This window comes from Lemur catta, chromosome 6, assembly GCF_020740605.2.
Source record: "Lemur catta isolate mLemCat1 chromosome 6, mLemCat1.pri, whole genome shotgun sequence".
NCBI lineage: Eukaryota > Metazoa > Chordata > Mammalia > Primates > Lemuridae > Lemur > Lemur catta.
In genome coordinates, this window is record NC_059133.1 from 56,007,291 (window position 1) to 56,075,843 (window position 68,553).

The 68,553-nt window shown below is 52.7% G+C and overlaps 5 protein-coding genes and 1 pseudogene across 5 annotated transcripts in view; all 6 read left to right on the forward strand.

The window, feature by feature from the left end:
* The window catches only part of LOC123639800 (keratin, type II cytoskeletal 6A-like), a 5,153-nt gene extending 5,069 nt beyond the window's left edge, over positions 1-84 (forward strand). The window contains exon 9 of the mRNA XM_045553933.1: positions 1-84. This exon is cut by the window's left edge and continues 587 nt beyond it. The gene's annotated coding sequence lies outside the window, so the exon portion shown is untranslated.
* Positions 85-10,475: 10,391 nt separating this feature from the next.
* Positions 10,476-19,874, forward strand: KRT75 (keratin 75). The gene is made up of 9 exons (XM_045553930.1): positions 10,476-11,190; positions 11,718-11,932; positions 12,896-12,956; positions 13,316-13,411; positions 14,238-14,402; positions 16,179-16,304; positions 16,444-16,664; positions 18,057-18,091; positions 19,168-19,874. The coding sequence occupies exons 1-9, from the start codon at positions 10,534-10,536 to the stop codon at positions 19,404-19,406; spliced, it is 1,815 nt and encodes a 604-aa protein (XP_045409886.1). The 5' UTR covers positions 10,476-10,533; the 3' UTR covers positions 19,407-19,874.
* A 1,709-nt stretch (positions 19,875-21,583) lies between these two features.
* On the forward strand, positions 21,584-29,524 carry LOC123640554 (annotated as a pseudogene).
* Positions 29,525-31,288: 1,764 nt separating this feature from the next.
* On the forward strand, positions 31,289-41,963 carry KRT82 (keratin 82). Its single transcript, XM_045555165.1, has 9 exons — positions 31,289-31,747; positions 33,618-33,826; positions 36,128-36,188; positions 36,768-36,863; positions 37,238-37,402; positions 39,894-40,019; positions 40,661-40,881; positions 41,118-41,149; positions 41,722-41,963. The coding sequence occupies exons 1-9, from the start codon at positions 31,343-31,345 to the stop codon at positions 41,961-41,963; spliced, it is 1,557 nt and encodes a 518-aa protein (XP_045411121.1). The 5' UTR covers positions 31,289-31,342.
* Positions 41,964-50,409: 8,446 nt separating this feature from the next.
* KRT84 (keratin 84) lies at positions 50,410-57,957 on the forward strand. The gene is made up of 9 exons (XM_045553942.1): positions 50,410-51,021; positions 52,195-52,403; positions 52,938-52,998; positions 53,470-53,565; positions 54,380-54,544; positions 54,701-54,826; positions 55,316-55,536; positions 56,017-56,048; positions 57,475-57,957. The coding sequence occupies exons 1-9, from the start codon at positions 50,476-50,478 to the stop codon at positions 57,786-57,788; spliced, it is 1,770 nt and encodes a 589-aa protein (XP_045409898.1). The 5' UTR covers positions 50,410-50,475; the 3' UTR covers positions 57,789-57,957.
* Positions 57,958-68,263: 10,306 nt separating this feature from the next.
* Positions 68,264-68,553, forward strand: part of LOC123639809 (keratin, type II cuticular Hb5) — a 5,827-nt gene continuing 5,537 nt past the window's right edge. The window contains exon 1 of the mRNA XM_045553943.1: positions 68,264-68,553. This exon is cut by the window's right edge and continues 130 nt beyond it. Coding sequence (XP_045409899.1) covers positions 68,264-68,553 — 290 coding nt within the window.

Below are 68,553 nucleotides of genomic sequence, written 5' to 3' on the forward strand. Positions count from 1 at the left end.
CAACTTCTCACTGTCCTGCCCTTTATTCTACACTCAGGGGCTCTCCATCTCATGGATAAGTTGTCCTGATCTTCCCTTGCAGTGTCCCTCAATGTTTTGTGACAAAACCCTCTGATGCACAGAGTCTGTATTCAGCACCGTTTTTCTCTGGTCTTTGCTTTCTGTTGTTCTGTTGAATAAAGCAGATTTAGAATATAAAAATTTTGTGTTTGATTGTACTTTTGACCGTGTATTGGTTTAGAACCTTTCTCATCCCACAAACGGATCCTCATCATTGTGGATCCACCCTCCCCCGTCAATAACGCACCACGCTTCGCAGCCCACTCTGTCGATCAACATCACGTGATTCCACAGGACCCTCCGGGTGGGCGATCACCAACAACTATTCAGGCTTGCCACTCAGGACTTTCCCCCCAAATAGCGTATTTTTAAAGCAGTAGGACAGAAAGGGAAGCCAGGGCCTGGAATGTGGAACAATATAATCTGATAACTAAGGTTTTTTTTTTTTTTTCCAGCCCCTTCATTGGGTGGCTCGGCCCCATCCTGATCTCTGAGACTCTCTCAGAATCCCCCACCTCCACCCCCCCAGGAAACACTGCACTGATCATGCAAATAGAAACACTTGGTCAGAGGGCCAGGCGCTCGACTCAGCTGTATGATTATTACGACTTGCCACAAAGTGGTTGCCCCGATACAACTTCTAAAATCTATCGAACTAATTGACACTGTAAGGGCACATCCTGAGGTCTCAGTGCGTGGACTTACAGCCACGTGGTGCTACATGCAGTGGAATGGCTTTGACACAACCCAGAGCTACATGGATTCAACTGAAGAACTTCTCTCAGGAAAGCCTGGTTAGACTTTATACACCGGTACACCTGCAAACTGGCTTCGTCTATACGTTATACCTCAGCAACCCTGAAAAAGTGAAGCTGTCAAGGAAAGTCAATACAATCTCAGAACTGTGGGTTAGAGATTTTGCATTGCGGTGCTGTTGGCAGAGACAAGATGGTCCATGCTGACAGGCGACACAGATTAGCATGGAGATGGTTCCTTCTGAGGAACTTTCTCAGGATGTCGAAAAACTGTTTGAACTGTAAGATTCATGCAAATTTTGACAAGCAAAAATAGACATTGGAGGATCATTCAAATCTACCACATATCAATGTCAGGGCTATCATTTTAACTTTTAGACAGAAATGGACTCTTTGCCTTTTTTAGGCCATGCTTATATAAGTTTATTCTAGAATCTGGGTAGTCAGACATTCCCTACCAGGTCTTACCTATAAGCGGAAGAATACAAGGCAAGAAAAAGTCCAAGAACAGACATGACCTCAGCTACAATCATATTTTGCTCATTTGAAGCCACAGCAGAGTCTCCCCCTGGCTCACTACTCAAGTTGAAGTCCAGCCTTCTTCCCATGGCTGTCCACAGGTGGGCAAGGGTCTTGCTGCTGAGAAGGTCACTAGCAGAAGCTTTGGAGCTGGGGGATTAGTGACTTTCCTTCCTTTCTGTCATTGCAGTCTACGGCTTGAGATCAAGCGGATGGTGGAAGCAGAGCTTAGGAACTTCTACGTTGTACAAAGCCCCAAAGCTGACACGACAACTTCCCACCGTGCCAGGCACAGACCCTGGTTCTTCTCCCCAGGTGAAAGCTCCAAGACTGCAGGCCTCCCACACGACCCTCGAGGGGGGATCAGATGCAAACCCAGTTCTGAGTGGCCACCTTGATGCCAGCTGGCTTGATACGTAGAGCAGGCATTACTGTCCCCGTCACCTGTGAATAGGTTTGCCCAGATGCTCAGTTAGATTTCTATTTCAGACGAACAGCAAAAAAATTATAGTACAAGCATGTCCCAAATATTGCATGGAACATACTCATACTAAAAAAAGTATTTTTTGTTTATCTGAAATTCAACCTGAAGTGCACATCTTGTATTTGTATTTATTAAAATCTGGGAACTCTCCCTATGAAGTGGATCTGCCTGTACATGGAACCACAGACAAGGGCCCTGGTGGCTGGGCTGCTGCTCCGGATTTCTCCTGTAAGGGGCAGAGCATAGGAAAGGACCAAGCTTGAGGCCCCACCTCCAAACCACCCCTCACTGCTACCTCAGCCTTAGCGCCAGGCTGTGGCTCCCCCACCTGCCCCAACACATATCAGCTCAAAACAGCCTTGGGCTCCCCTGGGTGTCTTCATTTTTATGGTCCACACTGGCAGCTCCTGTTTCTGTGCCTTCATGTGTTTCTACAATTTCTCAGCATTTATCCCGCAGGAGGCAGATACCAACACCAGCTGGTCGGCCATCGTGGCAGGAACTTGAGCTCTGGACTGTTTTTAAAGGACATTGTATCTATTTGTTATGTGCGTAATATATTCAAAGATGTTAACATGGAAAAAAGAATGAAAGCTAATAGGTCACAATATTAATAGTGACTGATCCTGAGGAGTGGGAGTTGGAGTAATTGCTCTTTTCATTTTTGTACATTTCTACTACATAAGGATAAACATCCTATTCCCCCCCATTGAAATATCCCTTTTATTGCACACTGAATTCATACATTCTTCTCTTTTGTTCCATTGATGTCTTTGTCTGATCACACCATTGTAATTACTAGAGCTTTATATTACATGCTGGTTTCTGATACAGCAGGTCCTACACTTTCTTTGTTTTCAATGTTTTCTGGTTATTCTTGTGCATTTTGTTGTTGTTGTTGTTGTTAGATATATCTGAGTATCCTAGAGTTTTTGTGTTCGGAGTTAGAACCCTTTTTTTGTCATATTTTCTAATTATTTAAAGGTAGGGCATGAAAATTACTCATTTCTATACCTTGACCTTGCACCCAACCACCTTGCTAAACTTTATTTTCATTTTAAAGATTGAGGAAACCAAGCCTCAGAAACGTTACGTAACATGATGAATGACAGGCAGAGCCAGGCTCCAAGGACCTACCGACCTTGTTTCAGAATCTGTGCTCTTCTCCACAGTGCTAGGGAGGTGTGGTCTCATCCAAGGATGGGTGCCATCACCTCCCCCGGGCTGTGGCAGGGCTGCCCGGGCGAGCAGGAGGGACTGACCCGCCTGTCCCCCCACTCCAGCCCTTCCTTGCTTTGCTTGCCCCCTGGTGGAGGAGCTGCAGCCCCAGGAGCTAAGAGCAGGCACAGGAGCGAGCTCCTCACCTAAATGGGGCATCTGTGGGGCGATGACATCAGCGGTGACATCCTCACACACCGAGGGCAAACACCAAGCAAGGCTGGCCCTTTTGCCTGGGAATTCCAGCCCACGCAGGGAGAAGGAAGAAAGCCCGCTTCTGCCCACGCTGGCACTGCCGACTGCCCTGCCCGCCCCGGCTCTGGCCTCTCCCCGAGCTTTCTTTCTGTCTTTCCTCCTCCTGGGGGGCCTTGCTAGATTCCGAAGCCGTGTTTTCCCTACTAGGACTTCTTGTTCATTCCTTGGTGATGAGGAAATGATGAGTGAAATGTGACTGCCTTTAGCCTGTGTTAGCGTTGCCTCAGAAAATGTCTTCAAAATCTCATTATATGCTCATATGTGCCCTATGACACTCAGCAACCCAGCAATGTCACTCAGCAGTCCAGTTGAAGATTACCTGTGGCATAGCAGGGTTTTGGATACTTCTGAACAATTTAAAGGAAGGTAGGTACATTATTAAATGCATGCTAAATTCAACTGAATTACATGCCCACCCATAAAAAATCTCTCTCACCTGGCTGAGCCAGAACTACACCCATAAACACATACGTATGCACACACACACACACACATACACACACACACACACACACACCCCACATAAACCAAGAGGCAGGGGCAATGGATGCAAAGTATGAAGGTACATGAACAATGGCGGGCCCAACTTCGGAGAGGCTAAGTGGGTATCAATTCCTTTAATCGGAAATTTTGAAAGAAGTAGGAAAACCTATTTCCCTTCTAAATCCATAAAAATACTATGATGCCTAAACAGCATCATCACATAGGTGCTTAACTTATAGAGACATTAAATGCTCAAAAAAAAAAAAAAACCCAACCTCCATTTAATGCAGAATCACCCTACCTAAATCATTCCCGGAAAGAATCTGCAGAAATTTTCTCTCTTTAGCATGAGATCATAGACGTCCTTAATTGAATCCTTCTTGCTGAAGCTTAAGTTTATTGCCAGTAGTAACAACAACAACAAAGAAACACAGGCCTCCTGTCATCGCTCCTTTCCCCTGTCCTCCCACCTATTTCCTAATTCATTTGTCATTTTCATTAGTCTCTGGGATCACTCCAAGTTGGCCAACTGTTGCTTAATAAGCCAGTGCTCCAGGGTGAAGGAAAAGCACTTTGAGGCATTTCCTTTGAAAGGAGTGGGTCTCCCTTGTTGGACTGATGGGAGCACGTCCCCACAGTGGGAATCTCACAGAAGGCAGCCTGGCATCGGCCTGCTGGGTCAGGTGCCACTTTGCCCTTTCTGGGAAGGGAGGAGAGAGAGGTGTCCGGGCTGCCCAGATGTAAGCTGCATCTCGGACACGGTTCTGGTCTGTTCAGTGGAAACTATTTCACCCACCCGATTCCAGCAACATATCTGGTTTCACCCCCTGTAAGCTCTCCTGCACCCTGTATGTCCATCATCTGCAATTTGGCTAATTGGAAGAGCCCTCCGCTGAGTCCTGCTTCAAAGAGACTAATTGTTTTTGCAATAATGAGTCATAGGCCCTAATTTTTCGTTCCTCTGTCTGGGCTTGTGAATATTTACCCCTCTAAAAGTAGAGCAGGGAGAGGTTCCTATTCTTCAGTCACCCTGAATCAATCACTCCTAGCTTAATGGCTCTCGGTTTCCCAGCATCGTTGTCATTGTCATTGTCACCACCCTCATCACCAGTGTGTGCTGATTCCAAGCCTGCAGGTCAGCTTGTCACGCATCCCAGAAGGAGGCAGGGACTCCTAGGGGACCAGCCCTCCTGGGGATCGTGGAAAACACAGCCCCACATCCAGATGCTCTTGTTCTTGGAAACACGCAGGTGAGCGATGCAACGCCCAGATGTCTCAGGTAGGAACGCAGCTTTGCGCCGACAAGGTGGGAGCACATTCCCATCTTGCATGTCTGTGGGTGGACTCACCCTGTGACTTACCCATGAGAAATGTCTGGACCAAGCCAGCTACCTCAGCCCCTGCTGTGCTTAGGCACTGCTCCTCCGTCCTGTGTGCCCCAGATGCAGCGCCCGGAGCCGGCAGGGAGACCAAAGCTCATCCGAAGCCCTCAAGGTCCATCCAGAGACCAGTCATGCCACCCACCGTCTGAATTCCATACTTTTAAATTGTTATATACCATTTTGTGTGACTTTCGTTTCACGTGTGTTTCACAACCCACCGAGCTCCTAGGGGTGGGAATCATGGAAGAGGCTTACTTTCCGTCCTAGCGCCCGGGATCAGCTCTGTGCTAGCAGGCAGGAGGCAACTGTTTTACTCTCAACTTCCTTCCTGTAGGGCTCTGGGCCTTGCTGTCCTCGTTCACGAAACATGCGGCCTCTATCATGTGCATTTCCCGAGCTCTTCGGGAGGTGAGGTGAACAGCGAAGGCCTGGATGCTGGACCACACGATCGCGGCCTGGCCCCCGAGGACAGGCACACTCCCAGGTGTCTCGAGCTCCTGGCATGTCCTGCGCCTACCCCTAACAGGACACCCTCTCATAAGCACTTCCTTGTCATAGTGTTGGGACTGTGCCTCCTCCACTCTGGGTACCCCAGCGCCTGGCACTCACAGATCCCCAACAAGTATCCCTGAAAGAATAAATGAACAATGCGCAAATGCAGCTTGTTTAAAGGCGCAGGTCACAAGCGCCTCTCAGATGTAGCTGGGGTGAGAGAAGGAGTCTAGAAAGCAAGAAAGAGGAAAGAATTTGGGGACGTCTAACTTTGCGAGACCAGGAGGCAGTGCCATGCCCAGCACAGGGGCGAGGCTACCACGTCCAGCTCTTATTTCCCAACAGGTGACACACACCCAACCCTCAACTGCAGCCTCCAGACCTAGAAACCAGCCAATGAGGAGGTGCCAGCAGCGTCCCTCTGTGTGCCAGTGTCACGGTGCCCACAGGCTCCAAGCCAGTGCTCACCTGCTGGGTTTCCAGGCACTGTGCCCCTCAGCTCGGAGAGTGCCCCTGGGTGCCCACTCCAAGGAAGAGCTGGAGGGGCATCCCATTTCTCCCCACTTTCCCTGACTGCAGTTTCCCTGTTCGGCAACTTCTCCTCAGCCAAGCCCTAGAGAGACTCGGTGGAGGAAGCATCCCAACTCTAGGGACAAAGAGGCCCCTGAGGTGGTTGGAGGTGAATGGCCAAGACACACCTGGAATCCTCCAGTGGCTTTCCGTGAGGGGCACAGGGAGAGCCCTGAGAGGTTGGCATCGCAGCCACCCCTCCCTCCAGGAAGGGCCCTCCCTGTGCTTGCTGGACTCCTAACAGGACGGGCTCAGGGCCAACGTCAGGCAGCAGAAAGGAGTTGGCTACCAAGTGATCGAGTGGCCTTCTGCAGTCCTGTCCCCTCTCTGATCCTTGTTTCCTCTCTCTGGGGCTCCTCTGGGCTTGAAAAGATGACTTCTGCTCCTTTGCTTCGCTGCTCTGTCCTGACGCACACAGGTGGCACCACGTCCATGTGTGGCTTGTTGCTCTGTGAATGTTCTTACGAGGGGCATGTCTGTGTGTCTGTCTTCATGCATGCACATCTGCTGGGGCTGTCTGAAGGTCCCAATTGTGGAGAGAAGGGGCAGTACAATCTCTCTCCTAAGCACGAGCTTGAATGAAAGAGCGCAGCACTTTGCTGCTAAAATTGAAGGGGTCTGGAGTGCTGTCTGCCTACCTGCATGAGGCTCTGCACCTGCCCAGAGAAGCTGGGCCCATGTGAAACACCTGCTGTGTTGGCAGTGGAAAGGCGTGGATCAGGTGAATGTGGCCATATGCTAGTGAATGTCCCAAGCCCTGAAGCTTGGTGGTTTGTTGAGATCAGCTGGCACATTTAGTGCCCTTGGCATAGCAGTTATTCCACTGAATGCAGGAGCAAGGGGGCTGTAAGATAGAGCAGGCTGCGTGGTGCTTAGTAGGCACACCAACTATTGAGGAAGCATGCCTGCCCCAGCACAACGGTGAAGGTGGAAAATTGTTCCTAGCCCGATGTCTCAGGCACCACCGCAACAGAATTGTCACGCCCTAGGAGTGTGTCAGCTGGGAGACCCAGGTTGTGACTGCACCTCCAAACCACCTTGGCTCCCCTTCTTCCTCCAAGGGAAGGGAGTTTTGTCTGCTTTGTTCACAGCCATATCTCCCGGGCCTGGAACGGTGAGCACCTGGCTCACAATAGGTGCTAATAAATAGCTATTCCCTAAAGCCAGGCCTCCCCCAGAGAGGAGAAGAGGTCGGCAGGGATCTAGCATTGAGCAACCAGGGGTGGGGGCTGTGGCCTGGGTCCTCAGCGCGGTGTCCAGGGCCCTAGCTCTGTGCTCCCAGCCAGCCTGCTCCAGGGAGGCAATCCCCTCTGTCCTTGCTGCTCCGTCCGGGCTGCCCTCCCCCGGCTCTGGCCTATCTTAGAGCCCAGGCTCCCTGGTGCACCCTCCTCCTCATCCTTGGGAGGCACATCGCCACCTTCCTCTCCTCCCCCACCCACCTCCACAGCCCTGATCGCCACCTTGCCCAGCCTCCCTGGAACCCACCACCTGCCGAGGACCTTGGTGTCCCTCTGAGGATGATGGAGATCACCCTGGGCAGGACAGGCAGGGAACAGGAGGTGGAAGAGTTTCACTGCCTCAGCCTCGGGCACTAAAGCACACACCATGGGCCTGGAACCCGCCACTCCCCAAACTGCAAGGCTGCTCCTCCCAGCTGGACCCAGCACCACGGAGTTGGAGAGACTCAGGAATGCTTGGAGAACAGAAAGGGATACGTCTCCTTTCAAATTAGACAACCTATATAGCACAGACTTCCGCCACAATTCTCTTTAGGGTGTTTAGGAGGCAAGTCGGGGTCGGGGGAGGAAAAATACCCCAACCCTCAGAGGTAGACCAACACCCAGACCACCAGAAAACCAACACCTGAAGTGCAGGCCAGATGTGGGTATTCTAAGCAAACAGGTGTAAAGGGATTAGCACCTGGGCCCAATTTATCTGAGAAGGTTTCTTGGGGGTGAGTTTTAAGCAGAATTTAAAAGGAGGTTAAGACAAAACAAAACAAAAAACCTTCCTTGGCTGAAAGCAAAGAAGGTACTAATAGTCTGTAAATTCAGGGACTTTAAAGTGGGTGTCAGGGGGCCAGGTGTCCCAGGCACTCATGTAAACATCTTCCCCCAGGGTAAAGGTCACAGTGCAGGTCACAGTGCCAGGGAAGGAAAAAGAGAGGTGACAGACATCTGTTTCAGTCTAACTCACCCAAGTCTGTAAGGCAGTCTAGCTCTAGAAACAACCATCTTGGTGGAAAAATGAGAGAGTAGAAGGAGAAAAAGAATAAATGAGCACCCCCAGTTGAGGGGTGGTGGCTGAGAAAAACCAGAATGGGGACAGAATGTGACGACAGTGCTTGGGAGTGTGGTCCCAGCAGGGCCTGGGGAAGGAAGGAGGGAGGGCAGAGGGAGCCGGGCGTCTGACCTGGGAAGCTCCGGGGTGGGGAGGGAGGACGGCAGGCAGCTCCCTTCCGGCAGCCACGCTGGCTAAGCCACCGTCACGCCTTGACCCTCGCAGGCCTTGGGCCTGTGGAAAGCTGTGCGAGGCTTTACTCAGCGCTGCTCAGGAAACAGGTGTGCCTTCTTCTGGGGGACAGATTATCATGCACCAGGAGTACAGAAAACAAAGATAATTATTCTTTCCACTCGAGAACCCTGCACCACCCCAGCTGGACCCAGGCATGCTGGCAACCAGGTGAGAGAATTCATGTCCTCTCCTTGGCCTATGTCAACAAAAGCTGTGATTCATAGCTTCCCTGTGGAAACTGAGACTCTCAGACAATCTCTAGATGGAGGAGAGGCCTTCCCCACCCCACCCCGGGCCTCAGCCCCAAGGAGGAAATAGCTCAGAGAGTAGAGAAGCACCACTCCAAGTGCCAAGCTGCCATTCTAGGCTGGTGAGAACTTCTTCTGCCAAACCGCCGGCTACCTGTGTGCCCCTAAAGGACGCCTGTGTGAAAAGACCATGGCATCTGGCTCTGGCTCTGTGGGCCTGTCTGTGTAATTAACCGTCTGGGGCTATTTCCTCACCCACAAATGGAGGCTGAGTGCATATCATTTCCTCTCTTCCTCTCTTATCTCTCAAAACCACAGCAAGAAGCAGGAGGTCGGCAAGACAGATTTAGCAAATTTTCAGGCTGACTCCTCCCCTGGCAGAGATGGGGAAATAAAATACAGAGAAAAGGGGGACAAGGACCCTGGAAGTCTCCTTATCAGTCTGTAGACTCATGGGAGCGTAGGGCACAGCCAACAGATTAACAGGAGAAAGGAAAGAAAAAATCCTCTACTAGGTGCAACCAGTGGACTCTTTTGATGAAGGGGTGGGACGGAGGAGGAGTGGCCAGCCCGGGAGGCTGCTGGGATAAGGCAGCTTCAAATACACGATAGATTGGTGGTGCTGCTTCACCATACACCTTCTTGTGCATAAGTTATTTCATGTGCTTCACTTCTGTCTTCCCAACAGGACCAGGAACTTTTTATGAAAGAAAAACCACATGTATTGTGTTTCTTTCGATTTCCCACAGGACTTGGCACACAGCGGGCACTTCATTAATACTTGCTCGATGGTATCAGAAGGAGAGAGACTCAACAGATGTTTACTCAGCGCTCACATGCCCCAGGCCTTGCAAAAGTAGTTTTCACACAAGAATACTCATCACAGCCCCATTTTGCAGACACAACAAGTTGAGGCTCAGAAAAGTTTCACGACTTTCCCAAGGTCCCACAACGATGAGTAATTGGCAGGCCTGGGATTCAAACCCTTCTTGCACAGGAGATGGAGAGCTGGCTGGCCCGGAGAGCCACGTGACGTGGGAGGGGGCAAGGCACGGGCACACATGCTCTGGAAAATCATGTGTGACCTACACAATAAGATGTGGAAGCTTAAGAGCAAAACCATGGGGCGATCAAAACGGGGTGGGCTCCTAAGGAAGATGGTTTGCAGAGCAGGATTTTCAAGACCTGGAGGGACAGCTTGATGGGGGTGGGGGACCAGTCGTAGTTGCTGAGAAAATGCTCAGAAACAGGAAGCGCACTAAGGAACAGGAAACAGTGGGTCGCAGTCCCCTGTACTGACACAAGGTGTTTGGACAGGAGGGAGTTGGTCCCAGGCCTAGGAAAGCGGTTTAGAAATGAGGCAGTGTTTTCTGAGTCCCTTATGAGATGCATGATTACCACATGACTGAAGGCAATTAACTTGCCTCACATTGGTCTGCTGATCAAGTCGCAACTGGAAAGGAGTTTCCATGGGGGGGGGGTATGCCAGGGAACCAGCCTGTGGCTCTTACACCATGTCCCGAGGGTGCCGCGTGTGAGCTCAGGGTTGGCGAATGCCCAGGGGATGCCATCAGAAAGCCCTCTCCGTGAGAGTGCCCCGCCCCTCCTGGAGGCCCATAAAAGCCCGGGTCCGGGGCTCCCCACCACCTGCCTCCTCCACCCCCTGCACGAGCCTACCTCAGGTGCTGCTCTCGCCGGCCTTCCTTGCCACCATGTCTCGGCAGTCCACCGTCACCTTCCAGACCGGCAGCCGCAGGGGCTTCAGCACGGCCTCAGCCACCACCCCAGCAGCCGGTCGCTCCCGCTTCAGCTCCGTCTCTGTGGCCCGCTCCACCGGGGGGAGCGGGGGCCCGGGAAGGATGGGCAGTGCTGGGGTTGGCTTCGGAAGCCGCAGCCTCTACAACCTGGGGGGGCCCAAGCGGGTCTCCATTAGTGGGTGTGGCAGCAGCTTCCGAGGTGGCTTTGGTGGCAGGGCTAGCAACGGGTTTGGGGTCAACAGTGGATTTGGCTATGGGGTTGGGATTGGAGGGGGCTTTGGTGGCCCTGGCTTCCCTGTCTGCCCCCCTGGAGGCATCCAAGAGGTCACCGTCAACCAGAGTCTCCTGGCTCCCCTCAACCTGCAAATCGACCCCGCCATCCAGCGGGTGAGGACCGAGGAGCGCGAGCAGATCAAGACCCTCAACAACAAGTTCGCCTCCTTCATCGACAAGGTGAGACAAGAGCTTCATCTGTTCCCTTGAGTCTGGGATTGAACAAACTATTGGAAAGGCCCCAGCCCAGAGGGGAGAGCAATAAAGCAATGGCCTCCCCCTGTCGGGAAGCCCCCTGTGGGGCCCAGGCATGTTCCAGCTGGGCCAGCTTGCCTGCAGGACCTTGTGGCAATTTCCTCTTTTGGAGCCCCGTGGGCTGGTTCTGAGTCCACACCGAGGGCAGAGTAAGCCGATTCTCTACAGGAGGACAGTTGCCACTGAGCGAGCTGCCCTCACCCGCGCAGGTGGTGTTGAGAAACTCAACCCAGGCACGGAGGCCCCCCACAGACGCCCCTGGGCCCCAAAGCCCAAGGGAACTTTGGGGTAGCTTCATGGTGTTTTTCCTTTGGGGTTGGCATTGTCAGTTACATAGTTACCAGATGGATGTCAGGTGAAAAAATATCTTTTTCTTCCCTCCTTTACTAACAAAAGTATCTGACTCTGCCTCCCCGGCTTCTCAAGATTCTATTCTCTCTTCTTCCCCGCAGGTGCGGTTCCTGGAACAGCAGAACAAGGTCCTGGAGACCAAGTGGAGCCTCCTGCAGGAGCAGGGCACCAGGGCCGTGAGGCAGAACCTGGAGCCCCTCTTTGACACCTACGTCAGTGACCTCCGACGGCAGCTGGAGGGCATCACCAATGAGAGGGGCAGGCTCGAGGCTGAGCTGAGGAACATGCAGGACACCGTGGAAGATCTCAAAGTCAGGTGAGTGGGACACAGCTTCTGGCCACACATAGCCACCCCAGGCCTCTTTTGTTTGAGGACCAGAGAGGTACAAAGGAGCAGATGCTGTTGTCAGCCGGGAGCTTTGGGACTGCCAGTCATTATCGTATCAGGTAAAGGCAGTATGGTGTAGGGCAATACAGGGACCTTCAGCTCATGCATCACTGTTAACAAGGAGCCTATTCTTATGTCTACGTGACCACAAAGGGAGACCAGCATCATCTAACAAAACACTGTTACTCATTCGGAAAAGCATAATATTATTTCACAGTCGGCATATTATTTAATTCCACTGGACATGGGCTCGACTATTGAGATGACTTGCATTTCCAAGAAGGCCTTAGCTTGGAAGTGAAGAGAGGTAGGAAGGAAGAGTTTAAGCAAGGCAATCTGATCTTCCTCGTGGAGGCAAATCTTGACCACACATCATTCTGACTGTAGTGGGTAAGGTAGCCAGTGGAAAGGGATGGCCCTAGCTAACCCCTTAGCTGGCTTACTCTTGCTTCCGAGTTTGAGCTACACCTAGATACAAAAAACACACTTCTCAATGACCACCCTGAGGTTCAAGAAAAATATATCAAAATACACCCGGAACTGTGTCCCAAACAGATAAAGTTTACCCCACAGTTTCAGCAGGCACTTGAGGCAGCAAATGTTTTTAAAGATTAGAATTGTGCATTCACAGAAAGATGCAGTGGCATAAGTATATATTTCTATTCCCTTAAGTTCCATGCTCACCTTCTACTCTTACAAAAGTTTAAAAAAAGAAAAACCTGGCAGAAACAATCATCCCCCTTTTATAGAGGGAGAAATACAGGTTAAGTGAATCACCAAAGTCACACACAGGTCAGCGGAAGAGTGAGGGAAGGATTTGAGGTCTCTTCCCTGCTGCTGCACCAGGCTGGGAAGAGTGCAGTGGAACACACCCCTCCTCTGTCCCCACAGGTACGAAGACGAAATTAACAAGCGCACGGCTGCTGAGAATGAGTTTGTGGCCCTGAAAAAGGTGAGTGGAAATGTCCTCTCAAAGGAGAAGATTTAAAACTGAATCTTGGAGGGTGGGGTGGCCTTGCCCGTGGGCCACCCAAGAAATGTCACATCAACCTTGAGAACATCTGGAGAGCTCAAACCTGCCAAAACGCTCCCTCCGTGTTTATGGCCCCACTGGCCTTGCTTGAGTTTCTGCCAGCCCAGGGAACTTAAGCCCCCAATTCTCAGTCCTCACCCATCCCCACACTCAAATCCCCCAGATCCAGAGTTCTCTAATATCCAAACTAGAAGTCCAGGGAGAAATCTGCTTGGCTTCTTTTGGATTCACTGCTTGGGGCTATGATCTCAGAGGAGCATCTTGTGCTGTCGTTCCAGGATGTGGATGGTGCCTACATGAACAAGGTGGAGCTGGAGGCCAAGGTCAAATCTCTGGCCGATGAGCTCAACTTTCACCGTTCAGTCTTTGAGGCGGTAAGAGTCTGCAAGTGTCCTTGCTCCTCCTAGATCTGTAGTCTGGACAGGAAAGGCTGCTGCAGAGTGTCATCCACTCAGTGCCTCCACCCGACATCTGGCCGGATACGCCAAGTGGGGCCTTAGAGAGTAGGGGGCATCAGGGAGAACTGCTTGGAACCTTGTCATGCTAAACTACCCCAGCTCTGAGTCTTCTCTCCCCGCCCCATGGCGGGACAACCCCCGGCAAGGAGAGGGTGCCAATTCCAAAATTCTAGGTCACTGGGTAACATGCCCAAGGAATCAAGACATAACTGCTCCCTTCCCTTTTAACAAAAGGCCAGCTTCCCCTCAGCTCATCGGTCACAGTCTGTCCTAGATCTGGTCAGGGGCTCCTTGCCCTTGGAAGATGCTTCATCCCGGGCACTACCCCTCTGAAGGCAGAGACCTGGGTCTGTGGAGAGGGAGAGAGGTAGGAAGTGATGAAGTCACACCATGCAGGGACAGTAGGGTCCTAAATATCACCCGACCCTAAAGAAACCTTTTATGCTGGCAGATTGAGCAAACATGTGTCACATTCACATCTATGTAATTTGAATTCAGAGGACGCTTACCCACCCCGTACCCAGGGAAAACACACAGATGGGAACTTTGAAAGTGATCAGTGACCCAGAAACTTCCTGGGATGCAATGGGTCCCCTAAGTGGCTGGGAGTGCCCAGGGAACAGCTGGAAGGCTCTGCCAGGGATGCCAAAGAAGGGATTCCTGACCTGGATGGGTAGTCAACCACAGGATTCAAGATCCCCCCTTTTTATGCCTCAGTGACGCTGAGTTTGCTGCCCTGCAGGAGCTGTCCCAGATGCAGACCCAGGTCAGCGACACATCCGTGGTGCTGTCCATGGACAACAACCGCAACCTGGACCTGGACAGCATCATCGCCGAGGTCAAAGCGCAGTATGAGGACATCGCCAACCGCAGCCGGGCTGAGGCTGAGTCCTGGTACCAGACCAAGGTGAGTGTGGGCACCTCCAATGGGTTCCAGGGTTAGTGTTTTCTGAGGGTCTGTATCATCACTTAACTCTGAGCTACAAGCCTCAGGACATGTGTGAGCATTTCCATTTCTTTCAACTTGGCAGGAACATCTTTGGTGCTATGAAAATGTAGCTTGAAACCTAACCATACACACTAACATGCGGTCAGGGCAACGTTGGGTGTTCAGGACCTCCAGGACCCCACATTGCTTGAGATCTCAGTGGGGGCAGGGTGAGTCCCCAAAACAACCAAGAAAAGTTGTAAAGCAGTTTCTGAAAGGCCTATTTATTCCATACATATTTTCTGAGCTCCTACGATATGCCAAGCAGGATTGCAGGGTTGTAAAGAATAAACTGCAAACAGAGAACCCGAGGCCCAGGAGGCCATAAAGTGAATGGTCGATCTTTGAAGGGAAAAGACAACATTACTGAAAAGCTCCCAGGAAGAGTGGGCTTCTAGTCCAGCTGGGAAGCAGCGAGGGACCAAAGATCGCCGGGGAGCAGGGCCGTGTGTAAGGCGGAGTCAGCAGCTGGAAGGCAGGAACGAGTGCTTTGTTGAGCAGGAGAGTCCGAGTCAGGAAGAGGAAGGTCAGGATAACCGTAAAGAGCTGCTGCCCAGAGGCTCAGATGGCCACAAGGAGGGTGGCTTTGGAGGGGTAGAGTCGACCCAGGAAATCAGCTCCCCACCGCGTCCAGACCCCTCAAGGGCAGCTGCTCACGGACAAGCTGGCGCCTGTCCCTGGCCCTGCTCTGGGCACTGCCCTTCAGGTCAGCAGTGTGGTGGGGAGGAAGGCAGGCAGGGTCGGGGCCAGGGGGCCACAGTGCAATGGCAGCCCCATGACAGTGAGAGGATGTGGGGTGCACTGAACGCCAAGGTGAAGTGGTTGAAATGTACAACAAACGATTCCTTGTGTTGTTGGGTTATTGCTCCTTTTAATCATGTGTGTCTAGAAACAGGAAGCTGAGCTATCCAGCGCTTTCAAAACCTGGCAGATCTTGTCGCGGGCAGGAGCTCTTCTGTCGGGGAAAGGTGTGGGTTTCACTGCAGTCTGCTGGAGCAGACAGGGTGTAATTATTTCTCCTAAATGAGTGTGTCCTAGATCTGCACCATTAGACTGAGAGCTACCTGAGCTCGAGGATGCTTTTCCAAAGTCTCCACATGTGCTGCCTACGGCCTCTGCACCTCCCAACTCTGTTCCCTGCGTCTCCTCCCCGTTTCCCGGCACTGGTGTTGGGAGGGCTGACAAAATTCATGGGCACAGTTGGTCTGGACGCATGCCCTGCAACCAGCAACTCCCCAGGGACAGTGACCAAGTCACCGCCTCATTCCCAGAACACACCATTCCTTCCTCACCCGGGGTTTTCAAACAGGCTGTTTCCTTTGTCTAGAATGTTCTCCCCCAAATCTGGTCACTTAGGTCCCTCCTTGCCATTCTTTAGACCACAGCTGGAGCATCTCCATCTCTGGAGAGACTTCCCTGACCACCACCTCCCACTTTCAAATCTAGGTCAGATTCTTTTACTACACTTTCCCAGGACCCTGGTCATTTCCTAAGGGGCACTTATCTCCGTTTGGAACTGTAAATGTGATAATATGCTGATTTGATTAAGGTCTATCTCTCCCAATAAACTGTAAGCTTCAGGGGAATGAGTGAATGAATGTGCCTGCTTGTGGCACCAAGGGCCAGGCTGTGCACACGATGAGTGCCCAGGGCAGGTATTTGACTGGGTGACTGAATCTGCTCTGGTTCCCTCAGTACGAGGAGCTGCAGGTCACCGCAGGCAGGCACGGCGATGACCTCCGCAACACCAAACAGGAGATCTCTGAGATGAACCGCATGATCCAGAGGCTGAGAGCTGAGATCGACAGTGTCAAGAAGCAGGTAGAGTTTTGGCAGGGCCAAGAACTCCTTAAATGCTCATTTCTCCTGGGTCATTCTGCCGCCTTACATCTCCTACCCAAGAAGCAGCTTACCTCCAGGGGCTGTCGGCAGGACTCATGGCTTCCTCCTTTCCTCACAGTGCTCCAACCTGCAAACGGCCATTGCCGACGCAGAGCAGCGTGGAGAGCTGGCCCTCAAGGATGCACGGGCCAAGCTGGTGGACCTTGAGGAGGCCCTGCAGAAGGCCAAGCAGGACATGGCCCGGCTGCTGCGCGAGTACCAGGAGCTCATGAATGTCAAGCTTGCCCTGGACGTGGAGATCGCCACCTACCGCAAGCTGCTGGAGGGCGAGGAGAGCAGGTGGGGGCAGATGCACCAATTCTGTCCTCAAAGCAAGCTGAGCTGCCCACCCCTCCGCCTGGCTGCCTGGGAATTCCTAGGGGCTCAGGATGCTGCAGCTCCTCCTCTTTTGGAAAAGGGAGCAAAATGCAGATGCACTTGGGCTATGACAAAGAATGTTGGTACAATTTCCTTCCAGGCTAGTAAATCACTGGAGGTGCAATGACGTTTAGTGCCCCATGGAAATCCGGGACCTGGTTAGATCTAAGTAATCAAATTCAGTCAAAAGAGAAATTGGTTACATGGCAGGTCTCAAAGTGTGGTACGAAAGGCCCTGTACTGAGAATAAACTGTCCTAGTATTGAGGCTTACAGGTATACCGCTAACTACCTACGTTACCCTGGGGAAGTCAGTTTCCCCTCTCTGGCCCTCGATTTCTTCAATGATAGAATGAAGAGGCCAAATTCCTCGATCTCCAAAGTTCAGTGGGAGCTTTGTGCTCTGCCAATTACCAGCCGCGTAACCAAGGGCAAATTACTTACCCTCCCATGCCTCGGTGTTCTAACCTATCAAATGAGATAACAGCAATTCCAAACTCATATATTTTTAGAAGGGTTAAAATAAGGAAATATTCACAAAGCTCTTAGAACAGTGCACAATGCACAGCGTTCGTAAATGTCAGCTGTCATTCAGTTTAGTGGCTTTGGAATCAGATAAATCTGGCTTCCAATCCAGCGTTATGACCATGACCAAGTCAATTAACTTCTCTGAGCTTCAGTTTCTCCCTCTGTGAAATTGAGATACTCCCAGCCTAATGGAGTGGTGGAGAGAACTAAGTGGTATAATATGGCAACAGGTGCTCAGTAAATGTCAGCTCTTGTTAAGGTTCTAGCTAAGTACGTGCTTATGAATGAATGCCAGTTCTGTCCTCAACATGCTAAAGCCAAGTTGCTCTGGTTGCTAACAAAATAACAGACTGATTATTGCTGTTGTTATTCTCATGACTCAGACTCCCCTCCACACCTGCAATAACCTCCGTGCTGGCCCAGTGCACGACAATGGTCCCTTGTTGAGAGACAAACCTTTTTGTTATAGGACAGGTTCTGCCTTTCCAATTCACACTGGTATAATATGACTTTTAATTTCCTTAAGGTGTCTAACTAGTTTACACCAAAAATATGTTTCTGAGATTATAGGTTTTGCTCCTATGAACCTCAAATTCCACATTATGTCATTCATTAGATTATTATTGTTAATGCTAGTAGTACTTAAATAACTTCAAACTACATTACTTCTGCAATAAAAACAATAGTTTTGAAATGCATTTAAAATAATTGCAGAAATGTCATTGCAAATGTCCACAAGTTGCCGGACACAGTAGTAACCCTCCTTCTCCCCTCTCTTCCCAATCAGGCTGAGTGGAGAGGGAGTTTCTCCAGTTAACATCTGTGAGTATGACGTCCTTCTTCTGTCCTTTGGGGTGTGTGTGGTTGGGGGACGGGAGGGAGTGGGCTTGCAGGAGGGTGAGGACACAAGGCATTAGAGGGGGTCCCCCAGACGGGTTCATTTTGAGAAGGTTGGAGGTTTTGAGTACATTAAAAAGAAAGCTCTGTTAGGAGAGTCTTTAATGTCCCAATTCTTTTCCCTTGGAGAGTGAGGGTGCCACAGAAAGGGTGATGGGAGGTTTGTTATCATTGTTCTGCTTGGGTCTAGAAGACCCCAGCCACACCTCCCACTTCCCAGGAGTCCAAGCCTTTCTTGCTGGGGATGCAAGTCTAACTAGGAAATGAACATTTGATGTGGACAGGATTTATGAAAACTCCTGGTCTGCCTTGGGCCTTTGGAGGAAGCCGTCCTGCCGGGCGCAAGGGCATTGCCACCTAGGTGACTGCTCCCCAGAACAGTTTGAGAAGCCCCACTGCTTGGCTCAACTTCCTTCTGCAGAGCCCAAACTAGGGTATCAGAATGTGTAAGGTGAAGAGTGGTTATAAGTTAGGAAGAGAACAGATTGGGAGAAGAAAGGAGGCAGAGTTGAATGGGTGCATCTGTCACTGGGTCCCTCAGAACATTCCAGCCCCGCTCTGGGATTCCCAGGGCCTAGGCTGGGGGATGTCAAGAGAAGAGCACATGCGCCCGCGTGAGCTTCCAGAAGGACGGGAGAGTCCAGAGCCAGGCCAAGAGAGGGAGACGGGCTGGCAGAGCAGCAGGGGATAGCACGGCGGAACCACAGGGAAGGCAGGTGGACGGGAGCAGCTTCCCGGAGCGGGGAGAGGTCTCCAGCACGTTCTGGAGGGGAAGAGAGGCACTGAGTATGAGTAGTGGGGGGAGCAGGAGGCCTGGGGAATGCCGGCTACAGCTCAGGAACACAGTGTGGTCTCACTAAGCAGGGGAAATTGCAAGGAGGAAAACAGCTGTCTGATAAGACCCCCCCCCCGCCCCCCAGGGCTCCAGGGCAGAGGCCCTGACACCTCAGCTGTCTTCTCTCCTGCCCCTGACTCTGATCACATCTCCCCTTTTCCGGCAGCTGTGGTCACCTCCACGGTTTCCAGTGGCTATGGCGGTGGCAGCGGCATTGGAGGTGGAAGTCTGGGAGTCGGTGGGGGCAGCGGCTACTCCTTCACCACCAGCGGCGGGCACAGCCTGGGTGCAGGCCTGGGGGGCTCTGGCTTCAGTGCCAGCAGCAACCGGGGCCCGGGGGGCAGTGGCTCTAGCGTCAAGTTTGTCTCCACTACGTCCTCCAGCCGGAAGAGCTACAAACACTAAATGCAGCCACCCAGCCCGCTCAGCCCTGTCTCGAGGCTTGTTTGTACTCACACCTGGACACCTGGGTCCCTCTTCTTGCCTCCCCTCCCTACAGCGCACCTGTGCTGCTGGGAAGCCTGGCATCCTGGCGACACCCCCTTCCCTGGACTGAGCCAGCCTCTGCCCTCCCAACAGCGCCGGGCTGTTCGCAGCACCTCTCTGCGCTGCACGTGCAAAACCAAAGCCCGCTGTCTCTCCAGGCTCAAACTCGGCCTGTCTTGCAAGGCCCAGGCAGTCTGGAAACTCCTCCTCGGCTCCACCTCCCTCCCTCCCTCCCCTGCCCCCAGATGCAGAGATGGGGGAGTCTGTGTCTCCAGAGCCACCTCAATGGGTGTCTCTCACCCCATCTGCCTCACGGTGCTTATCATGAGTGTTCCCTCTGTTCCCTCCCTGGAATTTGTGTATTAAAGGTGTGTGTCAAGTGTTTGGCATCAGGCACTCTGTTTAGGATGGCGACTGAATGGCAGTGACCGGCAACTAAGCCCAAAGCGATTCTCCTGCTCCCCCAGGTGTGCCTCTTGCTCGGGCTCCACACAGGCAGGTACAGAGGATCCGCCCTTGCCCACTTCCCTCTGAGCTGAGAAGGCTGGCTGGGAAGACGGCAGGGCAGGGCCCCCCAGACTTCCTCCCCTTCTCCTTGGCGTGCCTTGTTTGGGAAACCCAAGCCCCTGGGAGAAGCCCTGCGCAGCCTCCCTGCTCCCTATGTCATGCAGGGCGGTGCTGCCCCTCCTGGAACCAGACTGTGCTCTGAAACACTGCCAATACTGACGTACGGTGGGTGGCCCAGGACTCCTCGGCAAAGGGGCTGACTGTTCCCTGACAGCTTCAAACTTGCAGAGAAATAACAGGCCATGGACAGGAGTTAAAAGTCAGCCCTGAGGGCAAGGCTTTCACCAAGGAGCAGAGCCATTTAGCCCATAATTGCAGGCGGCAGTGAGACATCCAGGAAGCTCCCACATTCCATCTATGAGTTTAGGAGGCTCCTGGACCCCTCCCCCCAGGCCTGGGCTGGGGCGTAGCCCGGTGGACTCAGCCAGAGTGGGGCGGTCAGGATGGATGTGAGCTGCCAGCCGGGGTTCTGAAAACCCCTGGTCCCGAGTGAAGGAGCAGGGAGGGAAACGGAGGCCATGAATTAGAAGGAAGGAAGACGAGTGTAAAGCCAGGGGCTAGAGGAATGGTTGGAATGGTTGAGAAGGGAGGATGGTGGGAAGGAGAGAAATGACACTGAGAACAATTGTTTAATCCCCTGGTATGGGGGAGCGAAGGGGTGCAAGTGCAGCCCCGGGGATGAGAGCAGTGGAGGAAAATCCTGGAGCTCCCTCCCCTAGACAAGCTTCCTGTCCTCTCTGAGTCTGATGTCCTCCTCTGTGTGCCGTGCAGTGATTCGGGCATGTGACCTGTGGTCAAACCACTACATTCTAACATTGGCCCCAGCATCCATTAGCCATGTGACCTCAGCCAGTGCCTAACTACACTGTGCCTCAACTGCTTCACGTGTAAAACAAGAACAAGAATAGCTACCCCCATTGTGCTATTCATCACTAAAGGGGAAGACAGGTGTAAAGCAGCTACCCAGAGCAGCGACTCAAAAAATGTTCACAATTGTTATTATTTTTGTCATCCACTCTCACAAAGTTATTATGGGAATCAAATGAGACAATGCTTGCAGCCCACCTGCTGCACGGTGGGGCACAGACTGAAACCTCAATAAATGGATTTTTTTAATCATGCATGACCAGGATGGGAAGGACACAGTCAAGCACTTGGGTTCAGAGCCCAAGACCTGGGAGCAGAGATGGGAGCTGGGACAGGAAGCAGTGGGAGTGTCCACAGCACGGCTGAGAGCCTGGGCGGGTGGGGGGCTTGGGAACTCAGGCCTGCCCCAGGCCCCAATCCCCAGGCCTGGCCCTGCCCTGGGCAGGGTGCTCCCATGGTGATCAGTGGGACAGGAAGGTGGGCTGTGACCAGACACGCCATTGAGATGAACTCAACAGAGTGGGGGGTCTTTGATCTTCTCCAGCCAAGCCCAGCTCTTGAACAGGATAAAAGTCAAGGAGAGTTTGGGGAACCTAGACTTTGAAACCTCCTCATCCCTTTGGCACTTTCGCTCCGCTGACCCTCTGGCACCAGCTCCCACCATGACCCGAGGATCCTCTGTCACCGTCAAGTCAGAGGCATTCGGAACTTCAGTGCTTCCTTGGCCAGTCTCCTCCCAGCCTGCCGGCCCAGCTTCAGCCCTGTCTCCCATCCCCAGGTGGGAATTGCTGCGAGGGCGGCTTCAGGGACGGCTTCAGGATGAGGAGCCTGCACGGCCTTGGGGGCAGCAAGAGAATCTTCATCAGTGGGGGCTGCTGCTCCAGCCAGGCTGGCTTTGGGGGTGCTGGCTATGGACTGGGTGTGGGGGCCAGAGGGTACAGGGTGGGGAGAGCCAGCAGTGGGTAGGCTTTGGAGGTGGGATGGTCCCTGGAGCTGGGAGCATCTATGAGGTCACCGTCAACCAAAGCCTCCTGATGTCCCTCCACCTGGGGATCGACCCCTGTCTCCAGTGGGTATGGAAGGAGGAGAAGGAGCGACCAAGAGTCTCAACAAAAAGTTCGCCTCCTTCATCAACAAGGCGAGTAGCAGGTGGGGTCCGAAGCAGGGAAGCAGCTGCTGCCCAGGGATCTCTGCTTTCCGTGCTGTTCTGAGCTGGGCAGTCGGCTGGCTGGGAGGAGGAGAGAGTGGTTTCCCACCTTGGTGAGGTGGGAGCAGAAAAATTCCCATCTCTACACTCAAGAGCTCCCTGACCCACCGCAAGGACATTGTTGTTCTGATGGTTCGTGGCCATGGATTTGGCTTACAGTTAGACAGTTAAAGCGGATCCGTTTGGAAAGAAGGAGATAAAGGAATGAAGGATAACGAGTTCCGTTCATGGAAGTGGGCTGGGGCCACTTTTTCTTGCCCAGTTTAAGCAGGACGCGTGTCCTCCTGTGGGAGTAGGTGTACGTCTGGGAAGCTGAGTGGATGGCAAGGTGCACTCGGAGCATTTAGCCCTTTTCTTGCAGCAAGAGGAAAACTGGGAAGTTGGCCTGAGTCCTCCCTGCTGCACGGCCTGGCGTCCTAGGGGTTTCTCAGCCCTGGGAGACAGCCCCTCCGTGACACTATTCTGTGTGGCACCTCCAGCATTGCACAGCGAAGCTGGTTGGTTTTGCCTGTGAAGAATCAATTCAAGGATCTTCAGGCTCCATGTCTGGGGCCCGGAAGAAAGAGTGCTAAACTAAGAGGCAGCCAGTCTGGCTTCCAATCTGGTCCCCACTCCTGGGACAGTCACCAAACTTCTCAGGACTCGGGTGGGTTGGACAGATGGACTCGAGGTTCCCTTTGCAGGTCTAACAGGCTATATAGAATGCTTCATCACATGGACCAGATCTCTGAATGTGTAGACCTAACCAAAGGCACTGCTGAGGCTCTGGTTCCTAAACTTTATCATCCCATGTCACCCCACCTGGTCTGGTATTTGCACCAGCAGAGGTGAGATTTCCGGGTACCTGGCTGTGACAGGCACAGCATGGGCTCCAGTTTTCCTCACTTCATCTGCAGGAGATGTGGGGAAGGAGGACATGTGATAGAGGGGGCACTTGGAGCCAGGACCCCCCTGCTTCCTCTGACAACAGGGGAGCTACAGAGGAAAGGATGCTTTTGTTAAAGACCCTGGGCAGTCAGGGCTCCTTCATGGCCTGAGGCTGGGCGTCACTCTAGGTACTCCCAGAGGAGAGGCTTTGTTTAAGGGGGAAGGTTATGTGTATTTCCCAAGGCTGCCCCTCAGGCTGAGGAGAGAGAGGGGTGATTCAAGAAACCTAAATTAGCTGCACAAGCTCACAGGGACTGAGAGAGCAGAGTGAGGGAGGGGCTTGCCCAAGGCCCCACAGCTGGTGAGGACACAGCAGGACTGTGCCCAGGTCCCCTCAATGCAACTCCAGCATTCTCAGAGAGTGTGGGCAACTGAGTCCACATTCTAGATCTAGAGAAACCACATCAGAAAGAAAATGGGCAGACTAAACTTCCTGCCAAGAGCCTCCTGTCCATTTATTGGGAATCAAAACCTTCCCCAGTAACATGCTGGTGGAGTGCCCCTTTCTTAAGTTTCACACCTCAGCCTGGCTTGGTGTGTTCGGATGGCTCCCAGCTCCCCTGGCCCTTCATGCTTCTCCCCTCTCCAAGCCAAACCACCACAGTCTCCTGAGCCCAATGCACCAACAATGCCTGGCTGTCTGTATTCCAGGCTCCTTCCCAGCCAAGGAAGAGGAGGCAGAGCAGCCACCTGGCCCCTGAGGCCATGCAGAGCCCGCCTGCACTGTTAGGGGGTCCTGTATCCCAGAGACCCCTGGGGGGCTGCTGCGTAGAAGCCCTCACGGTCTCTTACCTACGGCTGGGGCAGGTGTGGTTCCTGGAACAGCAGAACAAAGTCCTGGAGACCAAGACCAAAACCATCAGGGCCAGTTTCGAGCCCATGTGTGAAGCCTGCATCAGTAACCTCAGGCGGCAGCTGACTGCCTGGGTGGAGAGCGGGGCAGGCTGGGGACAGAGCTGGAGAACGTGCAGGGCGGAGGGAGGAGGACTTCAAGATGGCTCCGGGGAGGCCAGAGGGAGCAGGAGAAACAGGCTCTGCTCTTCAGAAGTGCCCGGTCCAGTGGGGAAACAGGACACATTTAGGGCATAGAGGTGGAATCAGAAACAGATACAAAAATAGAAAGAGAGCTGGGCCTTGTGGTCAAGAATGTTGAGGCTTTAGCGAGGGGCTGAAGCCACAGACAATGATAACTAACATGGGTGCAGAGAGCTTGATACATGCAACGCCCTTTAAACTCTGCAAATAAGGCTCTGAGACAGCAACAGACTTACCCAAGATGATACAAAGTGCCAACTCGGGAATTAGGAATTAATCCCTAAGAATCTCACTCTCACATTTTTTCATCTAAGTCTCATTGCTAACTTGCAGTGTTCCCATATTAACCTTACCCCTGGTCAAGAGGCTGGGGAACAAAAACGAGAGAGGAATTTGCTGCCTTCGGCCGGGACCACACTCACATCACTGAACGTAATGTTCAAATGCTCACGCCAGTAGATATATTTCTTGTTTTTATTGTTCGTAATTCTCATTTGTCTTGTTCTAATTTATTTCTAATTCTCTTGGTCACACCAAAATTAGTAACTTGACAATGAATTTTGGTTACTGTGCGTGTAATACAGCACAAGTTCAGGTTTTAGAGTTGTGAGGTCCAACAGGGTAGCCAGTAGCCACATTGGATTATTTAAATTTAAATTAATTAAAATTAAATAAAATTAGAAATTCAACTCCTCAGTCACACTAGCCACATTTCAAGTGTTCAGTTGCTACATGTCACTAATGGGTCCCGTAACCAACGCAGATAGAGAGTATTTCCTCCTTCGCAGAAAGTTCTATGACACAGCTCTGTGGAATCTAGAGTCAGTGGCTTTAGACTCTTACTAGCTGAATGACCTCCCAGGAAAACTATTTAACGCCTCTAACTCCCAGTTTCTTTATAAGGTGGTCGAGAGTATTAAATCAGCACTTGCATGTGAAGTACTTGGTAAGGTGCACAGTGTGAATAAGTGTTAGCTATTTTTATTGTATTTATGATTAGGTATGTGTGTAGTGATACAGACCCAGACAAGAGAAGCAAGTACAGACAGATAATTTATAATATGCAAATGTATTTATACAATGCAAATGCAGAGTAACAGTGTTTCAATCCAAGAAGGCTTCCTGGAAGAGAAGACCAAAGCTTAAGGTTGAAAAGATGAAGGCATAGGGGAGGGGGCGAGCATGTGGAAGAGTGTGCTCCTGGTCGATGGCCAGGGAAGATTCCTGTAGCATCTGAGTGGCCTGTTCAGGGCCACCTGATGCCACCCTCCAGCAGAGGGACTGTGGGCCGGGAAACACCAAAGACAAGGACAGTTGTATGGAGTTAGGTGAAGAACAGATATTCAAATTTAACAAAACGGCAACTCAAAGAAACAATGAGGAAAACCAAATTGGTTTCCCCAGAGCACATGGGAGAAAGCACAGTACTGAAGTTTCAATGGCAGGAAGAGATCTCTTCAGACTCCACTGAGCAGGAGAGGGGACACGAAAGCAGGGAGCATTCTGGGTGCGTACACAGTGTGTGAGAGGGCTCTGTGGGTTTGAAAGAAGAACAGCTCCCATTTCCCAGATGGGGAAGAGCCCCTGAGAGGTTAGGGACCTGCCCAAGGTCACTCAGCCGGTCTCAGAGGGGCCAAGGTCCAAACCACAGCTGTCCGGCACCCCGGGGGCGTTGGACTCGGTGGTGCTTGGCTGGGCTGGTGGGGAATGGGTCCCCTGGGCAGAAGTGAAGCTTCTGTCCCAGAGATCATGATTGGGGGCACCTGTGCATGCCACTGGGGGGAAGGGGGGGTTGCTGCCTAGGGGCAAGTTGAAGGATGAGAAACGTGGGAGCAGGGGGCTCCTGTTAGCCAGAAGACTCTGCCTCTTAGGGCCTGGTTCCGTGTGGCTGCAAAGAGCGAGGGAACATGAGGACGCTGTGGGGTCGGGAACTGCTGCCTCTTCCCGAGCTCTCTGTCCCCCCCTCACTGCCTGTGCTGGGGTTGGGGCAAGGCCACAGGAAAAGCAAAAGGAGGAAACATGCGCGTTCCTTATGGGACCCAAGTACTCTAAGGAGTCAAGCTGTGAGAAAAGAAAGCTCAGAAAGAGTGAGGGATGGTCTGTTTTGTTTTGATGGGGTGGTGGTTTGGGGGTTGGAGGCACGTGTGTGACAGGACAGCTAGGTGACAGTACGTTGTTCTCTGAGTCCGCTGTGCCGCCCCACCAGTGGCTGCCCACTACACCCGCTGCTCTGACCTCACTCCCAGAACCCACTCTAACCACAGCCACTTCATCCTTCCGCAGGTACGAGGAGGAAATCAACAGACGCAAAGCAACAGAGAATGAGTTTGTGGTGCTCAAGACGGTGAGTGGACGGAGATGCTCCCTGCTGGCTCCCAGCCCCCCTGGGGCAGTGCATCTGCCGCTTGGCCAGTGGTCATGCATACAAGGCGATACTCAATTTGCACATGTCTTAGGAGCAGATCTGACTTTAAAAGTGAGAAAACTGAGGCTCAGGGAGGCTAAGAACGTTGCCCAGGGTTACTCAGATAATCAGAAGTGAGTCAGGGTCCAGGACCCCAGAGTCTGAGCTGCAAATCACACCACCAGCCCCCTCCCCACAGGGAGTGCAGCGTGCAGAGGGGAGGCACAATGGGCCTGTGCTGAGCCGAGTTCCCAGAACACCCTCAGGCTTGGGAAGATAGGGGTGGGGCGGGGACAGGCATCCACGCCATGGAGTTCTAGGCCTTTCTGTTGGTGGGGCACACAAACCAGGGGTGGGGTTCAGAGCCAGCCCCAGGGCTAAGCTGGAGGAGGAAGAAGGGAGCAGCAGTCTGTGACAGAGGGGACCAGGCAGAGGGGCGAGGGGGCGGGAAGCCATGCCGGCTTTCGGAGAGGCTTGGAGAGCCCAGAGGCAGTGGAAGCCCAAGTGCCAGGACAGGATTTCCTCACTATGTGCATTGACATGGGAGACCTTCCCACGTGGCACTTGCTGATGAGCAGATGGGTGTCCCTGAGAGCCCTGGTCCTCACACGGTTTGTACCTTCTCCCTCCCGACCAAGTTCCACTCCTTGGCCTAGAATAGACAAATGCCCTTGCCCTCAAGAGCTGAAATTCTCCCACCTAACTCACAGGCGGAGGGGGCTGGTTAGCCCAGGAAGGGTGGGACCCAGAGTGACAGCATATTCTGTGCCCAGGACGTGGACACCATCTACATGATCAAGGTGGAGCTGGAGGCCAAGGTGGACGCCCTGATGGGTGAGATGAACTTCCTGAGAGCTTCCTGCGAGCCGGTGAGTGCCCAGCACCGTGCCAGGAGGGCCAGGGGCAGGGGGCAGGGCCACAGCTGGGCACAGGGGCTGCTGGCTCCTTCCCTGGTCTTCGCTGTGCTCCTCGTCCCCTACCAAGGGAGAAAAGGAGGTTCCCTGGGGCAGCTGGCAGGTGAGGAGAGGTGAAAACTTCAGCCTTGACCACCTGGACCAGGCATGTTCTGTTGGGCAGGTGAAGGACCGGCTGCCTATCATTGAAGTTTCCATAGAACTTTCTGAGCAGCTTGACTCACCCAGCCCAGCCCAAATTTACCTGCTGCTCTTCCTAGAGCTACTGCAAGATGACACGATTACACATATCAAGCGGCAGTAGTGAGCCCTCAGGTGCTTCTGGAAGCACACACGTAGTTGCCGCGTTCTCCCGAAGACACATTTTGTGCAGCACCAGGAAGCTCTTCACAGGGCTGCAGGTACAGCCCTGAGCAAGCACCGTGCAGCCCCTAAGTTCTCGAAGCTGATGTGACAGGGGGAGACAGGCAATTCAGAGTGATCGAATAACCGTACCATTTCCGGCATGAGGGGGCCAATGAGGAGAAATGACAATAGACAGCAATCGCAGGCAGTGGGGAGGTGACATTGGATAAGAGACTTGAAGGAATTGAGGATGTGAGCCAGAAAGACAGTGGGGGGTGGGAGGGGACAGTGTTTTAGCCAGGCTGCAGGGACGGAGGGACCTAGAAGTACAAGGGCCCCAGGTGTGACCCAGGAGTGCCCAGAGGAGGCCCGTGTGGCTGGGACAATGTGGTGAGGGGGGGATTGTTGGGGGGGCGTAGGGTGGATGTGCACCTCAGGAAGACCTGGTAAGGACAGGAGATATGCCGGTGGGTCACATACACCGGATACCCAACGGAAGCTGGTCCCGTTGTTCCAGAACCCAGAGAGTCAGCTCTAAGTCTTTGGGTAGGTTCAATGACGACCCCACAGCCCACGTGGGACACAAAGTCTTCCTTTTCCCTCCTTGTTCTCGTCAACAAGTGTAGTATTGGCTTCTGACTCTGAACTAGCCACAGCCAGCAAGCCTTCAAACCAGGTCAGCAACCAGGAAAAACTATTTGAGAAAAACTAACTGCTGCACAAAAACAACAAAATAATAAGTTGTTGAAAGAGGAATTGTATGGACCAGTTGTTAATAAAAGAGAGCAAAGGGATATTTTTACTTAGATTTTTGCCTTGGAACAGTGATTCTGAAACTTTAAAGAGTATCAGAATCGTCTAGGGGTCTCGTTACCACACCGACTCTGTTCAGTAAGTCTGGGATGGGCCAAAGTGCTGCATTTCAATCAATTTCCAGGTGAGGCTGACGCTGCTGGTCTGAGGCCACATTTTGAGAACCACTGCTTTAGATGATTCTGAAAAGTGATCATTAACAAATTAATTGTGGGTTTACCGTTTCCAAAACCATCTCATATAGACATCATTTAATCCCCGCAGGAATCATACGAGGCCAGTGTCATGATCCGCCTCTCCGAGACCAGGGTGCTGTCTCAACTTGCTCGGCAGATCCAAGACTTGGATCTCCCGGTCTGGGGCCCTTTCTGCCGTTCGAGCTGATTTCCATTTGCCTTCCCCGAGGAGCAGGGAGGAGCCACGTTGGGAAACAGGATTGGGAAGTGGCTGAGTTTTCTGGCTCCTTCTGACTCAATTTTCTTTCACAAGATAATTTCTTCATTTGGTGTGAAGGGCTGTATTTTCTCAGAACATGAGACACTGTGGTACTGACAGGTCACAGCAAGGTGCGCTGCCTTGATGACGGGAGTGGCTTCTGGCGAATTCTGGCAAGAGTTACCTGTGCTGCTGCTCCCCTGTGCAGATGAGCTGATGATAAAGAACAGCTGTAAACTTGGTGACCTGCCCAATGTCTTCTCCAGACATTAGGACCTAAGCAGGGCACTGCACCCCGACAGTGCATGCCCGGGGCAGGACACAGTCTCCCAGTACACACACACACCTGCTCAGCTCTCTCCTTTGGGCCCAACTACAGGGGCTGGCTCAGCGTCAGGCCCAGGTCTCTGAGACCTCTGTGGTGCTGTCCACGGACAACAACTGCAACCTGGTCCTGGGCAGCATCATTGCTGAGGTGAAGGCCCAGTGTGAAGAAGACATAGCCAACCGCAGCCCGTCCTAGTAGCAGACCAAGGTGAGGCAGGAAGGCCAAACCAAGTAGACAAGCACAGAGAACTGAGGTTTCAGAGGCAAACAGGGTAGGAGCCTGTCCTCTTGGACATCCCGGTCTGATGGAGTGGACGAGATCTGAGTTTGGCGTGGGGCTCACCCTCTGTCCTGAGCGCTACCTCGGGCCCTGGCGGAACAGCAACACAAAGGTGGGAGGTGGTCAGTCCCTCTGCCAAGAGGAAGATAGACACGCCTCCAATGCCCTGCATCACAGAGACAAGGGACAGCTGGGCAGTGCTAGCCTCCAGTGCCAACGGGAAGAGAGAGGAAGGGTGAGGACAGGGAGAATTCAGTGCCGTGTGGGAGACGCTAGAGGAGCCAGAAAGGAGAGAGAACTGGCTGGAGCCGAGGAGGTAGGGACAGGGGCTTGATGTGGGTCACAGAATGGGATTTTCCAGGTGACAGAAACACTCCGAGCTGGGAGTCATTGGGGATGTAACCTGTAGTGCCAAGGAACACAAATAAACACACAGGAAAAGTGATGGGTACTCTGTATGATGCTGAGTTCAGGAAGGTGAGATGCATGGCACAGGACCAGGCAGAGGAAGAGGGGGAGGAAGAGCATGGCCACAGCTGTCCAGCTGTGGGGTGAAACCGGTGGGTCTGGAAATGAGGGGCAGAGCCCACAGCCAATGCAGGCAGGTTTGATGGGCAGGTGGGGCCCAGCAGGGCGTCTCCAAGCAGCACGTTAAACGCCTCTGGGGCCCTGGGAAGCCTCGGCCTTCTCTTCTCTGGCCTGGCTGCCCCTGCCTGCTGCGCGCGTGCCCCACCCGAGGCCTGCTTCTCCCTCCACCCAGCACAGGGGGCTGCGGCGCTCTGCCCACCAGCTCGGGGACGCCCTCCACACCCCCAAGATGGAGACCTCCGAGCTGAACCAGGGATGCAGAAGCTGCGCTCTGACATTGACAACCTGACCGAACTCCTAGATGTCATTCATTCCCTGCCCTGCCTCTCAGCATACCTGGGCCTGGGCCCCACCCAGCCCATGCAAGGGAAGCGTCCCACATGGCGTGCCTCCCAAGGGTGTCAGTGTGCGTTCACCCAGGAAAGGGACTCTCCTCGGGAGGTGGGAATGGCAAGACCTGGGCTTGCTTTGCTCACCCACCGTCTAGAAAGCACGGCTTTGAAAAGGACCTCAGAACATCACTTGCTCCATCCTGCATAAGTCTCAAATGACCCAAGGGGGACAGAGATCAATCTTATTTTTAAAGATAATAAAGCTCCAACCTCCTTTGGTTTCAATCCACCTCAGGGAATTCTTCCCTATTTTAACCTAAAGCCCAAGCCTTCCTGCGCTCTCTGTGAAGGGCCACACATGCCCATCTCCGCCTGGCCAGCCGGGGGGAGCTGGGAAGTAGACAGAGCATCCTCACGCATGTGGGACTTGCCCTCTAATCCCAGGAAGTCAGGGCATGTAATTCACGCTGCCCCCTGCTCTCCTATGAAATGACATCAAGTCCCGACTCTCCCTTTCCTCTGCCTGGCCTCTTTCATCGCCCCCGTAAACAGGGAAGGAGGACAAGCGGGATTTTTATAGGGCCCACCAGCACTGGCCATTGGCACCTTCGCTTTGCTCTTGGCTACCCTAATTATCCACCTTGCTACTTAGCGCTGCCGATATCCCAAGCTCATAAACCTGATTTGGGGTTTGACCCAGCTCAGCCCTCCATCTCTCTACCAAATAAAAGGGGGGAAAGCCAGGCCACAACCGGCTCATTCCTGCCCCAGTCCTTCCCTCCAGGGCCACGTCTCCCTGCCTCTCTCTCCTGCCATGTCGTGCCGCTCCTTCCAGCCGAGCTCCAGATGCGGCAGTCGGAGTTTCAGCTCCTACTCGGCCGTCATGCCCCGGATGGTCACCCACCACACAGTGAGCAAGGGGCCGTGCCGGCCATCGGGGTCCGGGGGCCTCCGGGCCCTGGGCTGCCTCGGCTCACGGAGCCTGTGCAACGTGGGCTTCGGGAGGCCCCGGGTCGCCTCCAGGTGTGTCCTGCCCAGCTTCGGGTACCGAGTGGGAGCCACCTGTGGGCCTTCTGCCTGCATCACCCCCGTCTCCATCAACGAGAGCCTGCTGGTCCCGCTGGAGCTGGAGATCGACCCGACCGTGCAGAGGGTGAAGAGGGACGAGAAGGAGCAGATCAAGTGCCTCAACAATCGTTTTGCATCCTTCATCAACAAGGTAAGGCGTAGGCCCAGCGCTCCAGGGCCTCAGGGCGGGATCCACTGCAGATCTGTCATCTGGTCCTTTTCCGGCCCAGGGAAGCCACAGTTTATCCACTGGCCTCTCCCACAGTCCCTGGCCACTAATCTTTGGAAGCTGGATAGGTCAGACTCCACACTGAATGCTTCTGCTCCCAGTCCTTTTATTTTAATTTCAAAATATTAAGGGAGTACAAATGTTTTAAGTTACGTGGATCACTTTTATAATGCTTGAGTCCCAGTGGTCCTTTTTTAATATGTCATGTCTCTCTGGCAAAGTCACCAAGGTTGCTGGAGGTCACACTGTAAGAGGAACTTCCAAAGCAATACTGAAAGGAATGACCAGAGAGGCAGAAGAAGCCCTTTCTGATGAGGCTTAAATGATAGAACCGTCTTCTGTATGCCTGAGCTGTGTCAAGACTCTTGGTCTTGAAGCAAGGATGGGCATAAGACCTGGAATTTGCTGTCTGCTTAGGCCTGGGATGAGGAAAAATTGGAGCAGTCAGAGCTAGAGGCACAGGTGACTGCCATGAAAGTCTTACATCTGCCAACTCCAGAGCCACGGCTGTGAAAGCCTACGGGGAATGTGGAGGTGCTGCCTTTAGGAGGTGCTGCCTTTAGAATGCGCTGAACTGGCTGGCATCCCTCAGCTGCCCCTGGGCCTGTCCCCACACCCTAGGGAGGCTCTTGGGGTCAGGATCCCTGCCAAGGGCTGAGCTGGTGTTTCTGGTGACCCTAAGGCTTAGGAGCAAGAGTCCTGGGCCAGAAGTCAGGAGACCTGGGCCCTGGTGTGGGCTCCACTCCTGTTACGCTGAATCCCTGTGCAAGCCACTCCTCTCTCGGCCTCAGGAGCCTGCTGCCCAGTGGGGAGGTAGAAGAGAGGTGGCAGGAGAATTGAAGGAGGTAATACAAGCAAAAGTGCTCCACAAAGTACTTGTTTAGCCACATGTACAGTTTCATTTTTAAAGCCTATTAAGTTCTGGCCATAAACTCATTCCAACGACATGGGCCCGGATCATCAGCAACATCACACCTCCTTCTGTAAGGCCAGGAGCCTCCTGCTGGTGTGGCCATCGACCATAAAAAGGGCAACATCACTCCTGAAGTTTTCTTGAGAGAGGATGCACCATGTGGAAAATCCCAGAGCAAAGACTAGAGACCATGTTCCCTTTGTCAATGACTAGCTGGTGACCATGGTCAACTCACTCAAATTCTCCTAATCTCAGTTTCCAATCCACAAAAAGGGGGGAGGTGGGCTAGCAGCTTCCACATTACTATGACCTGAACTTTTTTCAGAGACAGCTGGCAGGATGCAGCAGAGTAGGTGAAAGGAGCTTAGACTCCTAGCACAAAACCGTTGACCTTACCTTCTCCCCTGAGTGCCTCTGGGCTGCAATAAAAGAAAGCCTTGACTCCCAGCATCACACATTCTTACATCAACATGAAGATTTACAGAGTGCTTTGCCATGCACAGTCCCAAGTAGGAGCTTTGGGGATCAAAGTGAGCCTCGAAGGAATAGGATGGCTTGGTCAAGGTCACAAGGGTAGTGAGAGGCAGGCAGGCAGGGCTGGAATGTGGACCTACCCCAGGCCTCTTGGGCAGTACCCTTTCCACTACAATACACAACCCCTGAGTGGAAGGTCGAGGTCTCCTAAGCTCCGCCAGGCAGGGGAGCCACAGAGACACATACCCTCAGGTGCCAGACTGTGTGGAGACTATGATTTTTGCAAATTCTAGTGCATTGGCAGTGGTGTGTTGAGAGAGAGAGCACAAACACATTCCACTGCCTTCTCCAAGTCATGGTCCTTATGGTCCCTCCTGCCCGGTGACATCCCATTCCTGGCTACAGGTCCGGTTCCTGGAGCAGAAGAACAAGCTGCTGGAGACCAAGTGGAACTTCATGCAGCAGCAGAGGTGCTGCCAGAGCAACATTGAGCCTATATTCGAGAGCTACATCTGCACCCTTCGGCGGCAGCTGGACTGCGTGTCTGGGGAGCACGTGAGGCTAGAGTCGGAGCTCTGCAGCCTCCAGAACGTGCTGGAGGGCTACAAGAAGAAGTGAGTTGGCTCTGCTTTCACCCCACCAGGGAACTCGGGGCAAGCTACAGGTTCCATAGCTTAGTTCATTGGGCGCAGAACAATCAAGTGGGATGATGTAGGCAGAGCATCCCATTTGGCACACAGGAGGTCAGAAATCATGCATTGTCTTCATCTGCCTTCCCACTTCCCTGCCTAAATAGGCCCTCATTATTGCTCTCGCTGTAAAACAAGCTCTTTCACCTGCCGTTTCTGGAGCTCCAGGTCCCTGCTCCAAACCATCTACTCTGCCTTCGCTTCCATCAATCCCCTTGCAGATGCTGAAGTATTGATACCTCCTATTCCCCAAAAGACTAACTTGTTCCCCAGGCCTTCTCCCTGGAAGCATTTGCTCCTGCTGTTCCTTCTGCCTGATAAGCCCCCTCTCAGCCCCTCTCCCACCACATCTAGGCCGACAGCCCACATTTTCTCTCAGCCCCTGACTCTGGCTTGCTGGAAATCTCAGGCTGCAGATCACCTCCCTCCTCATTATCAGAGCTCTAGTTCCCTGTGTCACTTCCAAGTTCTTTGTGGTTCCTGTTTTCTATCTTGCAAACTTGCCCTCCCTGAGAGCAAGCGCTAGAGTCTGAGTCACAGCTTGGAGTAGGTGGTTGATAAGCATATGGTAATTAAGAGCCTGCTGGCCAGGAGAGCCAGTGCTGGCAGGAAGCTGAGGCCCAGATACATTGCCTCACTGGGCCCTGGGCCCCGTGGGAGTGCACGTGGGTGCGGAGAGTTGGACAGACATCTTTCCATTAAGGAGAAAAGTTTAAATGTACTGAAAGCAACAGGTCATAAGGGATGCGGATCAGTGGACTGGAGCCCCACTGGGGGCAGTCATGCTGCAGGTGTCAACCATGTGCCTACTTGGTTCCAGACACTGTGCTGGGAAGTGCAGGTGCTATAGAGAGGGAAGAGGCTGGCTCCTGCCCTCAAGATGCCCCCATCCAGTATGCCCAGACCCCCTGGGCATACACACCAGCAGATGCAACAGGGCACAGGGCAGAAGAGGAGAGGAATCCCAATGCAAGGAGGGAGCAGAAGGAGACCAGGAAGGCTTCTTGGAGGAGGTGCCATCTTTTCTGGACCTTGAAGGATAACTAACTTTCATTCCAATGGCTTCTTATAAAAGGGGAGTCCAGAGTAGACCCTAGAAGTGGGGATGGGACAGGAGCAGGTGACAAGGAAGGCCCAGAGCAAGCCAGGTGAGGGGACAACTCTAGCAGACTGTGACAGGTGAAATGTGGGGAGGCTGTGGGAGAAGTGGAGGCCGGCCTCTCAGCAGGAACAGTGCCCTTCCTGAGGGCTAAGTAGCAAGGTAAATCCAGGACACACGATTTGCAGCTCCAGATGAGAACTTGAGCTTTTAAAACTGGAACAATAGAAGAAGGATGAGGTCAAACTTGCATTTTATGATAACAATAGTAGCAAACACACAGTACTGGCCCTGTGCCAGGCACTGTCCTAGTAACACATGTGATATGGTAACCCACAGCAGCCTGCGAGGCAGGACAGTGTGACCCTCGCTTTGCAGATGATGGAACAGTAGATGATGAGATGCAGAGAGGCCAAGGCACTTAACCAGCTGGGCCACAACCAGCACGTGGCAGAGCTGGGACTCAGACTCGGGCGGTAGGCTACAGCACTGGCTGTCAGGGCCACGTCAGAGTTCTGCTGGAAAAAGGAGACGCTCTTAGTGGATCCATGTTGCTCACCCCCCTTAGTCATCCTGGCCAGACTGAAGCCCTGCTGATTCCCTCTGCCCCTGGCGGGCAGTGAGTGGGCCGAGGAGCCCCAAGGTGCTTAGAGGAAGCAGTCGGCTGTCTCTGTGTGTTTCCTGAAGTGGTAATTGCTACCTTGCAACTGGACGGCAGGCAGGGCCAGGCCACGGGGCCCACTGGGAATGTCCGTGACTCAGAAAGGACAGCTGCGTGTGCAGCACAGCCTTCCCCACCTTCTAAAGGAGGCAGCTGGATGAAGTGGGCTTCCTCAGCAGCCAGGGTGAAGGGGGTCTCACGGAGGACTTCCCCGAGGATGGCTCATCGCAGGCACAGGCTCCTAGGGAGTAGAGAGGGATAAACTTAAAAAGGATCTGTAAGGAGCCACAGTAATAGTCATCTACCTGGAGTGGGTGGAGGAGCGAGAGGTGACCAGAGACAGGGCTGGACCTGGTGACTCCCCAGGGTGCTCAGTGACAGGCAGAGTCACCCAAAAGGCTTGACACCAAGGCCTCTTCCAAAGTCCATGCCCGACTACAGTGTTTTTTCCTGCCCATTCCATCAGATATGAAGAGGAGCTCTCCCTGCGTCCCTGTGTCGAGAACGACTTTGTTGCCTTGAAGAAGGTGAGGGAGGGCGCTCAGGGAGGAGAGGCCCTGAGCTGGCCCGCCAGCCCTGGACCATGACTAAACGTGTCTGCAGCCCACTCACCCCACTAAAGGGTCCTCACCCCCAGACTCCTGGGCCAGCCCCCTCTCCCCTGCCCCTGGCAAAAGGGTAGGGATTGGCCTGGCCTCCACCTCCCAACTCATGGGGGCCAAAGCTGGGGAAGGGTCATGTCTAGCCTTTCCCTGGCAGCTGGACATGGATTAATGCCAAATCAGAAGCAAAACAAAAGCTCTGATGCAAACCCCTAAACAATCGAGATGGTTCCTCAGATGCCCCCCCTGCCGCACCCCTCTGCCCCACTCCCTTCAGATCCCTCCCCATCAGGATCCCAGGCCCAGGCATGGAGTCCCGGGACTAGGGGCCCTCTCCCACGGTGGCTCCATCACCCCTTCACATCCACATGGGCTCAGTGAGGAAAGGTGGGCCCCATGCCTGCACCTGCCACCAGCCTGCCTGGGAGGTGAGCCAGTGGGTGGAAGGCATGGCCCCCGCCTGGCCCCAGCCCAGGTCATGGTTCTGTCCCTGCTCTGCCGCAGGAGGTGGACACAGCCTTCCTGATGAAGGCTGACCTGGAGACCAACGCGGAGGCTCTAGTCCAGGAGATTGACTTCCTGAAAGGCCTGTATGAGGAGGTACGAGTGGCACTGCCCCCCGGGTGGTCGGTCAGGGGCTGGTGCCCAGGATGCAAGGGTGCTGGGAAGCATCTGCCCAGCGGGGATGGGTCAGGGCAAGCACGTGGAGAGATCAGCACTGGAGAGGTGGCTCTCAGGCAGTGAGACCCCCAAAAGTCAGATCGTCCAGATCCCTAGCTGGCCGACCTCTCTGGGAAAGTTTCCACAGAGCTCTGGGTAACTAGAGCGTGGGGACAAGGAGCCCACTGATGACCGAAGCCCGAGGTATAGCAGGGTTCTGTGCAAATCTGCTGTGGAAAGGTCTGAGCAGGTTCTTCCCATTTCTGCACCTGGGCCCTCAGAGCGCTCACACCTTCTCACCTGGCCCCTCCCAGGAGATCTGCCTGCTCCAGTCCCAGATCTCCGAGACCTCGGTCATTGTGAAGATGGACAACAGCCGGGAGCTGGATGTGGACAGCATCATCGCCGAGATCAAGGCCCAGTATGACGACATTGCCAGCCGCAGCAAAGCCGAAGCGGAGGCCTGGTACCAGTGCCGGGTGAGGCCATGGGGCAGGGACAGGGCAGACGAGGGAAGGACCCCCAGACTCTCTCTCCCCCAGGAAGTGGATGAGGAGCTAATGAGGGCTTTGACACGGCAGGGGACCCATGAACCCCAGTCCCTGCCATCTCTGCCAGGCCCTAGGCTGTGTCCCTGCAGAGCATGTGGGAGGGACCCCATGGACTGCCCAGGCCTGTCACTGGGGAGCCAGGGTGACAGCTTTATTTACCTGCAGACTCACCGGACGTGCTCCTCTCAGCAGCACTCAATAAATACTAATTGGCGATGATGGCGAAGAGGGCCGTGGGCTTCTCGTGGGTGGAGGCTGATGGCATGGGGTGGTTACTAATGGTGGGGCAGAAACGGTGATTAAGGTGGCCCCAGACTTAGTAATTAGGGGCTTGCTGGGAGGGCGGGGGGAGGGGGGCCTGAAAGCAATTCAACAGACATTATCATCCCGGTGTCACCTGCCCTGTCTGTGCAAGTCACCATGCATGCATTCACTGATCGGCTCCTTCATTCAACACTGTTTATTGGGCATCCACCACGTGCCAAGCACAGTTCTAGAAGCTGGGAATCCAGCAGGGCACAGAACAGACACCTGTCCCTGCCTTCATGTCACTTCCCTTCCAGAGGCAGGTGCAGGAGCAGGGGTGGTGGGGCAGGACGGACAATAAACAAGACAAATAAGTTAGATGGTGATGTGTGCTATGGAGAAAATAAATCACAATGCACGTAGAGAGTGTTATGGGAGTGCAGTTTTGAATAGGTAGCCAGGAAGGATGGGCTTGCCAAACCAAAATATGAGGTAGCATAAAGTGCTAGGTTGAAAAGGTTGCGAAGGTTGAGAAGCAGCTTAAGGAAGCTTGATGACAAAAGAACCAAATTGTGTCTGGAAAGGCAGGGGCATTGTCATTTGACCTGATCTTGAAGGACAAGTAAAACTTCAGTGAGCAAAGAATGGGGGAGGAGGTGCCAGGCAGGAGCTGGGATGCTAAAGGATGAAAGTGGGGCTGTGCACTATGAAGGAGATGGGGATGGAGAGGTGGGTTGGGGCTGGAGCACAGCACATCTGCAGAGCTGTGCTAAGGCCTTTGCACTTTTTCCTGAAGACGTTGGGTACCACTGCCCAGGGAGTATTCCAAGTGATTCTCTGCCTGTCTTCTGGAGCTCTGTGGGGATCAAAAGTATCAAACCCTGGCCTTGAGCCAGCTGCTGGTGACTCAGTCTGTGGCCATCCACAGCCAGATTTCATCCCAGCTGGTCCCTCTCTGGTTGCCCTGGGCCATCTATCAGTCAGGTGGGCTCAGGGAATACAGCCACCTCATTTTCCCATCCTCCTAAGTCAGAATCATGAAGACAAGTCTATTAATTAAGGATTCCATTTAGCTATGAGAATCAGAAAGTTTAAAAACAACAAATTCAATTGTTACTTTTTTGTCAGATAGCTTGAAGTACAAAACTAGGCTGCCCAGGATGACACAGGGTTCAATGACACCGTCGGGACCCAGGACTCTTCTAGCTTTCCATGCTGCCATCCTTAGCACAAGGCTCGTCCTCACGGTTGCCTTGCCTCCCAAGATAGCTGTGATGCCTCACATGTCACATCAGACAGGACAAAGGGGAAAAAAACCCATGCCAACTGAGTCCTTCCCACTCTGAAAACAGCTTTCCTAGCAGCCTACCCAGCAACAGCCGTAGATCTCACTGATTAGAGAAGGCTGAGAAAAATATTTTCTTATCTGCACTCACTGGCCACCCCCAATAAAAGCAGGATTCTGTTTGAAGAAGAAGGGGAGCGTGGATGTTTATTAAGCAACTATAGGCTTTGCCACAGTAAATAACAAAGGAGCCAAAGAGAGTAATTACAAGCTTATCTCTTGTTTTGCATTTTCTATTCAAGATGCTCCCATCCATTATCAGAAAATCTAAAGTTGCTCATTTTTAAAAATCTATGAATGGAATCTACACATATTATTCACAAACTGAATTCAGAATACAAAGGTGTTTTTAAAAAGTGTTAAGCCCAGGTAGGACATAATACCGCATTTTTGGGTTTGATAGTTTCGAGGGAAAACACGCAAATGTCCTCATGTTCACAGGCAGACGTGGTCTATTAGGGGAGCCCAGCTGAGCACAGCAGCCCCTTCCGAGGTCCAGAGGGACATCTAAGAAAAGACACCCCCTGGGCAACCTTGGGCTCTGGGGCAGAGAGACAAGGGCCAGATACCGAGCAGCCAAACAGGCAGTGGGGGGGTCTCAGTGTCTGGGAGGGATTTAAGGCTCAGAGGTGGGATGGGAATAAGGAGCAGCCCACGTGAGGAGCCCAAACCTGACCAGCAGTGGAGAGGACTCGGGGAGCAGAACATGGATGAGTGTCCAGACACCTCCCAGGCTCGAAGTCACAGGAGCAGAGCCTCGGGACAGCGAGAAAGGGGGCAGGAGATGCCGCCACGTGGGCCTGGGGCTCTGACCTCTCTGTCCCGCAGTATGAGGAGCTGAAGCTGACAGCCGGGAACCACTGTGACAACCTGCGCAACCGCAAGAATGAGATTCTGGAAATGAACAAGCTGATCCAGCGGCTGCAGCAGGAAATTGAGACCGTCAAAGCCCAGGTGAGGCGGGGGAGGGCCACCCTGCCATGAGAGCCTTCAACGCATGTCCGGCCCTCTGGACCACGTGGGGCATGTCCAATCCTCCCTGGGAGCACTGCTGGAGAGGGAGTGACCTTGCGGCTCCTCACTGAAGAGGACCCAAGCCCGTTCTACAAAAGAGCTGGCCAACGCAGGATGAGCAGGCTCAGGAAAGGGCTGGGTCCTGGCAGAGGCCAGGTGACCTCCTGTCAAGGCTGAAGTGGCAGGGGGTGTTGCACTAGATGGAAATATAGAAAAGACGTTCTCCATGGTGCATTCAAAGACTCTAATCTCGTGATCCTGAAATGCAAGGTGACTCTGAATTGCTCACAAAATCAGATCCACTCTATTCTGCTAGGTTAGTGAAGACCAGCCAGGCGCTTAAAATCTATTAGCCCCAAAGACATTGCTCAGTATAGCTAAGAGGAAAATCTCAGATCTCCTTGAGGTGTTTTGGATAGAAAACCAGTCCCAACTGCCTGGAGGAACCAGATGCCACAATCCTAGGAGGAAACCCACAGAGAATCTGAACCGGGCCTGCACCCACCACCGTGTTCTCTCCGGGAGTCCATCTCAGGGGTCCCAGGGCCCCAAGTGACGCCTTTCTGTGCCCTCTCCCCCAGCGCTGCAAACTCGAGGGCACCATAGCTGAGGCTGAGCAGCAGGGCGAGGCGGCCCTCAACGATGCCAAGTGCAAGCTGGCGGGGCTGGAGGAGGCTCTGCAGAAGGCCAAGCAGGACATGGCCTGCCTGCTCAAGGAGTACCAGGAGGTGATGAACTCCAAGCTGGGCCTGGACATCGAGATCGCCACCTACAGGCGCCTGCTGGAGGGCGAGGAGCACAGGTGAGCCTGTGAGGGAGGGTTAAGCACCAGGCACCAGGTATGCATGTTGCCCAGCCCTCCTGTGGTTGCTGCTGCTATGACCCCTCCCCAGTCATGGAAAACCCGCACAGCACACAGTCTGCAGGCCCTCATCACTAATGTGGTCCGTGGAGAGGGCAGGAGAGGGGAGATGCCACATTTTTCAGCCCAGTTCTCTTCGATGCAGTTACCTGTCTTCTTTTTCCTCTTCTCCCCAGGCTGTGCGAAGGCATTGGGCCGGTGAACATCTGTAAGTAGATGAGCCATGCCCTGAGGGCTCTGGGGTCCTGGGGGGGTTGGTCGCCCCAACACAGACAACCCACACCACCCCTCCCCAGACCTCTGATGCCTCCCCAACCCCAAAGGAGGAGCTCTGTCTGCCATGAGCTGGGCTGATGGCAATGCTCTCCCGCTCCCACAGCTTTGGGAAGTCGGGACTGGGAGCAGATTCAAAGCATGGTCCCAGTGCTTCAGGGTCCAGAAGTCACAGGAGCCGTACTCACAGGAGGATGCTTTTCTAGAGGAAGAGGATTTGAAGCAGGCTCGGGAAGGAGGGATAAGACAAGTAGAAACTGAGAGGGTGAAGCAGGTATCAGGCCTGGCCTGGCCAAGGCTCTGGGGAGAAAGGAGAGGCACGTGGCTGCCTTCTGAGCACTTCATGTAGCTCGAGGGGAGGAGACATGGAAGTTGGTGGCTGGAATGGGCGTGTCCTTAGAGGTGAGTGGCAGCAGGTGGGAGGAATGGCCCAGCTGAGACGTGTCAGGGCAATCGCCTTAGAGTTGTGCAGTGCGGGGCTCTGAGCACCCCTTTCTGTTCCCACAGCCGTGAGCAGCTCCAAAGGCGCTGTCCTGTACGAGCCATGCGGCGTCAGCACGCCTGTGCTGAGGACCGAGTACTGCCCAGGGGCCACCAGCGTCCTCAGGAGCAGCGGGGGCTGCAGTGTCGTGGGCACCGGTGAACTCTACATCCCCTGTGAGCCCCAGGGCCTCCTGGGCTGTGGGGGCGGGCGGGGCTCCAGCACGAAGCTCAGCGCTGGGAGCAGCCCCTCCAGCCACAAGTGTTAGCACCGCCCCAGAGGCTGGAAGCCCCGGGGACAGGGCCCCAGCCCTTGGCCCTGGATGTCACACCCCACCAGGGCTGAAGACAAGGGTTTTCCAAAGCCCCACCTTCCTGTTTCGGCTCCAGACTCCCCTCAGGTGTCCCCTGGGAATTGAGCTGCCCCTCAGCCCGCTCCTTATCCTCACCAGTCACTCTAAGCTGTTCACTCAGCGTGTCCAGAGCCTGAGCTGGGCCCTGGGGTGGAGATGGGGGACAGAGAAAGAGAACGCATCACTCCTGACCCCTGGGCCAGGGGAATGGCGATGCCCCCAGAAGGCCAGAGGGCATCATAGTTCTGCCTGTGGATTACCCCATGGAAGTGTCCCCACAAAGCCAGCTCCACTCCCCCATCCCAGGCCCCCCACTTCCCTTACTTTGGGCACTCATTCACCTGAGAAAAGTGAACTTCTTTTAACACCACCTGAAATATGCACTGCTGCAAATATCAAAAGGAGACACCCCCAAATCCCATTCTGAATTCCAAAGCCAAGTGCTGAGATTTCAGGATCAGTCAGGACCTGCCAATATCCTCTCAGCAGAGAGAATCAGAGGGGGTCTGTAAGCAGTAGATCTACTTGCTTAGGTGTGTTGAACTCAAACTATGAAAATAAGTCTTTTTCCTGAGCTCACATTGGCAGGTGGTGGCAGGGAAATGCCTAGAACAAAGGGTAGGGGACACAGACAGACCATTGAGAGCTGACGTCATTTGCTCAGTGGAACCAGGCCCCTCCCCTCCTGTACACAGCCTCGGTTCCTGCCCCGCTCCCTTCAGTTCCTCTTGCTTTGGGTCTGATGTGGATGTGTCCCCTCGCTGCAGTGATCGGCTGCCCCAGGCGACTTGTTGGCTCAGGGGTTAGGAGAGGGCAGGGGAGGTGCTGGGCTGACTCCCCCTCCCAGGGGCCCCTCCTGCCCAGCCCGGCCCACCCCGGATTCAAGGCCTCTGCCACGCACGTCTGGGCTTGTCTGTTCCCCAAACAATGTCTCTGTTCGCAGACTGCGGGCATCAGGATTATTCACCCTGCTCTGTGGGGGATGCATAAGGCTGAGGGGATCCCATAGCAGCCTTTGGGGACGGGAGCTTTGGGAGTGGAAAGGAAGGTTATTATACAAATGGGGAAACTACCTGTAAACGATCTGTGAGTGGCCTGTGGAATAAATATGGCTCTGTACAAACTGCACTTGAAACCTGCACATCACACCCCAGTAGTTCGCAAGCCACTCGCCGTGTTAAAAACCGCGTGCCTACTACACACGGGCCTCCCCACTGCACTCACTGCACTCACGGCGTGGTGCGCTGCATATGGCCTCGGGAGAATCTGTGGGGTCCCCTGTCATGTCCATGCTTAGCAGCCCCCAAGCCCTGGCTCTGTCCCTGTCCTGGACCATCCTCAGTGCCTGGACAGCCCCAGCGTGGGAAAGGCAGTGAAGATGGCGGCAGGAGGACCAGGACACTCCAGTCTCTCCTCCCCACTTAGAGAGCCTGAAACCTGGAGACACGACTTGGTGGCAGCAGTTCCACCTCGAGGGGCCTCTGTCCCCTCCCTCTGCCTCATTGGTCCCCTGGAACAGCCCCTCCTCAGGGGCTCTCTCCCTCTGTGGCGCCCCCTCCCCCTTCCTGGCCCCCGCAGAGCACCCACTCTGCACCCAGCCCCGAATTAGAGGCTGCTGATGCAGAGGTGACTAAGACGGCCTCTTAACCCCAGGACGCTCAGCCTCACAGAGGAGTCATAAATAATGAGAGCAGCAAGAAGCAACTAATGATTGTGCCTGGAAAGGGGGTCAGAGAGAGGCTCACAGAGAAGATTGTAAGAACAGTGGCCGAAAGGAAGTCTAGAGTTGCAGATTCGTGGGCAGCACTTTCAGAAGACCACATTCATTCATGGTTTCATTCACTTGATACGTATTGATTGAGCACCTGCTTCGTGCAGGCAAGAGAGAGAACTGCCTGCACGAAGCCAGAGCTTCACTGCACTGACTCAGCCTGGGGAATCCGAATCCCAGCCCTCCAGAGTAGCCCAGTGAGGACAGGAGGGGAAACAGCTCCGAAGAGGCATGGGAGGGGACCCAGGGGCTGTGACACGGTGGTGAGCAAGGCAGCCCCAGTCAGGGCCGGTTTACCCAGCAAGCACAGCAGACACAGCACCCAGGGCCCATGAAGTGGGGCAGCTCCTGTGGAAACCAGTCTGGCAGTTCCCCAGAACGTTAGAGTCACCACAGGTCCCAGCAACTCGGCTCTAGGTATATACCCAAGAGAAATGGAAATGTATGTCCAAACCTGCTCATGAATATTTATTGCAGCATTATTCATAATAACCAAAAGGTAGAAACAGTTTGTAGATATTGCATGTTTTATCCATGGTGTTTATTTGTCCATCAGCAGATAAATGGAACATTATTCACCCACAAAAAGGAAGAGAGGACTGGTACATGCTACAACACGGATGCACGCTGAAAACACGCACAGTGATGGAAGCCAGTCACAAAAGCCACCTATTATACGATTCAATTCAGATGAAAGTCCAGAACAGGGAAGTGACAGAGACAGAAAGCAGAGACGTGATTGCTTAAGGCAGGAGGGAGGGGGAGACAGAGGTTAGGGGACGTTATGTGAGTTAATGGCTAAAGGTTTCTTTTTGAGGTGATGAAAATGTTCTAAAATTGACTGTGGTGATGGCTGTATACACTAAAGCCATCGAATCATACATTTTAAACGAGTGAATTGTGCGGTAATGTGGGTATCTCAGTAGGGCTGTATAAACAAGATGGAGCCCTGGCCCCACACCTCCTGGGGCTTCCAGCCTAACGGGAAGAACAGCCCTGGAGCACAGAGTTACAGCTGCGTGCATCGTTGTGAGGGTGGCAGAGCAGAGGGCCACGGGGGACACTGAGGGTCCCACTGTAGTCACGGACTCCAGGAGCTCCCCGAGGAGCGGCAGGCCAGCCTGAACCCCGAAGGCCAGCGGGCCTGTCAGGGAAGGCAGCTGGAGGGCTCCAGGCTGACATGCCAGCAGCTGCGAGCCAGGCACACAGCCCGTGCCCAGCCCACCGGGGTCTGCGGTTCCAGGCACACATGTCCACATGCGGGAAAGGAGGGAAGGGAACGACAGGGCTGAGAGCCTCGGCTCCCTTAACAACTCAGAGCTCTGGAAACTACAGGGACGCTCTGTCCCCATCAACAAAAACTGAGAGATTCCAAGGAGACGGCCCACCTCCATCCCACAGTCACTACCTGAGGCAGGAAACACCCACCTCAGTATGGGATATTTTGACTGAGGTCACAATAAAGGAGTAGAGGGACGGAAGGATCCCCCTCCCTGCTGTGAGGTGGGCTGGGGGTGGTGGTGCTGGCAGTCATCCCTTGGGACTCAGGTCCCAGGGTCCTGCTGGGCAGGAGAGGGCCTGGAGCCGTCCGTCCGCACTGCTCTTCCCAGTGGCGGGCACCCAGCTCAGTCCTGGGCTTGAGCCCAGCTGGGCATGTCCCTGCACAACGTCCACCAGGGACTCCCCTCAGGGCCTGCAGCAGGGCCCCCCTTCTCCCTTCCTCCCCACTGGAGATGACTCAGGGCAGGCGGGACAAAAGTGCCTCCTGGTGGCGGCAGGGCCATCCTCATTCCATTCCACTCAGCAAACACCTCCAGAGCATCTTCTCCCGGCCAGCCCTGGGCTGGGGGCTGAGGTACAGGAGGAACAGGCCCGGCCCCAGCCCTGGGCAAGAGAGAGAACTGCCTGCACGAAGCCAGAGCTTCACTGCACTGACTCAGCCTGGGGAATCCGAATCCCAGCCCTCCAGAGTAGCCCAGTGAGGACAGGAGGGGAAACAGCCCCGAGAGGCATGGGAGGGTGGATGGAGCTGCCCGTGTCTGTCTGTCTCCACAGAAGGCCTCCCACTTCCCGTCCTCTGCCTCCCACGGCTGCTCGCCCACAGCCTCTCTTCTCCCTAGGCGCCCCTGCCTCTGTCCCCGTGGCCCTGCCTCCTGCCGGTCACATCTGTGGCCCAGGTCCACCCACTACTGCCACTCTCCAGCTGGGACCATGCCAGAAGGAATTCCGGCAGGGGCTTGGGTTGGGGAAATGCCTTCAGAAGTGGCACCATGAGCAGAGGAGGGGTGGTTTAGGGACACTCCACCTGGTAGAAGGAATAGGACTGTCCCAGCCATCCCTGTTCTAAATGCAATGTCAGGTACACATTAGCACCCCAAAAAGGGTTGGTTGCAGCAAACTGAGCTAGACACTTATGAGGAGCAACACTTTCACTCTGGACTGGTGGCAGCTCTGTGGGCAATATTAGGGATTTGGGTTAAACCTGAAAAAAATCATCATTCCTTTAAGGGCCAGGTGGAGGGAGACCAAACAAGAAGGGTGCTTTATCTCACTGGGAGGTGTTAAATTCCCTCTAACTATTCATTCGTCTGAGGTCCTGGCAAGCGTGCATGCAGCAGCCCCCACCCAGCCCCGCCCCTGGGGGACTCCCAGGCTTCTTTTCCCAGTGGCAGGTCTCAGCAGGAGAACCTCCCTAGCCTCTCACCAGCACAAACTCGTCCCAGGGCGAAACGGAAGCTCTCTGAAGCTTCCCCATCACCCCCACCCCACAGATAGCATCGATGAGCCAGCAGGCAGTGTACACTAACCCAGCGGAGGGGCTGTGGCCGGGCTTGGCTAGCAGATTTCTGGGATTACGTTCAGGCTGGCTGACAACAGCAACAAAACTGTCGCAGCAGCAAAACCTCCAGCCCAGAGCTGCCAGGGCAACTCCTACCCCCTCTCCACCTGCCACCCCCTGAAATGCCTGAGAGTTGTGTTATACATCGTCTGGCGAAACAGTGCCTCTGACCTATAAACTGCTGATGGCGACAGCTCATCCCAGAACAGGGGTTATACTTGACAGGTCCCAATTAGCCTCACCCCACTCGGCCTGGTCAGGGTTGAAGGAAGCTGGGACATGCGACAGCCCAGGAATGGCTAATGGGGTCTGAATGCCTCAGCCCCGCAGCGAGAAGCAGGCGGGTGCTGGGTGGGAAGAGGGAGGACTGCTTAGAAGCCAAGGGAGGATTGTGCAAAAGCAAGAGGAAAGGGGAGGCAGGGAAGGAGGAAAGAGCAGGGAAAGAGGTGGGGGACAGTGACAGCTGCAGACACTATGTAGCTCACCTCCCAGACGTGTTCACGTTTAGTGCTCATGCCATTGTGAAGCAGGTGTGCCTTCACCCCACATACCAGGCAACTGAGGCTTAGAGAGGTTACAATCTCCCCAAGGCCCTTGCCATACATAGGGGTGATTGCAGACATGGTTTCGAGTGGCCAGTGCCTGGCGATGCTAAACAGCAGGCTGACTTCTGGATGAAAGTGACATTGCTTTTAAGTTCCCTGCAGATAAGTGCCCCTTGCTGCCTGCATCTGGAGCAGAGCTTGGTACATCACTGCCCAAGATTGTACTGCTGGTTGGTGGCAAAACTAGGATTATACCCAGGTCCATCTGGCTCCAAGATCAGGATCAAGCCTCTGCACTCACTGGTGTTGTCTAGACCATCCCTCCTGCTCCCTCCCTTTTCACCTCCACGGGGCATCCTCTGGTCCCCTTCCCAACCCCTGGAACCCCTTGCCTGGCTCAGAGGAGTGGAATGTGCTTCCCTTCCAGCAGCCTGACTCAGACCCCAGAGGCCAGAGCTGTGGGGCAAACTGGACTGCTTCTCCTGGGAGCTCTCAGGTCTGTGCACCACCGTCCTCCCCGGAGCCATTCCTGTCCATGTGGGAGCCCAGAGTCTCCTTTTCCTGAAATATCTGCAAAACCAAATGCCTGAATTCCTCTTCTTTATAATCCCTCTCCTTTCTCCCCCTTTTCCTCCTGCTTTTAATCTTTGCAGTGTATCCATTCACACAATGAAACTCTATGGCATGCTCACCATGTGCCACATTCTCTGAAGCCCTGGGGACCCCAAGGAGAACAAAACACATGGCAGTGCCTGCTTCCTGTGGCTTACACCCCAGCCAGGGCAGTTAGACTACAACAGGCAAGTCCACACAGGGAGGGCCTTGGGTGATGATACCTGCTAAGGAGAGAGATGGGCATGACAAGGGGACAGGAAGGTCTTGGGGCAGGGGCTTTCAACAGGGGGTGAGAAGGTGGTGTATACACAAAGCCCTGGAAGAGTTGAGGGACTCGGCCACATAGCTGTGGCCAAGATGGGAAAGAAGTTCCCATCAGAGGAAACAGCAAGGAGGTGAGTGTCTGAGGCAGGAGTCTCCCTGCCTGTTTCGTGGACAGCTCGGAGGCCCAAGCAGCTGGAGAGCAACGGGCAGCAGGATGGTGGGGGGAATGAGGTCAGGGAATGGGAGAGGTGCCCTGTGTAGCATCTTGCAGGGCAGGGAGTCCCAGTAGCTGGGAAACCGTGGAGGGTTTTGACCATGATCTAATATGATTTTACAGGATCACCCTGACTATGGAGCTAAGAAAAGTCTACAGGGGCAAGGAAGGAAGGTGGAAGACCAGTGCGGAGGACAGTTGAGCAGATCCTGTGAGAAGTGATGGGCTTGGGCCGGCAACAGAGCAGTGGGGCGGGGAGAAGAGGTAGCAGTCTGGGTATGTCGTGAAGGGAGCGTGGGCCAGTGGATTAGATGTGGATATGGATTTAAAAAACAGAAGACAAAAGGAAGAACCCAAGAATTTTGGCCTGAGCTACTGCAGGGATAGTGAAGTTGGCAAGTGGAACATATTTAGTAGGAACAATTAGGAGAACAATTTGGGATATCAAGTCAGACTTCTGTTTCTGTGGGTCCTGCATCTGTGGATTCAACCAACCATAGATGGAAAATACTCTTTAAAAACTGTTTCTGTACTGAACACATGCATACCTTTTTTCTTGTCATTATTCCCTAAACAATATAGCACTATAACTATATATACAGCGTTGACATTGCATTAGGTATTACAAGTAATCTAGAGATGATTTAAAGTATACAGGAGGATGTGCATAGGTTATATGCAAATACTGTGCCATTTTATGTCAGGGACTTAAGCATCAGTGGATTTTGGTGTCCTCAGGGGGCCCTGGAACCATTTCCCCTCAGATACCGAGGAACAACTGTATTAAGTTTGAGATGCATAGCTGATATCCAAGTAGATATTGATGAAAATATACAATATTACAGGGGTAGAGTCTGGGGCAGAGATGTGCCTTGGAGTCATTAATGATAGATAGTATTTAAAGTCATGAGTCCATATGATATCACCAAGGGAATGAGTCTAAAGATGAGAATGGGTGCCAAGGTTGAGCCCAGAAACTGTGCAGTGTCTAGAGGTCGGGGATATGAGGAGGAACTAGCTAAGAAGAATGAAAGAGTGGCAAGAAATCAGGAGAGTGTAGTGTCTGGAAATCAAAAGAAAAAAGTGTTTTAAGAGAAAAGACATGGCCAACTATGTCAAATACGGTTGATGAGTCAAGTACAAGGAGGGCTGAGAAGACCACGGACGTTAACATGGAAGCTGCCGGTGATCTTGACAAGAAGTATTCTCTTGTTATCATTTTTCTGCTTCTTTCCCCCCTCAGACACACAGCTGCTGGCTGGAAATAGAAATTTGTGCATACCTGAGCTGGGTACTTCTGGTCACAAGCAGAAGGGATCTTCTACTTCTGGTCCCTTCCAAGTAGAATCCAAGCGTCCCAAAGAATCTCAAGCATCCAATCAAACAGAGGCCACATGCCTTGGCCTCAAATCATGTCACATGTTGACTGGTGGAAATCCTTAAGATAAATTTTCTCCATGAGGACAGAGGCCATCTTTTCTATCTCTGTACCCTCAACACCAAGCACACGCTTGGTACAGAGTAGGCACTCAACAACTGTTGAATCAATGAACAAATAATGAATGAATATCCTTTGAGTGTCTCAAATCAGAGATGTCTACAGAGATGTAATAAACGTATTACAAACTCCATACCATTATTTACGTGGTATTTACTGTGCAGACCCTGTCTCTCTGTTGCACACACCCGCCTCTCTTTAGGGGATGATATCGCCATAGATAGATGCGTCCCCTGTGAGCCTCTGTCTAGCACTGTTACCACCCTAACTTTCTGGTGGTTAGCCACACTTGCAGTGAAAAAGGCTATTGCATTTATGACCAAAGCAAATTAATGTCCCCATATTGTCAATTGTGGTGGACTTATTGGGGGGAAATAGGACTATAATGTTTATATATTTATGTGTTTTTAATATTTAGTGTTTGATATTATAGCCCTCATCCTGATGAGACTAGGTGTGTCTGAGTTAGTCCGTTGTTAAGGAGGTTACAGGCATGAAGAGTTTCTACTAACTACCCAAGCTCATAAATGCCTGTAAATGGCTTTTTCTTATTTTTATGGGGCCAAGCCTCAGATCACCACACACATAAAAGGGGTGAGAAGGATCCACTGGCCTCAGAGGGACTCCCAGCTCCAGCTTCCCACTCTACACTCGTTCCTTTGCTCCCACCCAGAAAGCCACCATGTCTTGCCGCTCCTACCGCATCACCTCTGGTCACCGGGTGGGCAACTTCAGCTCTTGCTCAGCCATAACACCCCAGAACCTGAACCACTTCCGGGCCAACTCTGTCTCCTGCAGGAGTGGGCTCAGCTTCCGGGGCCTTGGCGGCTTTGGTGGCTTTGGTAGTCGGAGTGTCATCAACTTTGGATCACACTCACCCCGGATAGCAGCTGTAGGCCCTCGTCCCATCCGCTGTGGAATTGGCTTTGGTGCTGGCAATGGGATGGCCTTGGGCTTTGGTGGTGGGAGTGGTGTTGGTCTGGGCTTTGGGGCCGGCAGTGGTGTTGGTCTGGGGTGTGGAGCTGGCAGCGGCCTGGGTTATGGCTTTGGCTACAGACTTGGAGGAAATGGAGTCCCAGCAGCTCCATCTATCACAGCTGTGACTGTCAACCGGAGCCTGCTGACCCCCCTCAACCTGGAGATTGATCCCAATGCCCAGAGGGTGAAGAAGGATGAGAAGGAGCAAATCAAGACCCTCAACAACAAGTTTGCCTCCTTCATCGACAAGGTACCTATGATAGCTGAATCTCTGGGTCTAGGATGATGAAAGCTAAATGTATTGGGGTGATCTTTTTCTTAAAAGATCCAGCCTGGTTCTGGGGCATTGACCTTGACCCCAGGTCCTTCAGGTGTCTACCAACAGCATTACGGAATGATTTCTGGGAATCCAGAGGAAATGCTGCAAGGTGGGCTAGAGTAAGACAGTGGCTGTGTCTTCTGGAGGGGAGAGGAACTGTCCAGCCAAGTCTGAGGAGGCCAACCATCAGGGCACTTACGAGTAGCTCCCGAACAGGCTGGAACATCAGGATTTTAGCCAGGTGTTGCATGGTGTACGTCTAAAAGGTTTTATCCTTTGAGATCCATATGCTCTTTATGAGGTTTTCACAGTTTCTGAGATCCTCATGTGCTAGGCTTAGGAAAATGGAGGATGGAGTTGAGTAATTTTTATACAAAAAAACAAAGAATTCATGCCCCCACATGGAGTTTCAGGATTCTGCCAAGTTGGCTAGATTGAGGGAAATAGTAGGGAATGGCCGTTAGTAGTCACTGGTCCTCAGGCCAAGGCAGGGAAACAGTGATGTGGATCATCCAAAAGAAGTGACAAACCACCAACCCTGTCCACGGGGAGATGGAAATGCTCCAAGTGCATCTGAGAATGGAGTACAACCTCTGCAAGCTTCAGTTTTGTCTTCTCTAAATGAGGGGTTGGAGCAAATGATCTTTAAGTTCTCTTCCAGCTCTACACATCTCAGCCAACGGAATATCTGAGATGTTGGTGTTACCATCTGAAATTCCCCTTCCTAGCACCATAATCTCACCCTGAATGTACTTTACTCATCTCCTCATTCTCTGCCAGTGCTCAGATACTGGCAAATCACAGCTTAAGCAGAATCAACTTCCCTCTGAACTGGCTCACGCCTTTCTTAGAGGGTAGACAGGGAAATGGTACGAAAGTGCTGTGGTTCAAAAGCCTCTATTTGTAGCTAAGCCTGGCTGAGCATGGGGAGGGGGTCACAGAACTGCCAGCTTCTCCTGAGTTAGAGCTTGAAGGAAAGTCAACAGAGGAGAAAACACTGTCAACACGTGTCTGAGTCCTCCCCAGCCATCTGAGGAACTGGTGGAGGTGTGGATGCCCCCATCACGCCCTTCAAATGCCACTTCTTTGCTCCTGTGGACTTAGGTGCGGTTCCTGGAACAGCAGAACAAGCTTTTAGAGACCAAGTGGAGCTTCCTCCAAGAGCAGAAATGTGTCAGGAACAACCTGGAGCCCCTCTTTGAGAACTTCATCACCAACCTGCGGAGGCAGCTGGACGCACTGCTCAGTGACCAGGCCCGGCTTCAGGCTGAGAGCAGCCACATGCAGGATGTCCTTGAGGGCTTCAAGAAGAAGTGAGTGACATCCGGACTGCGCAGCCCAAGGACAGGCCTGGGCTTGCCCCCAAATCAGTAGCCCAGCTCAGATGAGAGCAGCTGAAGGGTCAGGGTTGAATGCTGGCTACCATACCCCACCTGGAGACAGAGGTGGGGGCAGTGATACGTGAAGGGGAGAAGGAGGCCCTCCTGAGGGAAAAGGAGCACTCTGGTTCTGAAAACAGTGCCCACGTTCAGCACTGAGTTGGGTCCTACTTCCTCTATGGTCAAGGGCAATGACCCTAAGTTGCTTCTATCAGAGGAGCATAGCAATGGCCCTGATTTTCAGACCCCAAATCCAAGTTGAGAAAGTAAGAGGGATCTGGAGAAACAGAGGGGTACTGACTCACAAAAAGGCTTAAAGATGGCAGAGAGAAGATGATGGTGTGTGGGTAGCAGCAGGGAGCTGTTATTCTGGATGAACTGACAGGTCTTAAGAGGTTCGCCGGGGAATTGGCATAATCGGCTCTCAGTTCAGAGTGAGACTCATTGTCTTAATTTCTATCGCACCAGGTATGAAGAGGAGGTGGGATTCCGGGCCAATGCTGAGAATGAGTTTGTGGCTCTGAAGAAGGTAAGGGAGAGCCACAGGCAGGCGAACTTTCCTCCAGACAGGCAAATGTTCTCGAGGCCCCCAGGAGACGAGCCAGGCGGCGCTGTGGAGTCTGCAACGACACACACAGGGACAGTGGAATCCCTGAGATCACAGCAGCTTCCCTATGACGTTCTGATTTGGTCTCAGATTATTTAGGATTGGGTCACATGAGAGCAGAAGTATGAAAAGATGACTTAAGTGTCCAGGATTAGCTAGATTTTCCTTGCCTCTAAATGAGCATCACAAAATATCCAATGGCCACTGGGGGAGTTTTCACACGGTAGCAGGGAGAAGGGCAATAGTCAGCGTCACTCCCCCCAGGGACCTCACCACCTGTGGGAGCCCTGTGGGACTGGCCCAACCCTCCCACCCGTCTCTGGACCCTGTCTAGGTGGGAAGGCCAAGCAGTACACAGGTAATGAGTATTTAATCCTTCTCTCTTTCGTGCAGGATGTGGACACAGCTTTCTTGAATAAGTCTGACCTAGAGGCCAATGTGGATACCCTAACTCAGGAAATTGACTTCCTGAAAGCCCTGTACTTGGAGGTGAGGGCTCTTCTTCTCTAACGTGTCCAAGGGGATCAGTGCTTGGCCTGGACTTCCTGAGGACAGAGTCTGGCTTGCACATCCTCAGACATGGGGTGTTTCCTCCCCATGCTCTGTATGCTCATGTACCTGCACACGGAGGAGGTACATTGAGCAGCCTGCGTCAGGTCCATGAATAAACTCTTTGGATCTGTGACCAACCTCCTTACTGACCAATCTAAAGACTGGGGGCTGGAAAGGTCACTTCCTATCTACTGACTAGAGGACTCTGGAAAGTTGATCTGCTAGCAGAGGTAAGAAAAAAAGTGTTTGACCTAATTAGCCAAACCAGCGAGCTCTCTTTTGCTTTCCAAACAATCTGTCTGGTCTGCATAGACCCAGCCAGAGCTGCATTTCTAGCTGTGAGTGGAAAGGCTGAGGAAACTCCCTCAGCAGCCCTCACCTGCGAGCCAGTTCCAAGGCCCCTGGTTCTATTAAGGACTTGGGATGGAGGGAGTCCTAGGCCAGTTTAAGCCCTAGGATGGGCCCCACACCCCACCACCAAGCTCCTAGGCCCCCATGGCTTTGATACTCCCCTAAGCAAGGTAGCGTGTTAAAGGGATGTCTCCAAGTATATAACAAGAGCTCTAAAGTCAGACTGAAATTGTTCTCAGACGTGTCTTTTTCTTTGCCCTTGGTTTGGATGGTCTTGCTTTGCTCTGAACCAATGAGCAATGCACTCTGCCCCTGACACCACTTCCTGGGGACCCTGTGGCAGAGTCCCGGCCACTGAATAGGACTCTGGGCCCATTGTCTTGCTGATCCTCCAACACAGGAAATCCAGCTGCTGCAGTCGCACATCTCAGAGACATCGGTCATCGTGAAGATGGATAACAGCCGGGACCTGAACCTTGACGGGATCATCGCTGAGGTCAAGGCCCAGTATGAGGAGGTGGCCAGGCGCAGCCGGGCTGACGCTGAGGCCTGGTACCAGACCAAGGTGGGTGGGCGAGGCTAGCGAATGAGCGTGGGCAACTCTGGGGGTAAGACTCATATACAACAGAGGGGACAGTGGAGGTCTGAGGCCCCCTACTCAGTGGGAGCTGTGGTCTTGACCTGACCTTTGGACCCTCAAAATACCCTCTTCTCCTGCCAGTATGAAGAGATGCGAGTGACGGCTGGCCAGCACTGTGACAACCTGCGCAACACACGCAATGAGATCAATGAACTGACCCGCGTGATCCAGAGGCTGAAGGCAGAGATCGAGCACGCCAAGGCTCAGGTGGGCAAAGGAAGTGAGAGGAAGCCCCAGAGGGAGGAGAAGCAGGGCCCCGAGCCGCAGGGCCCAGGTCTGATGAGGTGAGGAAGACCACAGAGGAATGGAGAAATTAGTCCAGGAAGGCTTCCTGGAGGAGGAAAATATGGAAAGGAGAGAGAGTGAGCTCCTCATATAGAAGAAAAGGCTGGTGCAGACCGAGAGGGGAAGGAGAGGCAGAAAGAGTAAGTTCACTCTCTGGACCCCGTGGGCCTGGGGCAGCAGAAATCAGACAGGGCCAAGTCAGTGGGGATGGAAACGGAAGTAAAGCAACGCTCCACCCCCTGGTGACATCAACTACAGGACCACCAATCCCCGGGAAAGCATCCACGGGGTCCATCCCTGGCTTGGCACCAGGCTGTGTTCCCACCAAGAGGGGCAGTGTTTCTAACCCCCCCCCCTCCCGGGGATCCCGTGGCCCTGCCAAAGCCCACCTGCAAACTGCCCTCCCTGCAGCGTGCCAAACTGGAGGCTGCGGTGGCCGAGGCTGAGCAGCAGGGCGAGGCGGCCCTCAACGATGCCAAATGCAAGCTGGCAGATCTGGAGGCCGCCCTGCAGCAGGCCAAGCAGGACATGGCGCGGCAGCTGCGCGAGTACCAGGAGCTGATGAATGTCAAGCTGGGCCTGGACATCGAGATCGCCACCTACAGGCGCCTGCTGGAGGGCGAGGAGCACAGGTGAGCACCCTCAGGGCGGCAGGAGGGAGTGCAGTCAGACTCCGCATCTGGAAAGACTAAGTAAGGGGAGGAGACGAGGTGAAGAATTGCAGAAATGAGCCGTTTGTAGAGGCGACAACACATTTTCTGCAAACAGGACTTGGGTTGCCCTTGTCAAGGAATTAGAAGAAGGCTCTAGATCTGTGCCTCTCAAATGCAAGTTTGTAGACAAGCTGCACCAGAGTCATAGGGAGCTTTGCTTGGCTGGTTAGTTTGCTAAAACTAATAATAATAATACATTTCCTCAAATATTTTAATTTAATAGTTTTTGGGTAGGGTCTAGGAATATGGAGTTTTTCAAAGCTCCACAGATGTGTGTACAGCCAGGAGTGAGAACCACTGCTCCACTGGTCCACTCTGGCAAGAAAGGCCTTTTTACAGCAAGTAGGTTTTCAGGGAACAACAGCACGTGTAAAATGACTTTTTTCTCTCCCCCTCCAGGATCAGTGAAGGTGTCGGACCAGTGAACATATGTAAGAAACTTAAGTCTTCTTCACACATGTCTCTCTCCTTCAAACTTCCTTTCAACTCAGGCCCACCTTGGGGTCAGGAGGCCTCTGGGATGGCTGGTCTGGCCGTGGCAGTCAGGGGAGTTGGGCCATCTGGGCCCTGGACTGGGAGCACCTCCTCAGCTGAAGTCTGAGACCCCCACAGACCCTGCCTTCCCCAGAGTGAAGCATTCACAGAGGTTTGCAAGGCCTATGAGGTGGGACAGGTTCTAGAAAAGAGTCAGCCTTTATGCTTTGAGGGAACCGTCTTGGGGACTTAGAAGGAATAGAAAGGCCTGTGCCAGGGAGGACTCTCTTCCCCTGATGCAGGGACTGCAGCAAGGCTGAACAGAGGTGTCCCTGCTGCTGCTGCCAGACAGTCAAAGTACTGACTGTGCCCAAAGCACGCAGGGTCGGGGCACAGGCAAGGCAAGCCAGCCCTCTAGAATCATGACCTTGAAAAGAGGAGTCCTAGCCACTGTCGACCTAACCTGGAAGGATCCCTGGGGGAGGAGCAGGCATTGGCATTCCCACCTTGCCCACCCAGAGAAAATAAGTAATTTGCCAAAGCTCACAAAGCTAGCCCGAGCTCAAACCCAGACTTCTCACTCCAAAAACATGTGTACATCACTGCGTGGTGGAACTGAGGGCTAAGCTGGCTGGGTCAGACAGTCAGAGCTACAGGTGGCCACAGGGGGCTGGGGGTGAGGGGCAGCAAGCCATGGCTTTCTGCAGGGGGTCAAGCCTGAGGGGAGATGGCAGATGGCAGGAAGGATCCTGGTAAGAGGAGACAAGAGTGTGCCCCCTCTGCAGATGGGGCGGGTCTAGGCAAGGTGTAGTCGGATTTCAGCCCTGGGGCATGGCGGTGGGCCCAGTGGAGAGCTGAGGGCCACAGAGCTGAGCAGCCAGGAGTTCAGGAGAGAACTGACAAGGCACTAGTGTTGGAGGGGTCTCTCATGCACCAGGCTAGGGGAAATGTGGGGACCACAAGGGACCTAATATAATTGGAAGAGAAGAACCCCATGGCTTGATGGAAGCTCCTGCTCCAGCTGTCTGGAGAATGCGGCTCACTGCTTGCCTCACACAACCCAGCCGGACTTTGGCCACACATAAATGGCAGTCAGCCTACGGGTACATGCAAACGTCTGGGGAATGAGCTGAATTCTTCCATTTCAATTTGGATGTTTGATTTTAGTGTAGTCAGTCTTTGAGCCACCCAGACAAGAGAAAGGAAAAGTGGATATTGACTGTGTAGACAATAGGGACCACTTCCCCAGAGGCCACAAGCCCTGCCTCCCACCCCCAGGGCGGTTCCCAGCCGCCAGACCCCCCAGGGCAGCCCAGGGGGAGCAGGGAGGCCGGGGCCCCTGCAGTCCGCAGCTCCCTGACGCGTTTCCTCCTCCTCCTGCAGCCGTGAGCAGCTCCCGGGGCGGCGTGGTCTGCGGGTCTGAGCCCCTGGTCGCCGGCTCCGCCCTGTCCCGCGGGGTCACCTTCTCAAGCAGCAGCGGTGTCCGTGCCACTGGCGGGGTCCCGACTTCCTGCAGCTCAGGCCTGGGCGGGGACCTGCTGAGCTCAGGCGCCAGGGGCAGCTCGGTGCTCGCGGCCGAGGCCTGCGCCCCCAGCGTGCCCTGCCCCCTGCCCACCCCGGGTGGCTTCAGTAGCAGCAGCCGCAGCTCCAGCGTCCGCTTCGTGTCCACCACCACCTCCCGCCGGACCAAGTACTGAGAGCCGAGCCCCACACCGCCACCGCCGCCAGAGGAGAACCCGCTCCTTGCCTCCTGCCCCTGGGCCATCTGGGCCCGAGGGCCTCCAGCTCCCCTCCTGCCAGGAAGCCTACCTCTGGCTCTCCCCCGGCTGCTCTGCCTGACCCCAGGTCCTCCTGGAGGAATTTTTCACCGTGTAGACCCTCTATCCGCAGCCCCAGCCAGGCTAGCTTCTCCCTGCCTCCCAATTTCATTCCTCTGGATCGCTCCTCACTGTCCAGCGACTGCTTGAGAAATACAGATTCAATACAACTACAAAAATCGTGGGCCTGGGGAGAAAAGGAACAGTTCAAAGCCAAAAAGAATGTGTTTGGGCACCATCACCATGGATGGCTTTGGCTCAATTTGGAGAATGGAGAGTTAACTGTCCACACCGTAGGCGTCCTTAGCCCGCCGTCCTTGGCTTCCTTCCTCTTCCTTTCCCTGGCAGGAGAAGGTTCTTCCTTTCTCTTCCTGACTCAGAGTATCCACAGTCTTTGGTGGCCCAGGGATCCCTAAGTCCCCGGAGCTGGTTCTTCTCCCAGTGGCATATGCCCTGGCTATTTCTCTTCCTGGGTTATTGGCTTAACTCTGGCATGTGAGTCCATGAGGTGCATGGGGTGCAGGTGGAGAAGTGGGCTCAGCAACACTCCCTGTGCCCCTGCCCTGCTGATGGGGTGAGGCCCAGCCCTGTCTGCAGCAGGGTTTATGTCTGCAAGCCCCAAGGAGGCTCGGGGCTGGGGTGGGGTGGAGTGTCTGTTTGTACTGCTTTTTGTGTTCTTGAGTTTTCAATAAACTTGCCAAGCAAACTTCATGAGGACTCTGGCCTGTCCTTCTGGCTCACACTGGGGAGAGTGTGGGGGAGTTTGCTTCCTAGACTGCACCAACTCACCAGCTCATGAGACCCCCTACTGAGGGCTTGCCAAGGGCAGAGGCTAGTGTCCTGGGCACAGGGGAGCATTGAGGAAAGAGGGCTCAGGCCCTTCCCTGGAGGGGCCACAGTTCTGCAAGGCAGAGGAGATGTAGCAAAGGCTCTGAACAACAAGTGCCAAGCAGCCCATTTCTCTCTAGGAATCACCTTGCACTTCAGAGGTGCCCTCCTCCTGAACAAGATGGTCCCTTCCACCAGTTCCCACCCCATCTCCAGGTCCTCTGGGATCTTTGCAGGAACCTCCTGGTCTTTCTGTCCCTACTCTTGTCTCCATCCAACTCATTCATCATGACGCTGCTACAGAGGTCTTTCTCACATAGAAAACTGATCACGACTCTGCCCTGCTTATAGCCCTCAGGGGCTCCCCATTGCCTTGCAGAAGTAGCCCAAGCTCCTTAACATAGCCTAAAAGCTCTGTGTGATCTGCCCATATACTTCCACCCTCTGCCATCCCCTCCGTGCACCCCACTTCCCACGTGTCATCTTTTATTTATTTATTCAACAAATATTTGATAAGTGCCTACCATATGCCAGGCATGATGCTGGGAAAATAGTAGTCAACAAGAGTCAGTCCTTGCCCTTGAAGAGCTTACAGTCTAGTCTAATAACTGGACAGGTGCACAGGCCATTACTACTCGGCATGCTAAGAGCAGAACCAATGCGATGATACACAGAGGAGAGGCCCACTCCAGACTTGGGGCATCATTAAAAGCTGCCTGAAGGATGTGATGTCCCAGCAGAGACACAGAGTTCTTGGCTGTCCCTTGAACTTCATATGCATGAAAGATCTGAAGCAGCACATCAAAGGCATTGAGAACTTAAGTAAGATTTAAACCACTTCCCAAGTTCCAGACAAATCCCTTAAAGGTATCAACACAAGACAGACACAAAGCAGCATACCAAAGGCTCGGAAAACTGAACTAAGTTTGGAATCACTGCTGTCAGAAGGAGAGGCAGAACTTGCAGTCTGCACCTTACTAGGTTGACTCTCTACTAAAGCAAAACAAAACAAAAATGAAAATTCTCCAGAGGACTTAGCAGGACCCAGAAGCTGCACATAATAATATTCAAAATGTCCAGAATATATTCTAAAGTTAATGTTAAAGGCATCAGGAAAATGTCACCAATTTTTAAGGGGAAAGAAAATTGACAGATGCCAATTTTCCAAGATGACACAGACGTTGACTTTAAAGCACTATTATAACTATATTCTATGAGAAAAAAGTAAACACATTTGAAATAAACAAGGTAGAAGTTCTCAACAGAAAATAGAAACTATAAAAAATAAAACCAAATGGAAATTTTAGAACTGAAAAACACAATATTTGAAATGAAAAGAAAACATGGATGGGCCCCACAACAAAAAGGAGTGTACAAATGAAAGAGTCAATAGCTTGAAGATAGATTGATAGAAATTATACAATCTGAAGGATAAAAAGAAAATAAGATTGGAAAAAAATATTTGTTAAGCTAGAGAAAAATGACATATGGGGAATAACAATTCAAATTACCATAGTTTCTCATCAGAAACCGTGAAAGACAGAAGACACTGGAAAACCACCTTTAAAGGTGTGTGGGGGAGGAGAGTGGGGGGAGAACCGTAAACACAGAATTCTGTAGCCAGCAAAAATATCCTTCAGAAGCAAAGGCATAAATCAATAAATAAATAAAATAAACAAAAGTAATAAAAATGACAAATATCTGGGTAAACATGAAAGACTATTTTGCTACTCTTGTATTCTTTAAAATATATGACTATTAAAAACAAAAATGATATCTGGTAGGGTTGCAATGTATGTAGATGCAATATCTATGACAACATATAAAGAAAAAAAGACAAATATAAGTGAAAAATACTAGCCCTAAGTAGATTGTGAAAGATTAGATTCTGTACATTGTATCTCTAGAGTAGCCACTAAAAAATACTACCAAAGGATATACTCAAAAGTCAATAGATAAATTAAGATAAATATTTTTACATGTTCAAATAATCCAAGGAAGAAGAGAAAGTGGTAATAGAGGGAAAAAATCAGAAGAACAAAAAGAAAACAAAAAATAAAATGGTAGAGCTAAATAAAACCATATTAATAATTATATATAGGGTAAATGGTCCAAACACAATGTCAGGGAGAAAAAACTTTTACTCTACCCACTTAGGTTCAGCCCTGGGGGCCTGTCAATTAAACTGGCAAAAGACAGATTAAAAGGAGAAAAGTTTAATGTCTACTGTCACCATCTTTGGTAATTTGTGTCACAATCAATCAACCTTACGATTGACATTTATAGACCACACCACCCAAAACAGACAAATACGCATTCTTTTTAAGTGACAACAGGGAGAATTCACCAATATAGACTCCATAAATTGTGTGGCCAGTCCTGCCTAAATAGCTCTATACGTACTGAGGGAACTGAATGTGTAGTTTAAAACCTTCCAACAAATAAAACACCAGGCCCACATATCTTCACTGCTGAATTCTACCAAACATTTAAGGAAGAATTCAACCCATACTCTTCTAGAAAACAAAAGAAGAGGTAAAACTTCCAACTCCTTTTATGAGACCAGCATTACTCTGAGACCAAAATCGGGCAAAACACTATAAGAAAAGAAAACTACTGACCAATATCCCTCATGAACATAAACATAAAAATCTTCAGCAAAATATTAGTAAACTGAATACAGCAACAAATAAAAAGTTAATGTATCATAACCAAATAGAGTTTATCCTGGAACGCAAGGATGGTTCAACTTTCAAAAATCTGTTAATGTAATTCATGATATCAACAGATTAAAGAGGAACAGTCAATATTATTGTCCTAAATAGATGCAGAAAAAAACATTTAACAAAATTTAATCTCCATTCCTGATAAAAACTCTCAGCAAACTAGGAATTGAAGGGAATTTCCTTGACTTGGCCAATGACATCTACAAAAAGAAAACCCTACAGCTAACAGCACACTGGGTGGTGAAAGACTGGTTGCTTTCTCTCTCAGATCGGGGACAAGATAAGGATGTCTGCTTACACCACTCCTAGTATTGTACCAGCTGTCCTGGCCAGTGAGTTAAGGCAAGCAGAAGAAATAAAAGTCATATAGCTTGGACAGAAAGAAATAAAACTGTATCTGTTTTCAAAATACATGATTTTCTATATAGAAAATCCCAAGAAATCTTTTTTCAAAAACCAGCTAGAGCTAATAAGTGAGTTTAGCGAAGTTGGAGGATGCAAAGTCAATATACAGAAATCAATTGTATTTCTATACACTAGCAATGAACAATTGAAAATCAAAATATGTTTAAAGTTTCCATTTCCAGTAATATCCCAAAAATGAAATAACTAGGTATAAACCTTTAAAAATTATGTGAGGATCTATATGCTGAAAGCTACAAAACAATAATGAAAGAAATCAAAGAAGATTTAAATAAAGGGAGAGATATACTGCTTTCACAAACTGCAAGACTCAATATTGTCAAGATGTCAATTCTTCCCCAAAGACAACACAGGGGAAGTCAAACCCACAGACTCTGGTATGGGCAGACCTGAGTTCAATCCCAGATCCTCTACTTGCTGGTTGTGTGACCAAACGTAACACTAACATTTAACATATTGAACGGAGCAGGATTCCAAGTGCTTTTTGTATTTAACTCATTTTATTCTTCCTATAACCTTACGTGATCAGTACTTTCATTATTTCCCATTGGACAGATGACAAAACCAAGGCTCAGAGAGGTTAAATAAGTGGTGGCAGCAGAGGCACTCTGATTCCTGAGCCCACGCTCACCACTACCACGCTGTTCTGCCTGCCACTTAATCTCAAAACACCTCTTGCCTCATTTGTAAAGTGGAAAAATACTTCCTGCCTCAAAGAGTTGTGGAGAGTTCATGCAGTGGCACATCTAATGTGCTTAGCATGCAGCCTGCCACACAGTGGGTGCGCAGTAAATGGTTGCTATTGTTTTGATGGTGATGGTGGCGGTGGTGGTGTTGGTGGCGTTTCTAGTTTTATTATTAATGGACTATTCTGGTCAGCAGCTCAACCACTCCAGTGCCACCACAGGTGGATGCAGGAGCATCGGTAGACTATTTCCAGCTTCCAAAGCACTGGAAACCTGAGCCACCGGCGTGGAGCTCCCTGCCTGTCCAATTCCTGCTGACAGAACCACTGTCAGCCCAGCTGTGGACATTTGCTGCCCTCTGCTGGCCAGCAGCTTCAGAAGAGACAGCAAGCAGGAGATTTTTCAAAGTAAGCTTCTAGCAGGGTTGGACCACCTAGTGAGGGAAGAAGGGAGCTTAGCATCTTTTAGAACTTTTTTTCTCCAAAATTGCAATTATGGCACAAACATTACAAAAATGGATAGCAATTTTTAAACGGAATCTAGCCCCTCTCTCACTAACCTCCGCAGCCCTGTCTTCACCATTCTGTGTTCTGTCAGTCTTTGTTCCCCAGGGTGCTCAGAAAATCTCAGCCTGAAACAGAAAGAAAAAGGCTTTTCAAACTAGGTGTGCTCCTCGGTGCTCAAGGGCCAAGGCATCTCACAAGGTGGCATTTTCTGCCAAATCTTAACTATCTAAAATATCCAAGATATTCATTCATACATACATTCAAGAGATCAACCACTATTTACTGAGCACTTACTATATTCCCAGCACTGCACTAAGGGTTTGGGATCCATCAATGAGCAAAACAGACAGACTCCATGCTCTCATGGAGTTTATTTTGGGGTGAGGGGAGAGACAGATAATAATCTATGAATAGAACAAATAAGTAAATTCTAGAGTGTGTTAGGGGTTATTCGAGATGGAAAAAGAAATAGCTCAGAGCAGGATGAGCCAAATGGAGAGTACTCTTGGGGTAGGAAGGCAGGTTGCTATTTTAGAAAGAAGGGCCAGAGAGATGATATTTGAGCAAAGACCTGCAGGAGGCAATGGAGCAAGCCATGTGGGTGAGAGGAGAGCACCCAGGCAGAGGGACAGCCAGTACCAAGGCCCTGAGTCAGGAGTGTGCCTGGTGCATTCCAGAATCAGAGGGAGGCCAGAGAATTTACACAGGGACAGGCAGTGCAGGGCTCCCCGGCCATCCATAGGCCTCTGAGTGAAATGCAGAGTCACTGGGGTGTTTGAGCAGAGGAGTGAACATGCTCCTACTTGTGTTTCCCAGGGACCACTCTCCTGTGATGAGAATGGCGTGCAGGGGGCCAGGACAAGCAGGGGGCCCAGTGTCCCAAGCTTATCTGTCCTATAACTAAATCAGGAAATAAATACATGGCTTTATATAGCTGTTTTCCTCCTAAGATTTAGAAAATAAGAAAATATTCAAAACCATTAATATGGTCCAATTCTGAACTTAGAGGCTCTGTGTTGACTGAGCGTCTGCTCTGATCCAGAGCAGCCAGGGGAAACAGCAAAGCCCCCAGGAATGCTGCCAACAGGAAGGCATGTGGACAGAGCTCAGGAGGAGAGTAAAGAGTCCCTTGAGTTCTTGTGGGGAAGCCCACGGGAGGAAAAGTGTGGCAAGCCAGGGAGCAGCTTTGCCCCTGGACAGGGGACCCAGCCGCGACACACTGGGCAGGGTACAGTTGGTTCATCCAGCCCTGCCTGTTGCTCCGACCCTCACTTCTTTCACCTGGGGTCTCTGAATCATGCCTGAGTTTTGTGAAAGCCAAAGAGGGGGCTAAAAAGACCCTTCAAGAGCTGTGTCCCAGCACCAGCAGGTGCATTTGGATGCATAACAGAAGTGTGGCCAGCAGAGGTGACGGGTGATGCCCACTTGAATGAGCTGTGCAGGCAGCCACCAAGGCCCCGCTCAGGACAGGCCACGTCCATGGGGAGCCCGACAGGGCTGACTCAGGAGGGCCGGCCAGCCAGGAAGGACACGGAGCCGGCCCAGGAGAGCTCAGGCAGACAATATAAAACCAGGAGGGCGGACAGGCAGCTCTATGGACAGACAGGCAGGACTGGGGAAGGTGTCAGGGCTCTCCAATCTTTTGACAAACCCAAGACATCTTTCTGGAAGCAGGGGGATGGTCACACAGTGGAAAAAGCGGAAGGGAAGAGAGGTAGTGCACCTGCGGTGTGGGGAAGAGAGAGCTGCCCTGCAAGCACCCAGCCCAGGCAACAGGCCCTGTCCGTGGGTGGGGCTGAGGGTGGGGGATGAGGCCCCCGAGAAAACCTCAGGACAGGTGCTCTGTGGAGCAGATCCAGGGGGAGCCTTAGGGCTGGCCTGAGACTCCAGGGTAGGGTGAAGAGTCCCTGTCACCCAACTAGCTCTTGAAGGCTTCTGGGAACTAGCAGCCTCTTGGGAGCATCTGAAACTATGGGAGGGCCATGGGCTCTTGCGTGGACATTCCCAGCACTAGGCAGAGCCTTCAACAGGTGTGAGGGCAGGAGGGGACAGCACCAAAGGAGGTGGTGACAGCACCTAGGACAAGAGGGTGTGGAAGGGGGCAATGGGAGTTGCCTGGGAAGCCCGAGAGCAGGCATTTTACAAGACAGCAAGGAAGAGAGATCACAGCCTCCCTCTGATTAGTTCACAAAGGCTTCCTGGAAGAGGGAGCTGTTCTGGGACATTCCAGGCCAAGGTGTGACGTGGAGAGGTTGAGGAAGGGAGGGGGTATGACTATTCAAGGAACCAAGTGGGCGCAGGTGAGCAGTGAATGAGGACATGACCAGCCCCTGAAGGGCCCTGACTCTCATGGCAGGGACTTGGGTTCCACTGAGCAGGTGGTTGGGGGAACGGTAGAGACAGGCAGGGGGTAGGCGGTCTCTGTCCCTTCCTTGGGTGGAGCCCTAAGCAAAGGCCCAGGTCTCTCCGGGACAGCTATGGCAGATTGACCTGAGTCCTCCCTGGCCCTGGACCACCTGACACCAGCCCCATGAAGAATCACCACCACCCTCCGCCCGACTTTGCCCTCAGCCCAGCTCCTCCAATCCAGAGCTCCACCTGGACAGGTGTCCTGAACAGCCCCACCAGCCCTGGGCTCAGCTCTGCCATTGCAAACCTCACCAGCACCCACGAGCACACCCATGTCGTCAATTCCAGCACAGCCTCCAGGTGCTGACACCCTCTACTGGATAATCCCGAGGGCCTGGACGGGACCTTAGTTCTGGAAACAGTGGAGCTGCCCCTGGGCCTCCTGAATCCCCTGGCTCCCCCTGCCCCACCCTCGGTGCCCAATTTGGGGTGGAGGTTTGGGGGGTGTATGTGTTGGGGGCAGGGGAAATCAGCTGACATGGGGGCCTCCCTCCAGGACAAAACCTCCACTCCCTCCTGCCCCTAAGGAGAAACAGAAGCAGAACTGGTTCATGCATCTTCAACAACCTGGAGGAGAACAGAGGCTTGCAGGAGATGCGAAGAGGGGGAGGTTTTATGGGCTTTTAGGTTCCTCCACCTCCCATGCTCAGCCCTCACCTTCCTCCCCAAATCCCTCTTGGCCACACCACACGGGCTCCAGGTCTGCACAGCAGTCAGCCAGAGACCTCACAGTCCAAAGCCCCAGGAGACATCCCTGGACCTTGGGCAACAAGCCCCCTTCTCCCCCCAGAGGGAACCACCCTCCGTGCTTCCCCGGTAAAGCCTCTTCTCTCTGCCCCCAGACTCCACCCAAAATTTTTAGACAAGTGAAATCAGGGTAAAGAAAACACTAAAAGTAGCCTCAAAAGGGTGAGGAAGTTGTAAATGTACGGAGGAGACGTGGGCAGGACAGGAGCAGGCACTCTCCACTGGCCAGGCAGCGGCTGCTGCTGATAGAGAGCTACAGACCCCTGCCTTTATGCAGCGTAGGGTCCCAACAGCACACTCTCACGCATTATCCATGCAACCCTCCAACTGCCCTGGAGAGTAAGAATGAATCCCACTTTACAGTCAAGGACAGTAGGCTCAGAGAGGTAAAGAACTTCCGCAGAGCCACACAGCTAGGAAGGGTCCAAACTGGCCCTAGAACCAGGTCTTCCAGCTTTTATTCCATTGTCGGGATTGCTAAACCCAGCTGCTTCCCCGTGGGCGATTATGATTTGAGTATCTTTCAGGGCCAGCATGTGAGGCTGCCTGCTCTTCCCCCACCAGCTGCCAAAGTCTGTCTACCCTCCCCCGAAGAACAGGTGTCAGATGTGAAGGCAGGAATCCCTCAGCCCAATCCTAGGTGAAGACCTGGGGTTGGCCAGCCGTGGCGATGAGGGCAGAACGGACAGAGCATAGTGTGTCTCACAGAGGCCCAGGGGATGGCAGTGCAGTGGGTAGTGTTTTGGTTATGGAAAGCTTCCTGGAGGAGTCACTCCAGAGGAAGCTCATCAGCTCTTCTTCCTTAAGCTCCTAACACCTCGGGTGTCTGGCTAAGGCAGAGACCACATCCCCAAGGTTTGTGCTCAATAAACATTAAAAGAATAGCACTCATTATCCTAATAAGTGGCCCAAGGACACAAAAGGAAGCAGGGACATTGGACGGATAAGTTTCTAAGAGCCCCCAGGAGCCAGAAATCAGACAAGAACAAGCCACCATCCCACTCCCATCTTTATGCAGAGCAATTTCTAAACCTTCCTCAAGGCTTGGCAGTTGGGGCAGCCAAGGAGAACGAATACCTTCTCTGGCTGGTGGTCTTGGAAGGAAGACTTGCACGACATGTTTCTTCTTAAACGGCAAAGGGAAGGTGCCCAGAGAAAGTTTATAGCCACCAGGTTACCCCAAGTTTGGGTTCTCCAATCCTTTTGGGCAAACAGAAGAAAGTGGCTAAAGGGAAGTCTCCCCATTATCCGCAAGTGGCCATAATTGTGACTACTGAGAGTTGTGTGGTTTGCACTTTCGCTGGGTGAAAGATGAAAGCTCTGGAAAAGAGCCTTCTGGGCTGGAATCCAGAAGGTGCCAAGAGACCAGCCACTGCAGCCCTCCGTCCTGGAGCGAGCACGGTCCAAATGGCCCCTCTGGTCCTGAGCCACCTTCCAGGCAATGCCCCCTGGGTGGTTTGGATTTGCCTGACCTGTCAGCCCCTGAAATGCAATGATGTACTTGAAAACGCGTCCTGGATGGAGCCAGGCAGACAAAGGTCATGATCGCCTCAGGTCTCACCTCACCTGTGACCATAGAACTTCTCCCTTGAGACAATGGCCCCTTCCTGTATCCCAAACCCAGCCATCCCCCAGGACTGCTGTGGAGTTCAAATCCGTCTCCAAGTGTGGGTTGAGGCCATCTCACAGAGAGACTGTGAGAAAAGTAATTACTTAATGCATGTAAACGAGCTTTGAAGATGAAAAGTGCAAACGCACAGTGTCCCTAATAACATCTTCAATACTTTTACAGAGCCCCACAGTCACTGCTGAGTTCACCTTTAAGACGAGTCCTTGGGGAGTTGCTGGCAAACTCCCCAAGCCAATTAAACAACATAAAATGAATTTTCACTCCTTTTATGCAGCCAACCCCAGCTCTCCCCACCAATAAAAGGACCGGGGAGGATCAGAGAGACCAGAAGGATCCTAAGCCTCGCACTCCGCAGCCCACACCGCCGCTCGGCCTCTCAGACTCCGCTCGCACCCGCACGATGTCGTGCCGCTCCTACAGGATCAGCTCGGGATGTGGGGTCGCCAGGAACTTCAGCTCCTGCTCAGCCGTGGCCCCCAAAACTGGCAACCGCTGCTGCATCAGCGCCGCCCCCTACCGAGGGGTGTCCTGCTACCGGGGGCTGACGGGCTTCGGCAGCCGCAGCCTCTGCAACCTGGGCCCCTGCGGACCCCGCCTGGCTGTCGGGAGCTTCCGCGCCGGCTCCTGCGGACGCAGCTTCGGCTACCGCTCCGGGGGCGTGTGCGGGCCCAGCGCCCCCTGCATCACCAC

What these genes read in the sequence shown, in the direction of transcription:
- KRT84 (XM_045553942.1), top strand. Translation starts at nt 50,476, where the DNA reads ATGTCTTGCCGCTCCTACCGCATCACCTCTGGTCACCGGGTGGGCAAC. An exon ending in AGTTTGTGGCTCTGAAGAAG is followed by an intron (nt 52,999 to 53,469) that starts GTAAGGGAGAGC and finishes TCTTTCGTGCAG; the next exon opens with GATGTGGACACAGCTTTCTT. An exon ending in AGGCCTGGTACCAGACCAAG is followed by an intron (nt 54,545 to 54,700) that starts GTGGGTGGGCGA and finishes TTCTCCTGCCAG; the next exon opens with TATGAAGAGATGCGAGTGAC.
- KRT82 (XM_045555165.1), top strand. Translation starts at nt 31,343, where the DNA reads ATGTCGTGCCGCTCCTTCCAGCCGAGCTCCAGATGCGGCAGTCGGAGT. An exon ending in TTGCATCCTTCATCAACAAG is followed by an intron (nt 31,748 to 33,617) that starts GTAAGGCGTAGG and finishes TCCTGGCTACAG; the next exon opens with GTCCGGTTCCTGGAGCAGAA. An exon ending in TGAAAGGCCTGTATGAGGAG is followed by an intron (nt 36,864 to 37,237) that starts GTACGAGTGGCA and finishes GGCCCCTCCCAG; the next exon opens with GAGATCTGCCTGCTCCAGTC.
- KRT75 (XM_045553930.1), top strand. Translation starts at nt 10,534, where the DNA reads ATGCCCAGGGGATGCCATCAGAAAGCCCTCTCCGTGAGAGTGCCCCGC. An exon ending in AGTCCTGGTACCAGACCAAG is followed by an intron (nt 14,403 to 16,178) that starts GTGAGTGTGGGC and finishes TGGTTCCCTCAG; the next exon opens with TACGAGGAGCTGCAGGTCAC. An exon ending in TCGACAGTGTCAAGAAGCAG is followed by an intron (nt 16,305 to 16,443) that starts GTAGAGTTTTGG and finishes CTTTCCTCACAG; the next exon opens with TGCTCCAACCTGCAAACGGC.